The sequence below is a fragment of the Pongo abelii genome, chromosome 6 (assembly GCF_028885655.2).
Source record: "Pongo abelii isolate AG06213 chromosome 6, NHGRI_mPonAbe1-v2.0_pri, whole genome shotgun sequence".
Taxonomy (NCBI): domain Eukaryota; kingdom Metazoa; phylum Chordata; class Mammalia; order Primates; family Hominidae; genus Pongo; species Pongo abelii.
The window spans coordinates 4,958,685-5,027,577 of record NC_071991.2 but is presented as its reverse complement, the minus strand read 5'-3'; the positions used below and the strand labels follow the sequence as shown (position 1 = coordinate 5,027,577).

At 50.6% G+C, this 68,893-nt stretch overlaps 1 protein-coding gene across 1 annotated transcript; it reads left to right on the top strand.

Moving 5' to 3' along the window:
- The first annotated feature begins 13,278 nt into the window (after positions 1–13,278).
- On the top strand, positions 13,279–66,093 carry MMD2 (monocyte to macrophage differentiation associated 2). Its single transcript, XM_002817660.4, has 7 exons — positions 13,279–13,534; positions 45,143–45,224; positions 50,274–50,434; positions 54,691–54,765; positions 59,226–59,327; positions 60,524–60,593; positions 63,218–66,093. The coding sequence occupies exons 1-7, from the start codon at positions 13,488–13,490 to the stop codon at positions 63,419–63,421; spliced, it is 741 nt and encodes a 246-aa protein (XP_002817706.2). The 5' UTR covers positions 13,279–13,487; the 3' UTR covers positions 63,422–66,093.
- Positions 66,094–68,893: the final 2,800 nt, after the last annotated feature.

Sequence of the window (68,893 nt, the reverse complement as noted above, 5' to 3'; positions counted from 1 at the left end):
ATTACAGGCATGTGCCACCACACCCAGCTAATTTTGTATTTTTAGTAGAGACAGGGTTTCTCCATGTTGGTCAGGCTGGTCTCGAACTCCTGACCTTGTGATCCGTCCACCTCGGCCTCCCGAAGTGCTGGGATTACAGGCGTGAGCCACCGCGCCCGGCCTGTTTTCTTTGTCTTAATGTTAACCAGCACCAAGAATCAGAAAGGGCAAGACAGTTACCTGCAGACTAAACTATTGTCGACAAGTAATGTTTTGCTGTTTTCCTGGGAAGAAGCATGGAAGTTCTGTCTATGAAAATCCATATCATCTGTGCTGGCTGTAATTCCATGTAGTTACGGCCAAAGGCGTGCAACATGCACTCACCCCGTGAGCCTGCCAGAGAGCTGAGGCTGTAACCCCCCGCCCCGTGAGTCATCACGGCACGGCTTCATTGCATTTTCTGGTTACAGTTAGTTTAATGTGCATCTGACCTGTGAAATCATTGACAGTAGTGGGGGACCGCCATTATTCACAATTTGCCCATCATCATTTTGTTCCCAAGAAGTGTCATCAGCCGTATCTACATGAAGGTGTGCTGGTGTTGTCATAGAGGACATTATTCCAGAACTCAGTCTGCTTTCAGAAGCAGTAATTCCCTGCCATTTTGGCCCATTATTTGCAAGAAAAAAAAAAAATCACTGTTATTGAGGTGTACTTTATACATGGTACAAGGCACCCCATTTAAGTGTACCTTTCTATCAGTTTTGACAAATGTATACACCCTTGTAACCCCCCACAATCAAGATAGAGATCATTTCCATCACTCCAAACTATTCCCTCCTGTTCCTTCCAGTCCATCCATAACCGTTATCCCTGGCGCTAGGCAACCACCTGCTTTTGGGCACCTGCTTTTTGTCACTTTATATTATTTATTTCTTTTGAGATGGGAGTCTTGCTCTGTCACCCAGGCTGGAGTGCAGTGGTGCGATCTTGGCTCACTGCAACCTCCACCTCCCGGGTTCAAGCGATTCTTCTGCCTCAGCCTCCTGAGTAGCTGGGATTACAGGCACCCCCCACCACACCTAGCTAATTTTTAGTATTTTTATTTTATTTTATTTTTGTTATGGAGTCTCACTCTGTCACCCAGGCTGGAGTGCAGTGGCGTGATTTTGGCTCACTGTAACCTCCACCTCCCAGGTTCAAGCAATTCTCTTGCCTCATCCTCGAGTAGCTGGGATTACAGACATCCACCACCATGTCCAGCTAATTTTTGTATTTTTAGTGGAGATGAAGTTTTGCCATCTCTACTAAAAAGATGGCCAACTTAGTTGGCCAGGCTGGTCTCGAACTCCTGACCTCAGGTGATCCGCCTGCCTTGGCCTCCCAAAGTGCTGGGATTACAGGCGTGAGCCACCCACCGCGCCCGGCCCTTTTTCTCATTTTAGACTAGAATTTCTCTTTCTGTAGTTTCACATACATGGGATCATATGACATGCACTCTTGTGTCTGGTTTCTTTTGCTCAGCATGCTTTTTGTTTTTTGAGACAGGGTCTCACTCTGTTGCCCAGGCTGGAGTGCAGTGGTATGATCTTAGCTCACTGCAGCCTTGATCTCCCAGACTCAAGCCATCTTCCTGCCTCAGCCTCCTGAGGAGCTGGGACTACAGACATGCATCACCATGCCTGGCTAATTTTTTTTATTTTTAATAGGGACGAGAACTTACTATGTAGCCCAGTCTGATCTCGAACTCCTGAGCTCAAGTGATCCTCCCACTTCAGCCTCCCAAAGTGCTGGGATTACAGGTGTGAGCCCCCGTGCCTGGCCTCCACATGTTTCTGAGATTCTTCTATGTTACATGTATCAGTAGTTCATTCCTTTTTACTGCTGAGTAGTATTCGACCGCAAGGATATGACACAATTCGTTCATCCGTTCACCGGCCGATGCACACTGAGTTTCTTTTATTTTGGGGCAGTTATGAATAAAACTGCTATCTATGCACATTCATGTAAAAATTGTTGGGTGAATACATGTTCATTCTCTAAGTGTGGAATTGCTAAATCATAGAGTAAGAACCAAACTGTTTCCCAAACTGGTACATCATTTTACTTTCCCACTGGCCCTGAAGGAGAGGTCCAGTTGCCATTCTTGGTATCGCTAGTCTTTAATTTCAGCTGTTGTAATGGGTATGTAATGGTATATCATTGTGGTTTTGATTTGCATTTCCCTGGTGGCTAATATGTTGAGCATCTTTTCTTGTGCTAATTGGCCTTTTGAATATCTTCCTTTTTTTTTTTTTTTTTTTTAGACACAGCATTGTCTAAGCTGGACTGCAGTGGCATGATCATAGCTCACTGCAGCCTTGAATTCGTGGGCTCAAGCGATCCTCCCACCTCAGCCTCCTTAGTAGCTGGGACTACAGGCACATGCCACCACTCCTGGCTGATTTATGTGATTTTTTTTTTTTTTTTTAGAGATGGGGTCTCGCTATGTTGCCCAGGCTGGTCTTGAACTTCTGGCCTCAAGTGATGCTCCTACCTTGACCTCCTAGAGCGCTGGGATTACAAGTGTGAGCTGCTGTGCCCAGCCTGGCCTTCTGTAGGTTTTCTTTCGTGAAATTTCTGTTCAAATTTTTTAAATCCCATTTTAAAAATGGGATTTGTTTTTGTCTTCTCATAGTTGACTTGTAAGCGTTCTTTTTATAGTTTGGATATAAGGTTTTAGTATTGCATACATTTCCTCTGGCTTACTTTTCATTTCCTTCTTTAATTTTGTTTTTCATTTTTTATTTTCCAAGGCTGTCCCTTCCCTTCCCCTCCCCTCCCCTCCTCTGCCTTTCCCTCCCTTCCCCTCCTTTCCCCTCCCTTCTCCTCCCCTCCCTTCCCCTTTCAGACATGGTCTCATTCTGTTGTCCAGGCTGGAGTGCAGTGGTGCAATCTCGGCTCACCACAGCCTCAACCTCCCAGGCTCAAGTAATCCTTCCACCTAGGCCTCTCAAGTAGCTGGGACCACAGGCATGCATCACCACACCTAGTTAATTTTTGTACTTTTAGTAGAGATGGAGTCTCTTGATCTTGATGACAGCAACATAGTGAGTACTGGGATTACAGGCGTGAGTCACCGCATCTGGCCGAATTGTACATTTAAAAATAACTAAAAGAGCCCAGCCACGGTGGTTCATGCCTGTAATCCCAGCACTTCGGGAAGCCGAGGCAGGCGGATCACAAGGCCAGGAATTCGAGACCAGCCCGGCCAACATGGTGAAACCTTGTCTCTACTAAAGATACAAAAAATTAGCAAGGCGTGGTGGTGGGTGGAGGACGCCTGTAATCTGACCTACTCGGGAGGCTGGGGCAGGAGAATCGCTTGAACCTGGGAGGTGGAGGTTGCAGTGAGCCAAGATTGCACCACTGCACTCCAGGCTGGCGACAGAGCGAGGCTCTGTCTAAAAATAAATAAATAAATAAAATGTCTTGCGAGAACAGGGAAAGGAGACTGGCTCAGGGTTTGTATGGTGGTTGGTGGTTGGTGGGTGTGGCTGGGTGAGGGTTTGTGCACTCAGGGGCTTGTGTGGTTTAAACCTCCCATTGGCGGCAAAGGAGGGAGCACTGAGGCTTCTTATCAACTTCCCCATATGTCACTCACAGGGGAAGAGGGAAAATGATACTTAAAAGCCTTCAGCACTATATAAGATTTGGCTGGGTGTGGTGGCTCATGCCTGGAATTGCAGCACTTTGGGAGGCCAAGGTGGGTGGATCACTTGAGGTCAGGAGTTCAAGACCAGTCTGGTCAACATGGTGAAACCCTGTCTCTACTAAAAATACAAAAATTAGCTGGGCGTGGTGGAGCACGCCTGTGGTCCCAGCTACTCGGGAGGCTGAGGCAGGAGAATCTCTTGAACCCTGGAGGCGGAAGTTGCAGTGAGCCGAGATCGCGCCATTGCACTCCAGCCTGGCGACAGAGTGAGACTCTGTTAAAAAAAAAAAAAAAAAAAGATTTAAAAATAGAACAAGGCCAGGCACGGTGGCCTACACCTATGATCCCAGTGCTTTGAGAGGCTGAGATGGGAGGATTGCTTGAGACTAGGAATTTGAGACCAGCCTAGACAACATAGCAAGACCCTGTCTCTACAAAAAAATTAAAAATTAAAAATTAAAAATTAAAATAGGGCCGGGCACGGTGGCTCACGCCTGTAATCCCAGCACTTTGGGAGGCTGAGGCGGGCGGATCACGAGGTCAGGAGATCGAGACCAGGATGGCTAACATGGTGAAACCCCGTCTCTACTAAAAATACAAAAAATTAGCCAGGTGTGGTGGCAGGCACCTGTAGTCCCAGCTACTCGGGAGGCTGAGGCAGGAGAATGGCGTGAACCCAGGAGGCGGAGCTTGCAGTGAGCCAAGATAGTGCCACTGCACTCCAGCCTGGGTGACAGAGCGAGACTCCGTCTCAATAAATAAATAAATAAATAAATAAATAAAATAAAAATAGGCCGGGTACACTGATATGACTGTAATCCCAGTGGGAGGCTGAGGTGGGAGGACCGCTTGACACCAGGAGCTTGAGACCAGCCTGGGCAACAAAGTGAGACCTCGTTCTCTACAAAAAATACATACATACATATGTGTGTGTATATATATATATATATATTTTTTTTTTTTTTTTTTTTTTTGAGACAGAGTCTGTGTTGCCCATGCTGGAGTGCAGCACCATGATTTCGGCTCACTGCAATCTCTGCCACCCAGTCTCAAGTGATTCTTATGCCTCAGCCTCCCGAGTAGCTGGGATTACAGGCATGTGCCGCCACACCCAGCTAATTTTTGTATTTTTAGTAGAGATGGGGTTTTGCCACGTTGGCCAGGCTGGTCTTGAACTCCTGGCCTCAAGTGATCCACCTGCCTTAGCCTCCCAAAGTGCTGGGATTATGGGTGCAAGCCACCATGCCTGGCCAAAAAAAAATCTTTTATAATAAATAAATATAGGCAGTGTGTGGTAGCTCATGGCTGTAATCCCAGTACTTTGGGAGGCTGAGGCAAGAAGATCACTTGAGGCCAGGAGTTTGAGACCAGCCTGGGCAACACAGTGAGACCCTCATTCTCTACAAAAAAAAAAAAAAAGTAGCCAGGCATGATGGTGTGCACTTGTAGTCCCAGCTACTAGGGAGGCTGAGGTGGGAGGATGGTTTGCACCCAGTAGTTCAGGGCTACAGTGAGCGATGATCATACCAGGTGACAGAGCCAGACCCTGTCTCTGAAATAAAAATAAAATAAGACCAAAGTGTGTTTCCTACTCTCACACCACTCTATACTTAACACAAAGCACTTTTTTTGTTTGTTTGTTTTTTGTTTTTTTTTTTTTTGAGACGGAGTCTTGCTCTGTCACCCAGGCTGGAGTGCAGAGGTGTGATCTCGGTTCATTGCAACCAAGCTTCTCCTCCTGGGCTCAAGCGATTCTCCTGCCTCAGCCTCCCAAGTAGCTGGGATTACAGGCGCCCGCCACCATGCCCGGCTAATTTTTGTATTTTTAGTAGAGACAGGGTTTTGCTGTGTTGGCCAGGTTTGTCTTGAACTCCTGGCCTCAAGTGGTCCGCCCGCCTCAGCCTCCCAACATGCTGGGATTATAGGCGTGAGCCACCATGGCCGGCCTGTTTACCAGTTTACTATAAAGGGCATTACGAAAAATGCAGAGGAATGGCCAGATGCCGAGGCCAAAGGGGCAAGTTTTGTGGGAAGGGGTGGAACGCCGGGAAGGGGGGCATGCCACCCTCCCGGCACCTCCACATGTTCAGCATCGAAGCTCTCTGAGTGCCGTCCTTTTTTGTTTTGTTTTGTTTTGTTTTTTTGAGACAGATTCTTGTTCTGTTGCTCAGGCTGGAGTGCAGTGGCACGACCTCAGCTCACTGCACCTTCGCCTCCTGAGTTCAAGCAATTCTCCTACCTCAGCCTTTCAACTAACTGGGACCACAGGTACGCCCCATGAGGCCTGGCTAATTTTTTTTTATTTTTAGTAGAGTAGAGACGGGGTTTCACTATGTTGGCCAGGCTGGTCTCAAACTCCTGACCTCAGGTGATCTGCCCACCTCGGCCTCCCAAAGTGCTGGGATTACAGGCATGAGCCACCATACCTGGCCCTTTTTGGGTTTTTTGGAGGCTTCATTTCATAGGCATGATGTACTGAATCATTGGCCATTGGTGATGAACTCACCCGTCAGTCCCTCTCCCCTCTCCGGAAGTCAGGGGGAGGAGTAAACGTTCTAACCCTCTCATCATGTGGTTGGTTCGCCTGGCAACTAGCCCCCACATCCTGAGGCTACCCAGGAGTCCCCCAGGAGTCACCTCATTAGAACAAAAGATGCTCCTATCAGGACGTTACGAAGATCTTAGGAGCTCTGTGTCAGGAAACAGTCAAAGATCAAATATTACAACTAAAGATTCTCCTAGTGCCCCCGTCTACAAAGATTTTAGAAGCTCTGCCTCAGGAACCAAGGGCAGGAACCAAATAATATTTCTTATTATATCACAATGTCACAAGCAGTTAAACATCAAAAAGGGAGTCAAGGCCGGGCGGGGTGGCTCACGCCTGTAACCCCAGCACTTTGGGAGGCCGAGGTGGGAGGATCGCTTGAGCCCAGGAGTTTGGGACCAGCCTGGGCAACATAGTGAGACCTTGTCTCTACAAAAAATTAAAAGATTAGCAGTGTGTCATGGTGTGCATCTGTGATCCCAGCTACTTGGTAGGCTGAGGTAGGAGGATTGCTCGAGACCAGGAGTTCGAGGCTGCAGTAAGCCATGATTATGCCACTGCACTCTAGCCTGGACAACAGAGCGAGACCCTGTCTCAAAAAAACGGGTGGGGGGAGTTAGACTAATACATTTAGTATCAGTGTCAGTTCAGGTTCTGTATGCCATAACCTGACACAAATGTGGGTATTGTGTTTTCTTTCTTTCTTTCTTTCTTTTTTTTTGAGACAGTCTCTCTCTGTCACCCAGGCTGGAGTGCAGTGGCGTGATCTGCAACCTCTGCCTCCCAGGTTCAAGCATTCAAGCAATTCTCCTGCCTCAGCCTCCCAAGTAGCTGTGCGGACTACAGGCGCGTGCCACCGCACCCGGCTAATTTTTGTATTTTTAGTAGAGACAGGTTTTCTCTATGTTTGCCAGGCTGGTCTCAAACTCCTGGCCTCAAGTGATCCTCCTGCCTTGACCTCCCAAAGTGCTGGGATTACAGGCACCTGCCATCATGCCTGGCTAATTTTTGTTTTTTTAGTAGAGATGGGGTTTCACCATGTTCACCAAGCTGATCTTGAACTCCTGACCTCAAGTGATCCGCCTGCCTTGGCCTCCCAAATGCTGGGATTACAGGCGTGAGCCACCATGACTGCCCACCGGTGCTGTTGATGCTGTTCCCTTCGCTTGGAACTCACTTCCCCACCTGGGTGCCTTTTTCTCACCTGCTCCTTCTTGTCCTCCTACTCGTTTTCCAGCCGTCTTGCAAGACTCAGCTGAGAAGACTTCCCTGACTTCCTTCAGACCCTAATACCCCAAGCAACATTGTTTCCCCATCCTAGGGCCACCCCCAGACCCCCGGCAAAGACACTCTCCTTGGCCAAACTCCAGCCAGGCTCTTTTGAGCCCTTTCTCAGCTGGGCCCCAGCCTTGGCCCATAAAGATTTGAACAAACACTAACCTCGTTTCCAGCCGCTCAAGGTTGCATCCCTAGAATGGCCCCTGTCCCTCGAAAAGTGCCTGCCTGAGAAAGCTCAAGGCTGCCAGGAGTTACAGTTTGTTCCAGCAACACAGGAGGAGAGGGCCCCTGTGTCCCAGCCTCCGTGGGAGGGCAGGAACCTAACTTTGATAAGCACCGTTAGCAAACCCAGATGGTTTCACGTGGACCAATGCCCGCTTCATACTTTTTGTAATTTTTCACTCCCCGATCCTCCTGAGCCCCTATCCACCCTCTCCCTTTTCCATTATTCTCCTTTTTAAATTATTTATTTATTTATTTTTGCAACAGAGCCTTATTCTGTCACCCAGGCTGGAGTGGCGGTGGTGCAATCTCGGCTCACTGCAACCTCCGCCTCCCGGGTTCAAGCGATTCTCCTGCCTCAGCCTCCCAAGTAGCTGGGATTACAGATGCACACCATCACGCCTGGCTAATTTTTGTATTTTTAGTAGAGATGGGGTTTCACCATGTTGGCCAGACTGGTCTCAAACTCCTGACCTCAAGTGATCTGCCTGCCTCAGCCTCCCAAAGTTCTGGGATTACAGGTGTGAGCCACCGTGCCTGGCCTTTAAATTTATTTTTTTAGAGACAGGGTCTTGCTCTGCTGCCCAGGATGGAGTGCGGTGGCATGACTGTAGCTCACTGCAGCCTCAAACTCCTGGGCTCAAGTGATCCTACTTCAGCTTTCCAAGTAGCTGGGACTACAGGTGTGCACCACCACACCTAGATAATTTTTAATTTGTTGTAGAGATGGGGTCCCGCTTTGCTGCTGGTCTTGAACTCCTGGCCTCAAGTGATCCGCCCACCTTGGCCTCCCCACGTGCTAGGATTACTGGTGTGAGCCACCACACCTGGCAAACATGCAAAACTTTCAATTGCCATCAACCTGGCCCTGGTGGCTACCGGTGCTACCTTGAGACAGAGAGCAGGGATGGAGGGAGGGTTTTGGCCACGTGAGGCTGATGGACTGATCTACTCAGTGTGAGTTGTCCCTGAGGCAGGAGCCTCGGTTTTCACCTGGAGATGAGGGCACAGCCACCCACTCCCAGAGGTAGTGGAGAGAGAGGCTTAGGTGACCAGGCTGGGCCAAGCTGGAGCCCTCAGAGGTGGCAGGAGGTGAGTGTGGCTAAAGGGAGACAGGGTCATTAGGAACACAGTCAGGTGAGCGCAATCAGGCGAGCAGACAGGGAGACTTCTGTTTGGAGGGGTAGACCTACTGCCTGCCCCAGGCTTGTCCCCCAGCTGGTGCCTGCCCCAAGCCCCATCCCTGCCTTCTCCCTCATCATACTCCAACCCCGCCTCCTCCTGAGCAGGAGTCAGGCCCTCAGTTGCCATAACAACTGGATCCCGGCAGTAAAAATAGTAACTAATTTTTTATTCAACTTCTTTTGCTCTTGGAGAAACAGAAAATCCGTTTCTAGGCTTGAGTTTCACTTCGGGGGTCCCCTCTGTGGCCCTAAAGATTCCACTGCCAAGGTCAGCTTGAAGGTCAACAGCAGGCTGGGACCAGGAAGAGGGCGGCAGGCCATGGACCCTGGACAGGCCCAGCCCCAGCCTCCTGGGAGCTGTGGTTACCAGTGGCTGCCTGAGCCTGGCTGGGGCAGAGGTGTCGCTGGTACCTGGGGACAGGTGTGTCCCGGTGCAGTGGACAGTGAGGCCTGGACCTGTGGGGTCAGAGCAAGGGCTATAGAAGTCAAGGTCAGGGCAGACGCCATGGCAGGCAGGGCTTGGTTTTGCTTACTCCTTCTGTTTGACTTCCATCTTCTGGAGGTCCAAGAAATCACCAGAGCAGGAGTTCTGTGTCGGGAAATCAGCCCAGAGCCCAGCTGGGCTCCAGGGCAGTCCTGTCCCCATAGGCCCTGTGACCTTGGGAAGGTCCCCAGCCCATGAGTCTCAGTTTCCCTCACTGGCAGGAGGGGATAGGAGGCACACTCATCGCTCCTATCCAAGTTCTCACTTGTTTTGTGACTTGTGATGCACAGCATCCCAGCTGGGACACGCAAATGCAGATGCCAGACACACGGCAGAAACAAGGCTTCAAGAATGGGACTCCTCCTGACTATGCGCCAATGCATAAAAAGTCATTTCTTCTGTTTCATTTCCCTCCTCCTCCTCTTCTCTCCTCCTCCTCTTCTTCCTCTTCTTCTTCTTTCTTCTTTCTTCTTCTGTTTTTCTTTTTCAGACAGAGTCTTGCTCTGTCACCCAAGCTGGAGTACAGTAGCACAATCTCGGCTCACTGCAGCCTCCGCCTCCCGGGTTCAAGCGATTCTCATGCCTCAGCCTCCCGAGTAGCTGGGATTACAAGTGTGTACCACCACCCCCTGCTCATTTGTTTTATTTTTAATAGAGATGGGGTTTCACCGTGTTGGCCAGGCTGGTCTGGAACTCCTGACCTCAGGTGATCCACTTGCTGTGGCCTCCCAAAGTGCTGGGATTACAGGCATGAGCCACCGTGCCTGGCCCTTGTCTTTTTTTTTTTTTTTTTTAAGAGACAGGCTCTCACTCTGTCGCCTAGGCTGGAGTGCAGTGGTGCCATCATAGCTCATTGTAGCCTCCAACTCCTGGGCTCAAGCGATCTCCCTGCTTCAGCCTCCTGAGGAGCTGGGACTGCAGGCGCATGCCACCATGCCTGGCTAATTTTAAAATTTTTTGTATAGATGGGGTTTCACCATGTTGCCAAGGTTGGTCTTGAATTCTTGGCCTCAAGCAATCTTTCTGCTTTGGGCTCCCAAAATGCTGAGATCACAGGCATGAGCAGTGGCTCACCCCACCTGGCTTAAAAAATATAGATAGATAGATAGATAGATAGACAGACAGACAGATAGACAGATGAGGCTGGGATGGAGGCTGAGATCCTGGAGGCAGAGGTTGGAAAACCTGGAGTTCTCATGTCACAGGGCAGAAGAGTGTCTCAGCTCCAGGAGAGAGAGAGACCATCTGCCACATTTTTTCTTTTTTTCTTTCTTTTTTTTTTTTTTTTTTAGACGGAGTCTTGCTCTGTCACCCAGGCTGAGTGCAGTGGTGCGATCTTGGCTCACTGCAACCTCCACCTCCCAGGTTCAAGCGATTCACCTGCCTCAGCCTCCCGAGTAGCTGGGACTTGTAGTCCCAGGATGGTCTCAATCTCCTGATCTTGTGATCCGCCTGCCTCGGCCTCCCAAAGTGCTGGGATTACAGGCACGAACCACCGCGCCCAGCTGCACCTGCCACTTCTAATCCATCATCAGGGTGGTCTGGTGGGCTTTGCCTCCTAAGCATTCCTGATCCCTCTTCTGGTCCCCACCTCAGCCATCCCCCACCCCACCCCCCAGCCCTTAGCCCTGCCATGGCCTCTGAAGGCATCTACTTATAACCCTCTGGTCCTCCCCAATGGGAGTGCCGAAATAAACTAGATAGAGTCAGCAACACCTGTAATCTCCGCACTTTGGGAGGCTGAGGTGGGCAGATCACCTGAGGTCAAGGAGTTTGAGACCAGCCTGGCCAACATGGTGAAACCCCATCTCTACTAAAAATACAAAAATTAGCTGGGCATGGTGGTGCACGCCTGTAGTCCCAGCTACTTGGGAGGCTGAGGCACGAGAATCGTTTGAACCCAAGAGGCAGAGGTTGTAGTGAGCTGAGATGGCGCCACTGCACTCAAACCTGGGCGACAGAGTAAGACCCCGTCTCAAAAAAAAAGAAAAAAAGATGAAGTCCTTTGTCTTTTTCCCACTTCTGGTCCTAGCTCCCTGGGGGCAGAGGGAGTGGGTGGGGTTATCTTCTGAATGTTCAGCAGGATCTCAAATAAACCATTACTGTATTAATAAAAAGGAAGAGGGGCTGGGGCTTGGGAAGGAGGGTGAAGTGTGCGTGCAAAGGAAGGACCTTCTCTTCGATCCGGGGACCAATCCTTGGGTTCCCCAGGTGGCGCTGGCATGTCTTTCACATGGAAGCCTGTCTTCCCTCCATCAGCCCCCAGGGGTTCCAAGCCTCCCATAGGGTGATTGGTTTTCCAAAGCCCAGAACCTCGCCCAGGTCTCCTAAGGGAGAAAGCTGGATTTTGTACTCGGGAATCCAGCCACCAGATACAAATGACCCTGTCATGGGGGTCACGAGGGTCCTCAGAGTCATGAAGTCTTGGGGGAAGAGGGTTTTCCCGGAGGCCCTGACCCTTCCCGGGCAGGTCCCCTTAGGGGCCCTCGTGCCTCGCAGGGACGTGGCGGTAGGGAGCTGGGCAGTGGGGGGAGTAAGCAAGCCGCAGGTAGGCGGTAGGTGCTGGGCCCAGCTACACTGGGGATGACAGGCGCAGTGTCCCCTGTCCCTCCAGCCCAGTTGGGGCCAGCGGGGTCGGTGGCCCTGTCTAGCCCTGGAGGGCTTTTTTCTCCTCACTGGAAAAAGTACTGGTGGAAGACACCTGGGAAAAAGGGGCTGGATTGGGAAGTCCCCTATCCACTTCCCATTCCCTCCACCCCCCACCGACCCCACTTTCCAGTCCCCCTACCCTCAGGTCCCCCACTCCCCACCAACTCCTCCTCTTCCCACTCCCTCCACCCCCAGGTCCCCTGCTCCCTCCAACCCCCCCACTTCTCACTCCCCCAACCTCCAAGTCCCTCTCTTCCCACCAACCCCCTCACTCCCCCCAACACCCCTACTTCCCACTCCACCTCCAGGTCCCCTTCTTCCCACCAACCCCCCACTTCCCACTCCCTCCACCCGCAGGTCCCCTTCTTCCCACCAACCCCCCACTCCTTCCAACCCCAGGTCCCCCACTCCCCTCAACTCCCCCACTTTCGACTCCCTCCAACCCCCCCACTTACCACTCCCCCAACCTCCAAGTCCTTCTGTTCCCACCAACCCCCTCACTCCCCCCCAACACCCCCACTTCCCACTCCTTCCACCCCCAGGTCCCCCCTCCTGTCAACTCCCCCACTTTCCACTCCCTCCCCCCCAACACCCCCACTTCCCACTCCCTCCACCTCCAGGTCCCCTTCTTCCCACCAATCCCCCACTTCCCCCACCCCCAGGTCCCACACTCCCCCCAACCCCCCACTTCCCACTCCCTCCACCCCCAGGTTCCCCACTCCCCCCAACCCCCAACTTCCCACTCATCCCACGTCCATTCTCCCCTCCTTAACCCCCACTTCCCACTTCCCCCAACCCCTTCAGCACCCCCAGTTCCCACTCCCGTACCCTTCCCACTCCCCCATTCCCTCAGCCCCCCAACTTTGCATTCCACTCCCCCGGCGCCCCCCCTTCCCAATCCTTCCCACTCCCCCTACTACCACTTCCCGCTCCCCACCCCACCACCAACCCCCCACCTCCCGGCTTCCAGCGAGGGCACGAGGGAAAGGGGCCGGGGCCAGGGCCGCCCCAGGCCTGGGCGATGGGTGGCTCGCGCGCGCAGCCAGGACCCCCCCCCGTCCCGCCCCCACTCCTTACGCCCACTTCCTCACCCCCACCTCTCCCACCCCCATCTCCCCACGACCCTCCTCCACCCCAGCGGAGGCTGCGGGGTCGCGGGAGGGAGGGGGCCGGGCTTAGGCCATTGGCAGCGCGAGCCCCGGAGCCCCCCCGCGCCCCCGCCCGCCCCGCCCCCGCCACCATCTGCTCGGGATTTGGCGTCGGCGGCTCCGGGCGCCTCCAGCTCCGGCTCGGGCTCGGGCTCGGGCTCCGGCTCCGGCTCCGGGCGCCGACCAGGTCCCCTTGGCCCCCGCCGCGCGCCCTCCAACCTGCTGCTGCCGCTGCCGCGCCCCTCAGGCTCTGCCAGCTGCCCGCGCTCTGAGCCCGGGGCCGGATTCCCATGGAAGCGCCGCGATGTTCGCCCCCCGGCTGCTGGATTTCCAGAAGACGAAATACGCGAGGTGAGCGGCAGCCGCGGGGGTCCGCGGGGAGGGAGGGAGGGGCGCGCGGCGGCTGGGACCGCGGGGGCCACCTTGGTTCTCGGGTCCCGCCGCCCAGAGCGCTAGAGGGGATTGGCGGACCCCTGACCCCCGCCCGAGAAAACCAGGACCCAGGCAGCCTCGTCTTCTCGCTGGGATGGAGTAACCGGGGCGCCCGCGCCTCCTCGCTGGCTGCCATTGGGCAAGTCGCTTCACTTCTCTGAACCTCATTTCCACGTTTACAAAACGGGGGTTATGCGAGTCCCCGTGTCCTGGGTCGCCGTGAGGATTAAGCGAGCTGGTCCTTGCAAAGCACTTTGCACAGTGCCTGGAGCCCAGGGCAGTTACGCTCGGGCAGTTACGCTCGGTCTCTCTTAAGCTCGGTCTCTCTTGGGCACTCTTGTTCGTGGTAAAAGGCGTTGGTACCACCTCCGTCCACCCTTCCAGCAAGTCGGAGGAAAGAGTAAGTGCTCTTTTCAGATGGAGAAACTGAGGCTCGGGGTGGGCGGGGGGTGCACCTGTACATCCTGGTCTTTTCATAGTGTGAACTCCGTGGTCCCCTCAGAACCCCGGTCTCTTTTGTAAAATGGTGATTAACAGACACTGTGATATCTGAGTAGAAGTTAGGCTCCTGTTGCTTGGAATTCCAGTGAAGAAGGTGGGCGTGGGGAGGGGGTTTCTCCTTTTACATATCTTTAAGATTTTGTTGGGAGGTGTGCTTGCCTGGAAGCTGGCATGAAAAATCCCCTCCTAAAGTTGCTCCTCGGTCCCCAGTGGTCTTCAGGGAGCACAGACCCTTCTGGTGGGAGCAGTCCCCGGGGGCCTCTTTGGGGGGGGCACCAGGCCATCCTCCAGGTCACCTTTCCCCCTCTGCCACCTGGGGTCCCCTGCCTTCGTGAACAGAGGGGCCTGGTGTGTGCTGAGGCTCCAGTGGGTGGTGAGTGGGAGATGGCTTGGCAGTATTTTTCCTACTCACATCAGTGTGGCTTGTTACTTGCAACTGGTTGTTAAGAGTCCCCTGGTGCCCCTGAAGTCTCTGCAAGTTCTGGTCAGATTGAGCACAGCTTGACAACAGAAGCTCAGGGCTAGGATGGTGTCCAGGGTAGGGAAGGCTGGCAGACAGGACGGAGCCCTTCCTTCCCCCTCAGTCTCACCCTCTGTTTCCCCCGGGGGACGTGATGAGTCTATCTTTCCTAAACTTGGGGAATCCCACCCGGAGATGCGATGCACTTGGGGAGGACTTGAGGATGAGTTCCTGCGGATTTGCTTTTGGCTAGATTGTGGGACTGGACTGGACTTTTTTTTTTTTTGAGATGGAGTCTTGCGCTTGTTGCCAAGGCTGGAGTGCAATGGCGTGATCTTGGCCCACTGCAACCTCCGCCTCCTGGTTTCAAGCAATTCTCCTGCCTCAGCCTCCCGAGTAGCTAGGACTACAGGCACCTGCCACCATGCCCGGCTAATTTTTTGTATTTTTAGTAGAGATGGGGTTTCACCATGTTGGCCAGGATGGTCTCAATCTCCTGACCTCGTGATCTGCCCGCCTCGGCCTCCCAAAGTGCTGGGATTACAGGCGTGACCCACCGCCCCCGGCCTTTGTTTTTTCTCTTTGAGACAGGGTCTCGCTCTGTCACCCAGACTAAGGCTGGAGTGCAGTGGCACAATCATGGTTCACTACAGCCTCAAATTCCTGGGCTTGAGTGATCCCCCTGCCTCAGCCTCCAGAGTAGCTGGGATTCCAGGTGTGGACCACCACCATACCCAGATAATTTTTGTATATATATATATTTTTTGAGACGGAGTCTCACTCTGTTGCCCACTCTGGAGTGCAGTGGTGTGATCTCAGCTCACTGCAACCTCCGCCTCCCAGGTTCAAGTGATTCACCTGCCTCAGCCTTCCGAGTAACTGAGACTACAGGTGCCCGCCATCACGCCTGGCTAACTTTTGTATTTTTAGTAGAGGCGGGGTCTTGCCATGTTGCCCAAGCTGGTCTTGAACTCCTGGGCTCAAGTGATCCTCTCACCTCGGCCTCCCAAAGTGGGCACTTGGGCTTGTAAAGGCTGGCTCCAGGGGATTTTGTGAGACATAAGTTGGTGGACTGTTCACGGGAAAGGGAGAAACCCTGGGTTGAAGGCTGCCGACGTGGACACGAAGGGAAGGAGCTCTGAAGTCTCAGCAACCAGCCCGGGCCTGTCCCACACCTGCTGTGTGACCTTGGTAGATGTCTCAACCTCTCTTGACCCCAGTGGGTTGATTTGTAAAGTCAGGAGAGCTGGTCTAAATGGTCTCAAGATTTGGACACTTGCGCTGGCTGCTGTGGAATTGGAATAGGGATCTGGAACTGGAGTGCGGGCCAGTCTTTCATGCTTGGGCCAATGCAGCTTCTATGGGTGATGGGTCCAGGGAGGAAATGGATCGCATGGATTAGTTCTATTTCTGTTCCCTTCCTCATCGTGCAGTCTTTACAACTGTACAGTCCACAAATTAAGTCTGTAATAAAGGCTGCTTGATTAAGTGATTTTTTTTTTAAAGATAGGATCTACTCTATTGCCCAGGCTGGAATGCAGTGGTGTGATCATAGCTCACTGCAGGCTCAAACTCTTAGGCAAACATGATTCTCCTGTCTCAGCCTCCTGAGTAGCTGGGACTACAGGTGTGCACCACCATGGCTGGCTAATTTTAAAAAAAGTATTTGTAAAGATGGGGTCTCACTATGTTGCCCAGGCTGGTCTTGAACTCCTAGGTTCAAGTGATCCTCCTGCCTCAGCCTCCTGAAGTGTTGGGATTACAGGCATGAGCCACTGCACCCAGCTGATTGAATGAATTTAATGGTATAATCCAGGGCTGTCCGTGAGTAATATACAAGCCACAGATGTGGCTTTATTTTATTTAGTTTTGAGATGGAGTCTCACTCTGTCACCCAGGCTGGAGTGCGAAGGCACAATCTCTGCTCACTGCAACCTCCACCTCCCAGGTTTAAGCGATTCTCCTGCCTCAGCCTCCCAAGTAGCTGGAACTACAGATGCCCGCAACCACACCTGGCTAATTTTTGTATTTTTAGTAGAGGTAGGGTTTCACCATATTGGCCAGGCTGGTCTCGAACTCCTGACCTCAAATGATCCACCCACCTTGGCCTCCCAAAGTGCTGGGACTACAGGAGTCAGCCACCATGCCCGGTCAGCTTTAAATTTTCTAGTAGACACTCAGTTTAATGTGTGCCTAATATTCCATCTTGTTATAAGAAGGTAAAAATAAACAGGTGAAATTATTATAATTTTTAGAATATATTTTAGTTAACTCTTTATATCCAAAGCATTATTATATCAATATGCAATGAATATGAACAAATTATTCATGAGATATTTTACATTATTTTCCACCACAAGTCTTCATCTAATATGCATTTTATACTTACAGCCCGTCTGAATTTGGACTAGTCAATTCCAAGTACTCAATAACCACATGTAGATTGTGTCTACCAGATTGGTATCTTCTGTGGTGAGAGATGGGTATTCCAAATTAAATGCTGTGTGACATTGTAAAAAATGCTCTCCTTCTTGGAGTCTCTGTTTCTCAGTGGATGGTAGGGCCAGCTAACCCCTAGGTTCTAACCTAGAGTCTTTGATGTAAGTAACCACCTGGTCACCTGGAATGGTTTTTGTACATCAAGAAACATTCATATCATAAAGCTGTAAGAATTAAGACAGTATGGTGTTGGTGCATGGTTAGGCAGATTGACCAGTGGAGCAGAATAAAGAGGCTGAAATAGATTTATGCATGTAAAGGCGTTTTAAGCTGTGTGTGGTAGCACGTGCCTGTAATCCCAGCTACACCTGAGGCCAAGGCAGGAGGATCACTTGAGGCCAGGAGATTGAGAACACTCTGGGCAACATAGCAAGATCCCATATCAACTTTTTAAAAGGCATTTTATTTTTACCAAAGATGGTGTTGCTGATAAACCTAGGCAAGGATGGTCTATTGGATAAATGGTACTGAGACAATTAATTATTCAGATGACAACAGTGGAACAGGAACCCTACCTCACACCATGCAGAAAAGACACTTTTAGAGGGATGAAAGATGTAAACATGAAATAAATAAAAAAGTTGAAAACTTTGAGAATCTATAAAAGAATAACTTTTGAACTTTGGGGTAAGGTTTCTGAAGGCACATAAAGTACAAATCATAAAAAAAAGATTGATGAACTTGACTACATTAAAAATTAAGTTTCAGCCTGGGCAAGGTGGCTTATGCCTGTAATCCCAACATTTTGGGAGGCCGAGGTGGGAAGAGCACCTGAGTCCGGGAGTTCAAGACCAGCTTGGGCAACATGGTGAAACCCCATCTCTACAAAAAATACAAACAATTAGCTGGGCATGGTGAAGTGCGCCTGTAGTCCCAGTTACTCAGGAGGCCAAGGTGGGAGGCTTGCTTGAGCCTGGGGATCGAGGCTGCAAATGAGCTGAGACTGAGCTCCCGCACTCCAGCCTGGGTGACAGAGGGAGACCCCATCTCAAAAAAAGAAAAAATAATTAAGTTTCTGTTAATCAAAAATGCCACGAAGAAAGTAGAAGACAAGCCACAGTGCAAAGGACATATTTGCAACACCTTTAACCAACAAGTAGTTAATACCCAAAATATATAGAGAATAAGAAATAGAAAAAGACACATAACCCAATAGAAAGTGTAAAAGACATGGACAGGGATTTCTTGGAAGAGAACACAGTTGAGCGTGTGAAGAACTGCTCCCTCGCAGTGGTAACCAAGACAATGCAAAATGAGATACCACTTTAATATCCAGTGCATAAGAAGCCTAACTGTCTGGGTGCAGTGGCTCATGCCTGTAACCCCAGTGCTTTGGGAGGCTGAGATGGGAGGATCTCTGGAGGCCAGGAGTTTGAGACCAGCCTCAGCAACAAAGTGAGATCCCCGCCTCTCCAAAAAGAAAAAAGTTAGCTGGGCATGGTTGTGTGCCTGCGGTCCCAGCTACTCAGGAGGCTGAGGTAGGAGGATCCCTTGAGCCCAGGAATTCAAGGCTGCAGTGAGCTATGATCCCGCCACTGCACTCAAGCCTGGGTGATAGAACAACTCCATCTCTAAAAAATACAATAAAAGGCAAAATGTAAATTTAAGATGAACAACTATAAAAATTTAAAGTCCAAAGTAGTTCAATAAAACCGAAATATTTTATGAAAATGAGACTGAGGCCGGGTGCGGTGCCTCACGCCTGTAATTCCAGCACTTTGGGAAGCCAAGGCAGGTGGATCACCTGAGGTCAGGAGTTCGAGACCAGCCTGACCAACATGGCGAAACCCCGTCTCTACTAAAAATACAAAAATTAGCCAGGTGTGGTGGCACGCACCTGTAGTCCCAGCTACTCGGGAGGCTGAGGCAGGAGAATTGCTTGAACTTGGGAGGCAGAGGTTGCAGTGAGCCAAGATCTTGCCACTGCACTCCAACCTGGGCGACAGAGTGAGACTCCATCTTAAAAAAAAAGAAAAAAAGAAACTGAATCACACGAAAATGAAACCACTCAGGCTGAGGGTTCAATGTCCATCTAGTTGCCAGTGTAAAGAATTGGAATCGGGTTTTATACAAGTCATGTGTAGCCCAACACCTGCAGGAGTTCAGGAGTTTTAGGAATGTGTTGATATTGATGGTGTTTCCGGCTGCCATGTGCACCTGTTGGAAGTAGCCAGGCAGTGCTGACCAAGACAATTCCCTGCCCTCCTGGAGCTCACATTCTTCTGTGGGAAGCAGACAACAGATAATAACTATGTGATAACACTTCAGATAGGAATATGGCCAGGTGAGATGGGGAGCTGTAGGGATGGAAGAAACAGGGATTAAGATGCCTTCTTTGGCTGGGCATGGTGTCTCATGCCTGTAATCCCGGTGGATTACTTGAGGCCAGGAGTTTGAGACCACCCTGACCATTATATCGAGATCATGTCTCTAAAAAACCAACCAAACAAACAAAAAAAGGCCAGGTGTGGTGGCTCACGCCTGTAATCCCAACACTTTGGGAGGCTGAAGCGGGCAGATCACTTGAGGCCAGCCTGGCCAGCAAGGTGAACCCCTTTTCTACTAAAAATACAAAAATTAGCCAGGTGTGGTGGTGGGTGTCTGTAATCCCAACTACTCGGGAGGCTGAGGCAGGAGAATTGCTTGAACCCAGGAGGCGGAGGCTGCGGTGATCCAGGATTGTGCCTCTGCACTCCAGCCTGGGCGACAGAACAAGACTCTGTCTCAAAAAAAAAAAAAAAAAATCTCTTATGGAGCACGCAACCGAGATCCCCACATGTGCAGTTCACAATAGGGCTCATGCTCCTATGAGAATCTAAAAAACAAAAAAAAGGATGCCTTCTTGGTAGGACTGACTGTGAGGAAATGCATGCAGAGTGGTATACAGTAGGTGCCCAATAAACGATGGGCTGATACCATGCAGTGTTGGGCGGAGGTTGGGGCTGTGGCCGCCCTGCCTATGCCTGGGGGGAGCTGTTCTTTCAGCACCAGCAAGTCTCAGTGTGTTTCTTTCCTCCTTGACTGAAGAGCTGAGTTGACGAATATGCAGGGAGAAATAGGAAGTGAGATTTGCCTGGAAATCCCCACTTCATCAGCAGTGCAGAAATGCATCTTCAGATTCATCCAGGCACAGCCCACCCTTCCAGGCTTGTCCCAAGTCCCGGGCCTTTCAGGATCCTTCAGGAATGAGCAGGGGATGGCCCCACATGTCCTTCAGCTTTGCATACCTCTCCCCAGCCAGACTTCAAGCCGCTCAGAACAGGAGTGGGCTGGGGCTATTCAAACCCTCTTGTGTTCCCCAAGGGGCCAGCATGGTCTGGTGTGTGGTGGGCATCCCTGGCTTGTCCACATCGCACAGCTGGTTAGTTGGTTCATTGATGCATTTAAAAACCTTGTTGAGGCCGGGCATCATGGCTCAAGCCTGTAGTCCCAGCACTTTGGGAGGCTGAGCTGGAAGATCACTAGAGCCCAGGAGTTCAAGACCAACCTGGGTGACATGGTGAAACCCTGTCTCTCCAAAAAAAAGGCAAAAAATTAGCTGGGCATGGTAGCACGTACCTATAGTCCCAGCTACTTGGAAGGCTGTGGTGGGATGATTGCTTGAGCCCAGGAGTTTCAGACCAGTCTGGGCAACATAGCAAGACCCTGTCTGTACAAAAAATTTAAAAATTAGCCAGGTGTGGTGGCTCATGCCTGTAGTCCCAGCTACTTTGGAGGCTGAGATGGGAGGATCACCTGAGCCTAGGAGATTGAGGTTACAGTGAACCATGATGGTGCCACTGCATTCCAGCCTGGGTGACAGAGAGAGACCTTGTCTCAGGAGGTGGAGTGGGGAAGAATGAGTAGGGCTAGATGCTGGATGGGCAGAAACCACAGGTGTCCATGACAGGACAGGACAAGCCTCGGAGGTTGCAGCATGTAAGTGGGCTCTTCAGGATGAATAGGAGTTTTCCAGGGTGAGGGAAGGACATTGAAGAATGAGGGCATTGGGGGGTGAAGTGCAGGGACCCAGGGCAGGGTCTGGTGAGGTTGCAACACAGGCTGGGCGTGGAGAGGATACTGAGCCTGGTCCCAACAGGCCCTGAGCACACCCAACCACTGTTCCGTGGGCTCTATGGCACCATTAAGGGCTTTTAAACTGATGGCGGCATGATTTGGGCTCCAGAGGGAAGAAAATAAAGGGACAGAAGCTACTTTTGAGGCTGCCATCACAGTTATCAAGGGAGTAGGTCTCTTGGAATTCCAAGGATAGGGCTGCAGGCGGGCTGGAGCTATAGGTGCCTCATGGGGTCATAGCTGCCCTTCACCTCCTGGACTGTGGGAGCTGCCTGTGGACATCAGGCCTCTAGACCCATAAACCCTTCAGGGCACTCTCTTACGCAATGAGATCAAAATAAGGAAATTTAGGCCAGGCGCTGTGGCTCACGCCTGTAATCCCAGCACTTTGGGAGGCTGAGGCGGGTGGGTCATCTGAGGTCAAGAGTTCGAGACCAGCCTGGCCAAGATGGTGAAACCCTGTCTCTACTAAAAATGAAAAATTAACTGGACATGGTGGTGCATGCCTGTAATCCCAGCTACTTAAGAGGCTGAGGCGCGAGAATTGCTTGAATCTGGGAGGCGGAGGGTGCAGTGAGCTGAGATCACACCACTGCACTCTAGCCTGCTGGGCAACAGAGTGAGACTCTATCTCAAAAAAAAAAAAGAAATTTAGCTTTAAAAAGGAAGGAAATTCTGGCACACGCAGCAGCCTGGATGAACCACAAGGACATTCATTATGCTAAATGAAATCAGCCCCAAGGGGACAAATACTGTGTGATTCCACTTATCTGAGGTCCCTCGAGGAGTCACATCCATAGAGACAGGAAGTGGAGTGGTGGCTGCCAGAGGCAGGTGGGGGTGGGTAGGGAATGGGGAATTAGTGTTTAATAGGGACCGGGTTTCAGTTTTGCAAGATGAAAAGAGTTCTGGAGATGGATGGTGGTGATGGTGGTATAAGAAGGTGAATGTAGGGCCAGGCGCAGTGGCTCACACCTGTAATCCCAACGCTTTGGAAGGCCGAGGCAGGCGGATCACCTGAGGTAGGGAGCTCAAGACCAGCCTGACCAACATGGAGAAACTCTGTCTCTACTAAAAGTACAAAATTAGCCAGGCCTGGTGGTGTATGCCTGTAATCCCAGCTACTCAGGAGGCTGAGGCAGGAGAATCACTTGAACCCAGGAGGCGGAGGTTGTGGTGAGCCGAGATTGCGCCATTGCACTCCAGCCTAGGCAACAGAGTGAGACTCCATCTCTCACACACACACACAACACGGATACACACACACACACAAAAGAAGGTGAATGTACTTAATGACAGCAAATTGTATGCTTAAAAATGGTTAGGATAGTACATTTGATGTGTGTTTTACCACAGTGAAAAAAATTATTCTAAAAATACCTAGCCGGAAATGGTAACGTAGGCAGGTCATTTGTTAAATGTGAGAGAGGAGATGGGGGGGAAAGGAAATTTAACATTGATGCAAAATTATGATCAAATTGTCTTAGCCTGTTCACGCTGCTCTTATAAAATGCCATAGTACTGTTCAGCCATAAAAAGACTGATATTCTGGCCAGGCACAGTGGCTCATGCCTGTAATTCCAGCACTTTGGGAGGCTGAGGCGGGTGAATCGGGAGATCAGGAGTTCGAGACCATCCTGGCCAATATGGTGAAACCCCGTCTCTACTAAAAATACAAAAATTAGCTGGGTGTGGTGGCGGGTGCCTGTAGTCCCAGCTACTCAGGAGGCTAAGGCAGGAGAATTGCTTGAACCTGGGAAGTGGAGGTTGCAGTGAGCCGAGATTGCACCATTGCACTCCAGCCTGGCAAGAGAGTGAGACTCCATCTAAAAAAAAAAAAAAAAAAGACTGAGATTCTGTCATTTGCAACAACATGGATGGAAATGGAGATCATTCTATTAAGTGAAATAAGCCAGGCACAGAAAGACAAACATTGCATGTTCTCACTTGTTTGTGGGATCAAAAAATCAAAACAATTGAACTCTTGGACATAGAGAGTAGAAAGATGGTTACCAGAGGCTGGGAAGGGGAGTAGGCAGGTGGGGAGGAGGTTGGGATGGTTAATGGGTACCAAAAAATAGTTAGAATGAATAAGGCCTAATATTTGATAGCACAGCAGGGTGACAATAGTTAATAATTTAATAATAATAATTTTTTTGAGACAGAGTCTCACTCTGTTGCCCAGGCTAGAGTACAGCTGTGTGATCTCGGCTCACTGCAACCTTCGCCTCCCAGGCTCAAGTGATTCTCCTTCCTCAGCCTCCTGAGTAGCTGGGGTTATAGGTGTGCACCACCGTGCCCAGCTAATTTTTCCGTTTTTAGTAGAGACAGATTTTGCCAGGTTGGCTCAGCTCACTGCAACCATCTTTTGAACACAAGAATACAAAAATTAGTTGGGCGTGGTGGCAAAACCCTGTAGGCCCAGCTACTCTGGAGACCAAGGTGGGAGGATCACCTGAGCTTGGGAGATGGAGGCTGTGTGAGCCGTGACCGTGCCGCTGTACTTTAGCCTAGACTAGGTGGCTTATAAACCACAGAAATTTATAGAACCTAAAAAGAATTTTGGAAAGAAAAAAAAAAGCACAAAAATGTATTTCCTACAGTTCTGGAGGCTGGAAGTCAAGATCAAAGTGTTAGCACAGTCAAATTTGTTCCCAGGTGGTAGACGGCAGACTTCTTATAGACTCACATGGCAGAAGGAGCTCTCTGGTCTCTTCTTCTAGGGGCACTAATCCCATTTGTGAGGGCTCCACCCTCATGACCGTGTCATTTTCCAGAGGCCCCGCCTCCTAATGCTATCACATTGAGGAGTGAGGATTTCAACATGCAGATTTCTTTTTTTTTCGGTGAGACGGAGTCTTGCTCCTGTCACTCAGGCTGGAGTGCAGTGGCGTGATCTTGGCTCACTGCAACCTCCGCCTCCCAGGTTCAAGTGATTCTCCTGCCTCAGCCTCCCGAGTAGCTGGTACTACAGGCGTGTGCGCCACCACGTCCAGCTAATTTTTGTATTTTTAGTAGAGATGGGGATCCCCTCCCAGGCTGGTCTCGAACTCCTGGCCTCAGGTGATCTGCCTGCCTCAGTCTCCCAAAGTGCTGGGTTGACAGGTGTGAGCTACCACACCCGGCCTCAACATGTGGATTTTGAGATGATGCCAACATGCAATTGATAACATTTGTATAGAGTTTGATATGGTTTGGATCTGTGTCTCTGTTGTAATCCCCGATGTTGGAGGTGGGGCCTGGTGGGAGGTGATTGGATGATGGGGGCAGATCATGGGGGCGGTTTCTCATGAATGGGTTAGCAGCATCCGCCTTGGTTGAAATAGTGAATGAGTTCTTGTGAGATCTGGTCGTTAAAAAGTGTGTAGTGGCTGAGTGCCATGGCACACGCCTGTAATCCCAGCACTTTGGGAGGCCGAGGTGGGTGGATCACCAGGTCAGGAGATCGAGACCATCCTGGCTAACACAGTGAAACCCCGTCTCTACTAAAAATACAAAAAATTAGCCAGGTGTGGAAGCGCGCCCTGTAATCCCAGATACTCAGGAGGCTGAGGCAGGAAAATTGCTTGAACACGGGAGATGGAGTTTGCGGTGAGCTGAGATTGCACCACTGCAGTCCAGCCTAGGCGAGAGAGCAAAACTCTGTCTCAAAAAAAAAAAAAAAAAAAAAAAAAAAAACAGGCCGGGTGCAGTGGCTCATGCCTGTAATCCCAACACTTTGGGAGTCTGGGGCAGGCAGATCACCAGGTCAGGAGATCGAGACCATCTTGGCTAACATGGTGAAACTCCGTCTCTACTAAAAATACAAAAAATTAGCTGGGCCTGGAGGCACGCACCTGTAATCCCAGATACTCGGGAGGCAGGAGAATCGCTTGAACCCGGGAGGTGGAGGTTGCAGTGAGCTGAGATTGCACCACTGCACTCCAGCCTGTGCAACAGAGCGAGACCCTGTCTCAAAAAAAAAAGTGTGTAGCACCCGTCTCCCTTCTCTCCCTTCCTCCTGCTCCTCCCATGTAAGACACCTGCTCCCCTTTTGCCTTCCACCATGATTGGAAGCTTCCTGAGTCTTCCCCAGAAGCAGAAGCCACCATGCTTCCTGTACAGCCTGCAGAATCATAAGCCAACCAAACCGCTTTTCTTTTTTCTTTTTTTTTTTTTTTGAGATGGAGTCTTGCTCTGTCACCAGGCTGGAGTGCAGTGGCATGATCTCAGCTCACTGCAACCTCCTTCTCTCAGGTTCAAGCGGTTCTCCTGCCTCAGCCTCTGGAGTAGCTGAGATTACAAGCATGCACCACCACACCCAGCTAATTTTTGTATTTTTAGTAGAGACGGGGTTTCACCAAGTTGGCCAGGCTGGTCTTGAACTCCTGACCTCAGGTGATCGGCCCATCGTGGTCTCCCAAAGTGCTGGGATTACAGATATGAGCCACCACACCCAGCCTAAACTCCTTTTCTTTATGAATTACCCAGTCTCAAGTATTTCTTTCTAGTAGTGTGGCACGAGCCTGTAGTCCCAGCTATTGGGGAGGTGGGAGGATCCTTTGAGCCCAGGAGTTCGAGGCTGCAGTGAGCTATATTTGCACCACTGCACTCCAGCTTGGGCAACAGAACCAGACCCTGTCTCTAAAAATAAGAAGAAAGAAAGGCCAGGAGGATTATAGGCCATATGGTGTACTTCATCTTACTGGGAGATATCTGGTAGACCTGCCTCCCGTGGTGCTAGGTTGATCCACGAGGGCTCTAAGGTAACCCCTGGGATGAGAGATACTGAGGTCCTTTTCAGCATCCTGTTACTCAGCAGCCTCTCACCTGGTGGTCTTAGCATCCATTGGTTATTATTGTCTGAATCCTTTGTTTCACTCGCGGTTGCGATTTTATGCTTTTTCAAGATCCTCCCTTGGTGAAGATTCTGCACCCCCACCTCCCTTCAGCATCGCTGGACTCAGCTTTTTAAAGTACTTGGATTTTCATTATTATCTTAGATAAAGCCAAGGTTTCATTTCTTTCAGAGAAAGGCCGCAGAGGGAAACAAATTGATCAGTCCGTGTTTGGAGCGTGGCTATTCTTAGGATGTGTGGATGGTGTTTCGACTCTGTGAAGCTCCTGGGATTGTGTGCACAGGGTGGGGTGTGTGTGTGTGTGAGCGCGCGCACGGGGTGGGGTGTGTGTGTGTGTGAGCGCGCGCACGGGGTGGGGTGTGTGTGTGCGTGTGCGTGTGCATGGGGTGGTGTGTGTGCGTGTGTGCGTGTGTGTGCGCGCACATGTGTGTGCATGGGGTGGAGTGTGCGCGCGTGTGTGTGTGCGCGCGCATGCATGTGTGTGCGTGTGTGTGCGTGCGTGCGTGTGCGTATGTGTGTGTGTGTGTGCGCGTGTGTGTGCACGCGCATTTTGCCCCAGAGAGGTGTAGGTCTCCAGAGGAATCTTCTCTGAGCAGGCAGCTGGGTTACATAGGAATGAATGCTGAATTCTGGTCTTTGGGAAAGGAGTTGGGCTGGAGACTGGCTTGTACCTATTTCAGAGCTCTCTGCTTTGGAATTTTCACTCCTCTGTCCTGGAGGAAAGAAGGAAAGGGGCCGGGTGCGGTGGCTCACGCCTGTAATCCCAGCACTCTTTGAGGCCAAGGCGGGCGGATCACTTGAGCTCAGGAGCTTGAGACCAGCCTGGGCAACATGATGAATCCGCGTCTCCACTAAAAATACAAAAATTAGCCAGGTGTGTTGGTGCACACCTGTAATCCCAGCTACTTAGGAGGCTGAGGCAGGAGAATCGTTTGAACCCCGGAGGTGGAGGCTGTAGTGAGCCAAGATTGTGCCACTGCACTCCAGCCTGGGCGGCAAAGTGAGATCTCCAAAGGAAAGGAAGGGAGAAAGGGGAGGGAAGGGCCGGGTGAGGTGGCTCATGCCTGTAATCCCAGCACTTTGAGAGGCCGAGGCGGGTGGATCACGAGGTCAGGAGTTCAAGAACAGCCTGGCCAACATGGTGAAACCCCGTTGCTACTAAAATACACAAATTAGCTGGGCATGGTGGTGGGTGCCTGTAGTCCCAGCCACTCCAGAGGCTGAGGCAGGAGAATTGCTTGAACCCGGGAGGCAGAGGTTGCAGTGAGCCAAGATCACACCACTGCACTCCAGCCTGGGTGACAGAGCAAGACTGTCTCAAAAAAAAAAAAAAAGAAAGAAAGGGGAGAGAAAGAAAGAGAGGAAGAAGAAGAAAGAGGAAGAGGAAGAGGAGGAAGAAGGAAAAAAAAGAAGAGGGAAGGAAGAAGAAGAAGGAGAAGGAAAGAGAGAAAAAGAAAAAAAAAATTTGTTGGTGTCCAGAAGAAGGAGGAGGAGGAGGAAGAAGAAGAAGAAGAAGGAGAGGGAGAGGGAAGAAAAGAAGAAAAAGAAGAAAGAGCATCCTGGCTAACACGGTGAAACCCCGTCTCTACTAAAAATACAAAAAAAATTAGCCGGGTGTGGTGGCGGGCGCCTGTAGTCCCAGCTACTCGGGAGGCTGAGGCAGGAGAATGGCGTGAACCTGGGAGGCGGAGCTCGTAGTGAGCCGAGATCGCGCCACTTCACACCAGCCTGGGCGACAAAGCAAGACTCCGTTTCAAAAAAAAAAAAAAAAGAAGAAGAAGAAGAAGAAGAAAGAGAAAAAAGAAAAAAAAGGAATGTGTTGGTGTTTAGGACTGAAAAGACCAGAAGTAGCGGGGTTCAGCAGGACCCAGAGAGACTGTCTGTCTCCTATTCTGGGCTCTGTGATGACATACTGGACCCATGGCCACTGGCCGGGCTGGACTATTCTGGTGGAGAATGGCCATTCCAAGTGCTCCCCAATCTTCCACCAGTCCTTTCGCAGGAATAGTAGGAGTGCTGAGAGGGTTGAAAAACGGAGAGCATCGGCCACTCCGGAGCCTGCTCCACAGATCCAGCGTGGGGTGGGCTGGCCCAGGTCATGCCTCTTGGCTCCAGCAGGAGGGTGGGCTCACCCCTGGCTCCCCTCATGTCTGGAACTAGACCCACCTTTTCTCCCTCCAAGTGAGCCGGGGCTAACGTTTCCCTGGGGCCAGGGGAGGGAAGGGAAGGATTTGCTCATTTCCTTCGGAATGGATTCCAATTTTTTTTCTTGCATTGTTTCCCAGGCTGAAGTGCAGTGGCTCGATCATAGCTCACTGCAGCCTCGAACTCCTGGGCTCAAGCGATCCTCCCTCCTCAGCCTCCCCCGTAGCTGGGACTACAGGCATGTGCCACCATACCCAGCTAATTTTTACATTTTTTGTAGAGAGGGAGTCTTGGACGTGGTAGTGTGCACCTGTAGTCCTCAGCTACTTGGGAGGCTGAGGTGGAAAGGTTGCTTGAGCTAAAGAGTTCAAGACCAGCCTGAGCAACACAGTGAGATCTCATCTCTACAAAAAATAAAGAGAAAATTAGTTGGGGGTGGTGGCGTGCACCTGTAGTCCCAGCTACTCAGGAGGCTGAGGTGGGAGGATCACTTGAGCCCAGGAGTTTGAGGCTGCAGTGAGCTGTCATCGTGCCACTGCACTCTAGCCTGAGTGACAGAGCAAGATCCTGTCTCAAAAAATAAGTAAAATAAAATAATCAGTCAACAACAGTGATTTGTCTTCAAGCTGCCCTCCTCTTCGGCTCTCAAGGCAGTTTGTGAAGTGTCTAGGACAGGAATTTTCCAGAAGGGCTACAAGCTCAGGGAGGTTACGTACCATTTCCTGGGTTGCACAGCTAGGGCTGGACTGTAGGGCTAACATGCTGGCCACTGGACTCCAAATCTAGAGGCTTTCTGTGGCCACAATGTGAATGCTCAGCCTAAACTTTCCCCCTGCCCTTTGACACAAGCTAGGTAATGGGCACTGCTAGGGGGGCATCAGGGTAGAGCAGTTGGGTCTCAGTCTTCTCTTCTGTGAAATGGGTAGGGTGTGAGTTGAAAAGGGAAGGACCGACCGGGCATGGTGGCGCACGCCTGTAATCTCAGCACTTTGGGAGGCTGAGGCGGGTGGATCACGAGTTCGGGAGATCGAGATCATCCTGGTCAACATGGTGAAACCCCGTGTTTACTAAAAATACAGAAAAAAGGCCAGGCGCAGTGGCTCATGCCTGTAATCCCAGTACTTTGGGAGGCTGAGGCAGGCGGATCACAAGGTCAGGAGTTTGAGACCAGCCTGGCCAACATGGTGAAACTCCATCTCTACTAAAAATACAAAAAATTAGCCTGGCCATCTCAGCTCACTGTAACCTCCGCCTCCCAGGTTCAAGCGATTCTCCTGCCTCAGCCTCCTGAGTAGCTGGGATTACAGGCACCCGCCACCATGCCCGGCTCATTTTTGTATTTTTAGTAGAGACAGGGTTTCGCCATGTTGGCCAGGCTGGTCTTGAATTCCTGGCCCCAAGTGATGCGCCTGCCTCGGCCTCCCAAAGTGCTGGGATTACAGGCGCGAGCCACCGCGCCCAGCCAGAAGTGTCCTTTTTCTGCTATTGCCTGAAAATTTACCAACTCTCAAAGTAAGGCTGCCTCTGACCTGCCAACCTGGGACACTCTGATTGGCTGCTGGTGACGTCACAGGAATCTCTGGGAGATGATTGGTGGGTGAGAGCCCCTTGGTCAGGTGGAAGGAGGGCTTGATGGTTATGGCTGGTATCTGTGGCATGTTCACAGAGGCTGACCCAGGAGCTAGCTGAGGACGAACAGGTGGCAAAGGGGCCCCCATCTTTGTTGGGGCGACCCCTCCTCCTAAGCCCACTCAGAGCAGACAGCGATGACCATGGCCCCTTCTCACTTGATAGCATCTGGGAGCCTCCTGAGGCTGGGAGATGGTCCTGGCTTTGGAGATACGGACCCTTCTCATCCCATAGGGGAAGAGATTTCCCGGGGAGCCACACGGTGAGCGCCAAGTCTGGGAGCTGGTCTCAGATCTGTCGGGTCAGTACCCCCAGGCCCAGGGGGCCGTTCACATGGGATGCCACGCACAGTGCACCTGAGTGCTGTCTCCTGCAGATCATGCCAGAGTCCCCCGCCTCTGGCACGAGATGCAAGCCCGGGCCCCTTCCACCCCTTGCTCAGTTTCCCCTTCCTGTTCCCATCACTGTCTGCCCCAGGATTTTATTTCATGACCAGTCCCAGGTGGCACCGGCCCAAGGACTGTTTCCCAAAGACTGAGCCAAGATACCGCCGGCCTTTCAGGAGGAGCCTTGAATTCATGAATGGACACAAAGAAGCGGCCAGGGCCAAGCGGAGAGGGGGAGAGAGGCTTAGCACGGCCGGGGCCAGCTTGGCCCTGCGTGGTCCTTTGCCTCTGTGGGACAGATGGACAGAACCCCCTTTGTGTAGGAGCCCGGGCAAATCTCTCTAGTCCTCTGTCCAAGGGACTCAGGGTCGCCACTGACAGGCACCAGCCCAGCCTGGGAGGGGTGGCTGCAGCCGCGTTCCTGGGCCCGGGCTCATTCATGAAAGGGGTCAGGCTTCTCTCTGGGGGCCATAGACCCCAGCTGGGTCAGGCCAGAGAGAGAGGGAAGAATTGCAGAAGCTGAGCTCTGAGACTGGGCCTGGCTCCTGCCAGACTTCGGAGGAGAGAGCCGGGGGAGCTGGGGTGTGCCGGACCCTGCACCCAGGTCAGGATGCAGAACATGCCAGGCCCCGGGAACCCCTTCACACCCCATTAGTCAGTCCTCACTACCGTGAAGGGCAGCAACTCTCCTGGCTTCATCGGACCTTCATCAGACCTGCGCTGCCTGTTCTTGAGGTTTATAGAAATAGATTGGGCCAGGTGCGGTGGCTCATGCCTGTAATGCCAGCATTTTGGGAGGCCAAGGCGGATGGATTGCTTGAGGTCAGGAGTTCGAGACCAGCCTGGCCAACATGGCAAAACCCCGTCTCTAGTAAAAATACAAAAAAAATTAGCCAGTGTGTTTCTGTACACCTGTAGTCCCACCTACTCAGGAGGCTGAGGCAGGAGATTGCTTGAACCTGGAAGGCAGAGGTTGCAGTGAGCTGAGATTGTGCCACTGCACTCCAGCCTGGGCAACAGTGCAAGACTCCATCTCAAAAAAAAAAAGAAAGAAAGAAAGAAATAGATTGGAAGTGTGTGCACCGCCATTTGACATTTGTCTGCAGTCTGCAGAGTGTCCTTATTTCTTCTGAAAGCTGTAATTCGTTCATTCTCATTACTATCTAGTGTTCCATTGTGTGAATATTTCTATGCTAATTCTACCATGGGTAGGCATTTGGGTAGTTTCCAAGACTTTTTTTGTTTTCTGAGACAAGGTCTCTCTCTGTCACCCAGGCTGGAGTGCAGTGACATGATCATAGCTCACCGTAGTCTCAAATTCCTGGGTTCAAGCTATTCTCCCACCTTAGCCTCCTGGGCAGCTGAGACCACAGGTACACACCACCACACCTGGCTAATTTTTAAGTTTTTTTTGTAGAGAAAGGGTCTTACTATGTTGCCCAGGCTGGTCTTGAACTCCTGGCCTCAAGCAGTCCTCCTGCCTCCCTAGTGCTGGGATTACAGGCATGAGCCACCGGTCCCAGCCTCCAGGATTCCTTTTACCTAGCACCTCCCCTCCTCAACTTTGTTTTTTTTGTTTTTTTTTGAGACGGAGTCTCGCTCTGTCACCCAGGCTGGAGTGCAGTGGCGTGATCTCAGCTGACTGCAACCTCTGTGTCTCTAGTTCAAGCGATTCTCCTGCCTCAGTCTCCCGAGTAGCTGGGATTACAAGTGCCCACCACCATGCTCAGCTAATTTTTTTGTATTTTTAGTAGAGACGGGGTTTCCCCATGTTGGCCAGGCTGGTCTCCAACTTCTGACCTCAGGTGATCCACCCACCCCAACCTCCCAAAGTACTGGGATTACAGGCATGAGCCATCGAGCCCAGCCACCCCTCCCCAACTTTGATGCAGCTTATTTGATGTCATCTGGCCTTGAGTGTTGATTTCAAAACTTGACTTTATTTAAAATGTTTTTTATTTGATAGGATTTTAAAAAGATCACTGAGGTAGTACATGAACATTGTAGCTGGTCAAGTAACACACAAATATAAATAAAATAACATTTCTCATGCCTGTCTCCCCCAGTCTCTCCTCTGCTACAGCCAAAGGTTGGCTTTGCTTTCTTTCATACCTTCTGCCTTTCCAAGTCGACAACCTGGCCTTGCCCCTTGCTGTGTTTCCAATGTTTGTCTCTTCGAAAACTTATTCTGAAACTTAATCCCCATTGTAACAGTATTAAGAGGGTGGGAAATTTGACTGTAGTATTGGAGGGGTGGGACTTTTGGGAGGTGATTAGGATTAGCTGCGGTCTTGAGGGTGAGGCATTAGTGGCTTTAGAAGAAGAGAAAAAGAGACTTGAGTTAGCACTACAGGCCCCTCACCACGGGATGCCCCACACTGCCTTGGGATTCTACAGCATCTTCAGCAGCAAGAAGGCCCCCACCAGACACAGTCCCTAGACCCTGGACTTCCCAGCCTAAAGAGCTGTAAGAAATTAAATTGTTGGGCTGGGCATGGTGGCTCATGCCTGTAATCCCAGCACTCTGGGACGCTGAAGTGGGCGGATCACGAGGTCAGGAGTTTGAGACCAGCCTGACCAACATGGCAAAACCCCATCTCTACTAAAAATACAAAAATTAGCCTTGCATAGTGGTGGGCACCTGTAATCCCAGCTATGGGGGAGGCTGAGGCAGGAGAATCTCTTGAACCAGGAGGTGGAGGTTGCAGTGAGCTGAGATCGCACCATTGCACTCCAGCCTGGGCAACAAGAGCAAAACTCCATCTCAAAAAAAAAAAAAAAAAAAAAAAAAAAGAGAGAGAGAAAGAAAGAAAGAAAAAGAAATTAAATTGTTTTCTTAGGACCAGGTGATGTGGCTCATGCCTGTAATCTCAGTGCTTTGGGAGGCCAAAGGAGGAGGACTGCTTGAGGCCAGGAGTTTGAGACCAGCCTGGGCAACAATAGTGAGGCCCCCATCTCTACAAAAAAAAGTTTAAAAATTAGCTGGATGTAGTGATGCACACCTGTAGTCCTAGCTACTCGAGAGGCTGAGGCGGGGTGGGATCACTTGAGCCCAGGAGTTCGAGACCAGCCTGGGCAACATGGCGAGATTCTGTCTCTACAAAAAATTAAAAATTAGCGGGGCGTGGTGGTGTGTGCCTGTAGTCCCAGTTACTCGGGAGGCTGAGGCAGGAACATCACTTGAACCCAGGAGTTGAAGGCTGCAACAAGCTATGATTGTGCCAGTGCATTTCAGCGTGAATGACAGGGCGAGAACCTGTCATTATTTTCTCTAAAAAACAAAACAGCAAAAAATAATTTATAATTTATAATAATTTCCCTTCCTTCCTTCCTTCCTTTTTCTTTCTTTCTTTCTTGTTTCTTTCTTCCTTTCTCTCTTTTTTTTTTTCTTTTTGTGACAGAGTCTCTCTCTGTTGCCCAGGCTGGAGTGCAGTAGTGTGATCCTGGCTCATTGCAACCTCCACCTCCTGGATTCAAGTGATTCTCCTGCCTCAGCCTCTCAAGTAGCTGGGATTACAGGTGTGCACCACTGTGCCTGGCTAATTTTTGTATTTTTAGTAGAGACAGGGTTTCGCCATGTTGGCCAGGCTGGTCTTGAACCCCTGACCTCAGGTGATCCACCCGCCTCACCTCCCAAAGTGCTGGATTACAGGCATGAGCCACCATGCCCGGCCCATAATAATTTCTTTATAAATTACCCAGTCTCAGGCATTCCAGCAGAAGGTGGACTAAGACACCCTTTAAAGACTGTGTGGGCTGGGCATGGTGGCTCACGCCTGTAATTCCAACACTTTGGGAGGCCGAGGCGGGTGGATCACTTGAGGTCAGGGGTTTGAGACCATCCTGACCAACATGGTGAAATCCCATCTCTACTAAAAATACAAAAAATTAGCTGGGTGTGGTGGCAAGCACCTGTCATTCCAGCTACTTGGGAGGCTGAGGGAGGAGAATTGCTTGAACCCGGGAGGCGGAAGTTGCAGTGAGCTGAGATTGTGCCGTTGCACTCCAGCGTGGGTGACAGACTGAGACTTTGTCTCAAAAAAATAAAAATAAAAATAAAATAAAATATTCTGTGGCAAACATTTCCTGTATAATTTTAGCAATTTTTAGGCTGGGTGTGATGGCTCATGCCTGCAATCCCGGTTCTTTGGGAGGCTGAGGCAGGAGGATTGCTTTAGCCCATGAGTTCAAAACCAGCCTGGGCAACATAGTGAAACCCCATCTCTACAAAGTAAATTAATAATGAAATAAAAATGACACTTTTATTGTAGTTACATGAGTAAAATTTGAATACAATCTTTTAAAGATTCAAACAACACAAGTCAAATGAAAGACTCTTTATCTCCCACCCAATCCTAAAAATTAAAAAAATAAGGGAGAGGGGCAAAGTCTTCTGTGACCAGCACCCCCAAACTCACCAATCTCCCTGTTTTCTTTCAAGTCTATTTCTATGCATTTATGTTTCAAAATGTTGGGGTGTGTGTGTTTTACACTAATGAAATCATGTTGTGTATATAATTTTATTACTTGATTTTTTCATTTGATTTTGATGAATGTCTTTGCATTGTATGTGGTTACACTTTACATTTTTTTTTTCCTTTTTTTTTTTTTTTTTTTTGAGACGGAGTTTCATTCTTGTCACCCAGACTGGAATGCAGTGGCACGATCTCAGCTCACGGCAACCTCTGCCTCCCGGGTTCAAGTGATTTTCCTGCCTCAGCCTCCCGAGTAGCTGGGATTACAGGTGCCCACCAGCACGCCTGCCTAGTTTTTGTATTGTTAGTAGAGATGGGGTTTCTCAATGTTGACCAGATTGGTCTTGAACTCCTGACCTCAGATGATCTGCTTGCCTCAGCCTCCCAAAGTGCTGGGATTGCAGGTGTGAGCCATCGCGCCCAGGCAAAAATTTTTTATTTTGAAATAATTATAAATGCACAGGTAGTTGCAAAAATGGTAGAAAGATCCTGAGTATCCTTTCTCCAATTCCCCTAGTGGAACATCTTACATAACTCAAGTACAGGGTCTAAAGCAAGAAATTGGTATTGGAGCCATTCCACAATGCCAAGCATCATGGTATAGCACCATCAACATATACAATTTTTTTGAGTTTTTTGTTTTGTTTTGTTTTGTTTTGTTTTGTTTTGAGACAGGGTCTCGCTCTGTTATTCAGGCTGGAGTGCAATGGCTCAATCATGGCTCACTGCAGCCTCAACCTCCCTGGGCTCCAGTGATCCTCCCACCTCAGCCTCCTGAGTAGTTGGGACTATAGACGCATGCCACCATGTCTGGCTAATTTTTTTATTTTTTTGTGGAAATAAGGTCTCACTGTCTCTGCCCATTTTTTAAATGCTAAAAAAAACAAAAAGAAGAAGAAAAAGAAACTTCTAAACATGCCAATATCCAGGCTTTACCCCAGACTGAATAAACTGAAATCTCTGGGTGTGGAGCCCAGTTGTCAGTATTTTATTATTATTTTTTGAGACAGGGTCTCACTCTGTGGCCCAGGCTGGAGTGCAGCGGCACGATCATAGCTCACTGCAGCCTCGACCTCCTGGCTCACATGATCCTCCCGCCTCACCGTCTCAAGTAGCTGGGACTACAGTAGTGCACCACCATGTATAGCTAATTTTTTTTTTCTTTTTTTGAGACAGAGTCTCGCTCTGTCTCCCAGGCTGGAGTGTGGTGGTGCGATCTCGGCTCCATGCAACCTCTGCCTCCAGGGTTCAAGAGATTCTCCTGCCTCAGCCTTCTGAGGAGCTGGAATTACAGGTGTGCGCCACCACGCCAGGCTAATTTTTGTATTTTTAGTAGAGATGGGGTTTCACCATGTGGGCCAGGCTGGCTTTGAACTCCTGACCTCAGGTTATCCGCCCGCCTCAGCCTTTCAAAGTGCTGGGATCACAGGTGTGAGCCACTGCGCTCGGCCTTAAACCATATTCTTTATGACACCTGCAGGCTAGGTAACATTCCCGTTTTACATACCCGGAAGCTGCCGCCCAGAGACGTCAAGTAATTTTCCCTAGCTCACACAGCGGTTAACTGCCCATGCAGGCATTTTCTGCCCAACAGTGCCAAGCTCCAAAGCCTGTACCTCCTCAAGTTCAAGGTGAGAATTCAACATTCTCTTCTCGTCTCCTGCCAGCGTCTGGCTCTGGGTCCTGGCTCAGTTTGGGAGTCCTCCACCAAGCCATGGCCATGTGCTCATCTAAGCAGTAAGGGTTGGCTACAAAATGAGGATTCTGTTCTCCAGGGAGGAGGAAGAAAAGGCCACTTCCCTCCTTTAGTTTAACCAGCCACGGCCTGCTAGAAATGTCGGCTCTTTCAAGAGAAGTTTCCCACAGTCAAGGCTGCCTCTCTGACTGCCACCTCTGTTCTAACACAGTCTCAATTTTATCTATGCATTTCACTTGTTAAAAATGCATCCTGGCCAGGCCCAGTGGCTCACACCTGTAACCCGGCACTTTGGGAATCAGAGGCAGGAGGACTGCTTGAGGCCAGCAGTTTGAGACCAGCCTGGGCAACATGGCAAAACCCTGTCTCTGCTAAAAATCCAAAAAAATTAGTCGGGTGTGGTGGTGGAAAAAATAAAAGCACTGTGGGCTGGGCATAGTGGCTCACGCCTGTAATCCCAGCACTTTGGGAGGCCGAGGTGGGCAGATCACTTGAGGTCAGGAGTTTGAGACCAGACTGGCCAACATGGCAAAACCTCATCTGTAGTCAAAATTCAAAAATTAGCTGGGCATTGTGGCGGATGCCTGTAATCCCAGCTACTTGGGAGGCTGAGGCAGGAGAATTGCTTGAACCCAGGAGGCAGAGGTTGCAGTGAGCTGAGATTGCACCATTGCACTCCAGCCTAGGAGACTGTCTCAAAAAAAAAAAAAAAAAAAAAAATGCTTATGGCCGGGCACAGTGTCTCATGCCTGTAATCCCAATTCTTTGGGAGGCTGAGGCCAGAAGATCACTTGAGTCCAGGAGTTTGAGACCAGCCTGGGCAACATATCAAGAGCCTGTCTCTACAAAAAATTTAAAAATTAACCAGGCATGGTGGTGTGTACCTGTGGTCTCAGCTACTTGGGAGGCTGAGGCAGGAGGAATGATCGGGCCCCGGAGTGCAAGGCTGCAGTGAGCTTTGATGGCACCACTGCACTCCAGCCAGGGTGACAGACCCTATCTGAAAAAAAAATGCATTTGTTATCCCTCAACTGGAGAATGGATGAACAAACTCTGGTATGTCCATGCAAAGCAATGCTGCTCAGCAGTAAAAAGGAAGGGACGCGCAATACTAGGGAGGAGGAATCTCAGATGCTCCCTGCTGAACAACAAAGCCAGACTGCAAAGGGGATGCAGGAGCAAAGATAGGGATGGAAGAGTCGAGAATAATTACCAGGAAAGATAACATTACATTTAGGAGGGGCCATTTTCTTTTAGTATAAAACAAATTCACCTTCAATACATTTTGTTTTATTTTGAGACGATCATGCTCTGTCACCCAGGCTAGAGTGCAGTGGCACGATCTTGGCTCGTTCAAGCGATCCTCTTGCCTTGGCCTTCCAAGCAGCTGGGACGACAGGCACATGCCACCACACCCAGGTAATTTTTTAATATTTTGTAGAGACCGGGTCTTGCTACGTTGCCAAAGCTGGTCTCAAGCGATCCTCTGGCCTTAGCCTCCCAAAGCGCTGGGATTACAGGCGTGAGCCACCGCGCCTGACCACAATACATTTTAAGAGAAAATAAGTAAATCCCTCTTTGGCATTCAGAGTACAGTTTCTTTTCACCTAAGAATGCCCTTTCGACTTTATACAACAGATTCTCTTTAAACATTTTTTTAAAAAAAGGCTGTACAACTGCTGTGTGACTCCACATATGTGACATTCTGGAAAAGGCAAAGCACAGAGGCCAGGCCTGGTGGCTCACGCCTGTAATCCCAGTGCTTTGGGAGGCAAAGGTGGGGGGATCACCTGAGGTTGGGAGTTCAGGACCAGCCTGGCCAACATGGTGAGACCCCCCGTTTCTACTAAAAATACAAAAATTAGACAGGGGTGGTGGCACATGCCTGTAATCCCAAATACTCAGGAGGCTGAGGCAGGAGAATCACTTGAACCCGAGAGGTGGAGGCTGCAGTGAGCTGAGATCATGCCATTGCACTTCAGTCTGGGCGACAGAGCAAAACTCCATCTCAAAAAAAAAAAAAAGAAGCACCACAGAGGACGGGGGCAGGGTCTTGGCTGCCCAGCTGGCACTGGGCAGAGGTTTCTGCTGCAAAGACGGGGCAGGAGAGAATTCTGGGGGATGGTGGATCTGTCATTCATCTTGATGGTGGCGGTGGCAGTTATAGGACTCTCCGCATTTGTCAAAACTCACAAAACTATAGCAAAAAAAGAGGAAATTTTGCTTCACGTAAATTATAATGCAAATTAAAATATGAATTCACTTTTTCTTAAAATGCCTGACTAGAGGTTTATGGAGGAAAGAAATGAGGTCGCAAGGAGTTAAACGGAAAGTGCTTGCGTCTTCAGGGTGGTGGGAACGCTGTTTCTTGGTCGTTTGCCCACGGCCCTGTCTCCGGGCCTCCCTCTCCCCTCTCCGCCAGCATTCAATGGCCACAGTGACTGAGAGACAAGGAGAGTCTTGTGGAACTCAGAAATAAATAAATAACTGCCCGCCCCAGGTCACCACGGCAACCGTGACATCACTCTGGGACCCATGTGGCTGGCACCCTTGGTGGTTTCCTGGTGTTTGTTACAGGAGCAGGGGGAGCCAGGGCTTCAGGCCTGCACCTGGTGGCAGGTAGAGGGGGAGACCTCAGGGGGAGAATAGGTTTCCCACCTTGGAGACCGGTGAAAACCACACCCTCATAGTTGGTCTCCGGACTCCCTGCCCAGTTGGTAGGAAGCGTAAATTGGCCCAGCCTCCTGGAGGGCTTTTGGGCAGAGTCTCTCTAAATGAATACTGTGAGGCCGGGCACAGTGGCTCATTCCTATAATCCCAGCACTTTGGGAGGCCAAGGGAGGACGACTGTTTGAGGTCAGGAGTTTGAGACCAGCCTGGGCAACAGAGCAAGATCCAGTCTCTACAAAAAATTAAAAAATTAGCTGGGTGTGGTGGCATGCACCTGTAATCTCAGCTACTCAGGAGGCTGAGGCAGGAGGATTGCTTGAGCCCAGGAGTTTGAGACCAGCCTGAGCAACATAGTGAGACTCTATCTCTACAAAAATTAAAAAGTATTAGCTGGGCATGGTGGAGTGCACCTGAGGAGGGAGGATCCCTTGAGCGCAGGAGTTCAAGCTTGCAGTGAACTGTGATCACACCACTGCACTCCAGCCTGGGTGACAGAGTGAGACCCAGTTTCAAAAGAAAAGGGTAAAGAGGCCAGGAGCAGTGGCTCATGCCTGTAATCCCAACACTTTGGGAGGCTGAGATGGGAGGATTAACTGAGGTCAGGACTTTGAGACCAGCCTGAACAACATAGTGAGACCTCGCTTCTACAAAAAAAAAAAAAAAATTAGCCGGGTGTGGTGGTGTGCACCTGTAATCCCAGCTACTCGGGAGGCTGAGGTGGGAGGTTTGCTCGAGCCCAGGAGGTCGAGGCTGCAGTGAACTATGATAGTGGGGCCACAGAGCAAGACCCTTTCTCAAAAAACAAAAACAAAAACCAACAACAAAGGCCGGGCGCAGTGGCTCACGCCTGTAATCACAGCGCTTTAGGAGCCTGAGACAGGTGGATCACCTGACGTCGGGAGTCTGAGACCAGCCTGGCCAACATGGTGAAACCCTCTCTCTACTAAAAATACAAAAAATAGCCGGGCGTGGTGGCAGGCGCCTGTAATTCCAGCTACTCAGGAGTCTGAGGCAGGAGAATCGCTTGAACCCAGGAGGCGAAGGTTGCAGTCAGCCGAGATCGCGCCACTGCACTCCAGCCTGGGTGACAGAGCAAGACTCAGTCTCAAATTAAAAAGAAATAAAAATAAAGAAAAAAAACAAGCAGGACATGTACCTGTGTTTGTGTCTGAGGGCTGAAATCACAGGTGGCCACACACCAGCGGCTTACAACAGCAGATATTTCTTCACATTGCCACAATCTCTGCTTCCACCATCACATGACTGTCCCCCCCGTGTGTCTCTGTCTTCATTTGATGTTGTCCTCTCTGTGTCTCTTTCGTCTTTTTTTTTTTGGAGACGGAGTCTTGGTCTTGTCGCCCAGGCTGGAGTGCAGTGGCGTGATCTTGGCTCAGCACAACTTCTGCCTCCCAGGTTCAAGCGATTCTCCTGCCTCAGCCTCCCGAGTAGCTGGGATTACAGTCGCCCACCACAATGCCTGGCTAACTTTTGTATTTTTTTTTTTAGTAGAGATGGGGTATTGCCATGTTGGCCAGGCTGGTCTTGAACTCCTGACCTCAGATGATCCACCCACCTCTGCTTCCCAAAGTGCTGGGATTACAGGTGTGAGCCACCATGCCCGGCCTGTTTCATCTTTTTAGGGAACCCTACTCATATTGGATGGGGGCCCACCCTACTGCAGTCTGGCCTCTTTTTTTTTTTTTTTTTTTTTTTTGAGATGGAGTCTCATTCTGTCACCCAGGCTGGAGTGCAGTGGTGTGATCTTGGCTCACTGCAAGCTCCACCTCCTGCGTTCACGCCATTCTCCTGCCTCAGCCTCCAAGTAGCTGGGACTACAGGTGCCCACCACCACGCCCAGCTAATTTTTTGTATTTTTAGTAGAGATGGGGTTTCACTGTGTTAGCCAGGATGGTCTCGATCTCCTGACCTCGTGATATGCCCGCCTCAGCCTCCCAAAGTGCTGGGATTACAGGCGTGAGCCACCGCAGCCGGCCCTGGCCTCATCTTAACTAATGAAATCTGCTCCAATCCTGTTCCCAAATGAGGTCCCCTTCTGAATACCAGAAGTTAGGGCTTCGACGTGTGAATGCTGGGAGGACACAGTTCAACCCATATCACTATTTTCATTGTTATTACTTATTAGTTAATAAGCCAGTCTTGGGTGGGCGCGGTGGCTCACGCCTGTAATCCCAGCACTTTGGGAGGCTGAGGCAGGCAGATCATGAGGTCAGGAGATTGAGACCAACCTGGCCAACATAGTGAAACCCCGTCTCTACTAAAAATACAAAAATTAGCCGAGTGTGGTGGCACACGCCTGTAGTTCCAGCTGCTAGGGAGGCTGAGGCAGGAGAATCGCTTGAACCCAGGAGGCAGAGGTTGCAGTGAGCCAAGACAGCGCCATTGCACTCCAGCCTGGGCGACAGAGCGAGACTCCGTCTCAAAAAAAAAAGAGACTCCATCTCAAAAAACAAACAAACAAACAAACATAAGCCAGTCTTGGCAACAGGCAGCTTCCTGGCCCACCTTGAGGAAGGTGGGTGGATGGGCAGCGTGTTCTGGGCTCCTGGGGGGGCTTCAATGGGGTCCCCAGGGTGGGTCCTCCATGTTCTCTGTGACTATAATTCCAGTTTTCAGTCTGCCCCTGCAAGGGTGCTGCGGCCATGGGAGATGGGGTTGGTGTCTCTCTGGCTTGGTGCAGAAGCCTGGTCCCAGGGGTCTTAGTTTTCTCATCTGTCGAATGGGCTTGGCGTGACCCTGGTGTTGAAGTCACTTGACTGACTGTGGAATCACGCGACCATGGAGTCCCAGCTGGATGCAGGCAGAGAGCAGTCGCCCGAACCGTTGGACCCCTGGACTCACCCAGGCACCAAGGGTCCCAGGGCAAATCATAGTGTCAGTGCCTGGCAGACCCCCCTGCCCAGCTTTCACTCCTGCCCTGCCCATACCAGCATACGTGAAGCCAGCATACACAATATGCTCCATAAATGAGCCCTGAACTATGCTAGCATACAGCTAGCATGCAGAAGGTGCTCAATCAATGCCCCAGGTCTGTACTAGCATGGAGCCAGCACACAGAAGGTGCTTAATAAATGCTCCATGCGCTGCACTTAGCATGGAGCCCGCACACAAAAGGTACTTAACAATGCTTCATGAACTATACTTAGCGTGGAGTCAGCACACCAAAGGTGGTTAATAAATGCTTCATGAACTATACTTAGCATGGAGCCAGCACACAAGGTGCTTAATAAGTGCTCCATGAGCTGTACTTAGCATGAGGCCAGCATATGGAAGGTGCTTAATGAATGCTCCATAACTGTACTTAACCTGGATCCAGCATACAGGAGGTGCTTAACAAATGCTCCATGAGCTCTATTTAGTATGGAGCCAGCACACAAAAGATGCTTAATAAATGCTCCATGAACTATACTTAGCATGGAGCCAACACACAGAAGGTGCTCAATGAATGTTCCAGGGTCTTTACGAGCATGGAGCCAGCACACAGGAGGTGCTGAATAAATGTTCCATGAACTTCTGGTATGACACCAGCATACAGAAAGTGCCCAATAAATGCTTAGTGACCCATATATACTGCATGGAGTCATTTGTTCTGAACCATACACTCATTTGCTTGGGGGGCAGTCTACAAAGTAACAATCGGACCTAGGGGGAAAGTTTTTGGTGTGTTTAGTGGAGTTTAACCCCACTGGGTGGCTGCTGCTTGGCAACGTCCAGGTGAGCTGATTCCGAGCCTGTGTGGGCGGAAGACATGCCCGCTGCTGTGGTCCCGGCTGCTGGTCCGACAGCCAGGTGTGTGCAGACCTTACCCCCAGCTCTTGGATGCCTCTTCCCTGCCCAGCCAACCCTTGTCTGTCTTCCCAGCCTGACTAAGTCCTCCAGCACAGACTTGCATCAAGGCAGAACCAGACGTCGGAGTCAACCAGGGCTGGGTTGTGTCCCCTCCTACCCGGTGATCTCTTTCCCTCACCTCCATCCGTACAATGCCCCGTAGCTCCTCCGTCTGTAAAACGCCCCGTGGCTCCGTCCGTAAAACGCCCCGTGGCTCCTCCGTCCGTAAAACGCCCCGTGGCTCCTCCGTCCGTAAAACGCCCCGTGGCTCCTCCGTCTGTAAAATGCCCTGTGGCTTCTCCGTCTGTAAAATGGCCAATAGCTCCACATGGTGCTCCGGTGAGGATTAAACAGAAGTGAAAACGCTTTGAAGATTCTATAAAGACACCAAAACATCGGGAATTTTTGTTTGGTTTGTTTGTTTTGTTTTGTTTTTTGAGAATGAGTCTCTCTCTGTCGCCCAGGCTGGAGTGCAGTGGCACAATCTTGGCTCACTGCAACTTCTGCCTCCCGGGTTCAAGTGATTCTCCTGCCTCAGCCTCCCAAGTAGCTGGGATTACAGGCCTGTGGCACCACGCCTGGCTAACATTTTTTTTTTTTTTTGAAATGGAGTCTCACTCACTCTGTCGCCCAGGTTGGAGTGCAATGGTACGATCTCGGCTCACTGCAGCCTCCATCTCCTTCATGCGATTCTCCTGCCTCAGCCTCCCAAGTATCTGGGATTAGAGGCACATGCCACCACTCCCAGCTAATTTTTGTATTTTTAGTAGAGATGGGGTTTCACCATGTTGGCCAGGCTGGTCTCGAACTCCTGGCCTAAAGTGATCCGCCTGCCTCGGCTTCCTAAAGTGCTGGGATTACGGGCGTGAACCACTGCCCCTGGCCAGGAACATTTATTTTTAAGATAAAGTCATGTAGCAATCTCACCTGAGCCCAGCAGAAGTAAGTGCGTGTGTTTACCAAAAAATGTGCACAAAAATGTTCAAGGGCCGAGTTCTCCATAATATCCCCAAACAGCACTGTCCCCCTGCAGTGGGTTGGAGAAGTCACTTGTGGTCTGTTCACCCAGTGGAATATGATACAGCCATGAAAACTACCGGTTGCTTGGCCGGGTGCAGTGGCTCACACCTGTAATCCCAGCGCTTTGGGAGGCCGAGGCGGGTGAATCATGAGGTCAGGAGTTCGAGACCATCCTGGCTAAAACAGTGAAACCCTGTCTCTACTAAAAATATAAAAAATCAGCTGGGCATGGTGGCGGGAGCCTGTAGTCCCAGCTACTCAGGAGGCTGAGGCAGGAGAATGGCGTGAACCCGGGAGGCAGAGCTTGCAGTGAGCCAAGACTGTGCCACTGCACTCCAGCCTGGGCGACAGAGTGAGACCCCGTCTCAAAAAAAAAAAAAGAAAAGAAAACTACCAATTGCTGTACCCCAAAATGTGGATGAATCTTGCAAAAATCATGTTAAGCAAAAGAAGCCAGACACAAAACAGCATGTTCTGCGGGAGTTCATTGAGCAAGCTCAAGAACAGGGGAAACAAATCCAAGATGACAACGGCAGAGGGTGGTTTCCCGGGGGGAAGAGGTACCCACGGGAGGGGGCACTGGGCACTTTCTTGGGGGTGAGAAGTGAGCCGTAGCTCTTCCTGGATGGTGGTTGTATGGGTCTATGCATCTGTAAAAATCCTTCGAGCTGCCCCCTTACAGAGCTATATTGTTTGTAAGTTGTACTTAGAGAAAATAAAAAACAGGAAATGAGGCCGGAAGTGGTGGCTCCCACTTGTAATCCCAGCACTTTGGGAGGCTGAGGTGGGTGGATCACCTGAGGTCAGGAGTTTGAGACCAGCCTGGCCAACATGGTGAAACCCCATTTCTACTAAAAATACAAGAATTAGCCTGGCGTGGTGGCACACGCCCAGCTACTCAGGAAGCTGAGGCAAGAGAATTGCTTGAACTTGGGGGGCAGAGGTTGCAGTGAGCTGAGATCACGCCACTACACTCCAGTTTGTCGACAGAGCGAGACTCCGTCTCAAAAAAAAAAAAGGTAAATGAAGAGAATGCCATATCTAGCATTTAGTAAAATTTTGTAACAAACACCACATTGGGGATTAGGCACAAAATATTGGATAATCCAAAACGATTTAATGATCGGAAAGAGGGATAGGAGGGAAGAAGAGAGAGAGGGGGAGATGGAAAAGGGAGAAGAGGAGTGCTCTTCTTTTCCTACCAGTAGGAAGTGAGGTCTTCAGGCTTCCTGGGAATTCGGATGGCACCTCTTCCCCGGCAGAGCTTCCTGGAATTCTCCCTCTGGAATTCTCTCTCTCCTTCCAGGTTCATGAACCACCGAGTCCCTGCCCACAAGAGGTACCAGCCCACAGAGTATGAACATGCGGCCAACTGTGCCACCCATGCTGTGAGTTGGCTTTTGAGGGGCTCAGGGATGGGGACACTTCCGGGGAAGGGGGGTGGGGGAAGGCACCTCCTTCACGTATGTCCTAAGTGGCCTGTTCCTCGGGTCTTCTGTGGCCCTCAGAAGAGCGAGTGCATCTCGAGGCAAGGCCACTGGGGTAAATTGGACTGCAGTGCTGGCCATGTCTCTCTCTTGCTCTAAGAACCTTTGATGGGGCCGGGCATGGTGGCTCATGCCTATAATCCCAGCACTTTGGAAGGCTGAGGCGGGCAGATCACCTGAGGTCAGGAGTTTGAGACCAGCCTGGTCAACATGGTGAAACCCCGTCTCTACTAAAAATACAAAAATTAGCCGGGCATGTTGGCGGGCACCTGTAACCCCAGCTACTCTGGAGGCTGAGACGGAGGAATCGCTTGAACCCAGAAGCTGGAGGTTGCAGTGAGTCGAGATCATGCCATTGCACTCCAGCCTGGGTGACAGAGCAAGACCCTGTCTCAAAAACAAACAAACAAAAAAGAACCTTCGATGGCTCCCTAGTACCTAGTACGGTATCCTGTCACTCTAGCAAACTCCTAACCCGTCTGTCCACGTACCTCCCACCACCATGCTCTTGCTCTCAGCCTCAAGCACTTGAATCCCTCGCTGTTTCCTAAATAGAAGGCATGACTCCATGCCTTTGCACGCGCTGTTCCCACTGCCTGGAATACTTCTCATCTCCACTCCAGCCCTGCCTATGAAACCCTTTCCATCATTCACAAGCCTTGCTGAAATGTTCCCCAACAAAGTCTTCCCCTCTGCCCAGATGCTGGGAAGCTCTGAGCCAGTGCCTGCCTCCCCAGCCATTGTAGCCTTCACGGCCCAGCACCATGCTAGCTGTCCATCGCACATTCATTCAGCAAACAGTTCCTGGGTACCCTCAAGGCACCAGGCAGTGCTTCAGGCCCTGGCAATGCAGACATGAGTTCAAACAGAATCCCTGCTGGATTCTTTGATATCTCAGCACACCTGGCACAGGGAGGTGCCCCGATAGCGTGTGTGGAGGTGAATGAATTCTCAAACCCCCCACCCTGACCTGTTAGACCCCGGGGGCTATTGTGTGTTTGGCCTGAGCCCAGGCCTTTAACAATGGGCCACTGGTGTAATAGAAAGCAGTGGCTGGTGCTGATTTGAACTTAGTGTGTGCCTGGACCATAGTTGGTTTTTTTTGTTTGTTTTTTTTTTTTTTTTTTTTTTTTTTTTTTTGAGACGGAGTCTCATCTGTTCCCCAGGCTGGAGTGCAGTGGCGCGATCTCGGCTCACTGCAACCTCCACCTCCTGGGTTCACGCCATTCTCCTGCCTCAGCCTCCCGAGTAGCTGGGACTACAGGCACCCGCCACCAAGCCTGGCTAATTTTTTGTATTTTTAGTAGAGACGGGGTTTCACCGTGTTAGCCAGAATGGTCTTGATCTCATGACCTCGTGATCCACCCGCCTTGGCCTCCCATAGAGCTGGGATTACAGGTGTGAGCCGCCGTATCCGGCCCACACTGGGTTCTAAGTTCTCATTTTCTCAGTCAGTCCCTTTTGAGCAGGTGCTCTGCTGAGCAGAGACTGGTTCTCACTGGCTCAACTCTGAAGCCCCATGCTGTGTGCATAGTAGGGGCTCGGAAAGTATTTCAGAATGAACACATGACTCCCTCTTTTGTAAGGGAGGAAACTGAGGCTTGGGTGGGAGAATCTGCCCAAAACTGCAAGCTAACTCATCGACACAAGTCTACACTGCACCCCAAATGTAAAGCTCTAGGAAGAGAAGACCTGCCTTTGAATCCCAGCTCCATCATTTAGTAGCCCTAAGCCTCAGTTTCCTTATCTGTAGAATGGGCGTCGTAAGAGCCACTCCCAACGGTGGCCATGAGTGTTGCTCAAGGCACCATGTTGGCACAACGTGGGCACATTGACAAATGTGTTTCTTTTCCAGCATACTCTTGAGGAAAGAGGTGCTGAATTGGCCGGGCACAGTGGCTCATGCCTGTAATCCCAGCCCTTTGGGAGGCTGAGGTGGGCAGATCACTTGAGGTTGGGAGTTCGAGACCAGCCTGGCCAACAGGTGAAACTCCGTCTCTACTAAAGATACAAAAATTAGCCTGGTGTGGTAGTGTGCGCCTGTAATCCCAGCTACTGAGGCGGCTGAGGCAGGAGAATCGCTTGAACCCAGGAGGCAGAGGCTGCAGTGAGCCAAGATTGTGCCACTTTACTCCAGTTGAGTGCAGAACAAAATGAGTGAGACTCATTTTCAAAAAAAAAAAAAAAAAAAGAAGTGCTGAATTGATCCTGCCATCATACCTGGGAGAAGCTGTGAGGCTGGGGACAAAAACCTATTTATGATCTCTTCTGGCCACTCATGCTATAAACACAAGGCATATTCATGGTCCAGCAGGCTCCAGGAAGTGGGTGACTGAGTCACAGCTACCAGGCCCCTGCTATTAACTCATTCATGTATTGGATGCACCCTCAGTTAGCACCTATGAGCATAGGGTGAGGGCAAGGTGATGGGCATGTATCATTTCATTCCTGAGGACATGTCCTGTGCTCACAGGTCTGTGGAATGAATGAATGAGTGAGTGAGCAACTGAATGAATACTAGGCATGGTAGGTGATCGCAAAATAGCACAAAATAGGAGCCAGGCGCAGTGGCATGTGTCTGTAGTCCCAGCTACTCAGAAGGCCAAGGCAAGAGGATCATGGGAGCCCAGGAGGTCGAGGCTGCAGTTAGCTATGATTGTACCACTGCACTCCAGCCTGGGCAACAGAGAGAGATTCCATCTCTAAATAATAAAATAAAATATTTTAAAATAGCACAAAACATAATCGGAGTCTACAACCTAATGAGAAGGATGTCCCCAAATTATGAAGTAGCATGAGATAGTTGCTGTTTATTATTTTTGAGATGTAGTCTTGCTGGGACTACAGGCGTGCGCCACCTCGCCTGGCTAATTTTTGTATTTTTAGTAGAGATGGGGTTTCGCCCTGTTGGCCAGACTGGTCTCAAACTCCTGGCCTCAAGTGATCCACCCACTTCGGCCTCCCAAAGTGCTGGGATTACAGGCATGAGCCACTGCACCTGGCCAGTTGCTGTTTATTTTTTAAAGATGATGTAATAAGATTAACGAAAGTGATTTTTTTTTTTCTGAGATGGAATCTCGCTCTGTCACCCAGGTTGGAGTATGGTGGCGTGATCTTGGCTGTCTACAACCTCCGCCTCCTGGGTTGAAGCGATTCTCCTGCCTCGGCCTCCCAAGTAGCTGGAATTACAGGCGCATGCCATCACATCTACTAAAATTTATGTATTTTTAGTAGAGAGGGGGTTTTGCCATGTTGGCCAGGCTGGTCTTGAACTCCTGACCTCAGGTGATCCTCCTGGCCTCGGCCTCCCAAAGCGCTGGGGTTACAGGTGTGAGCCACCGCACCCGGCCAGAAATGATTTTTTAAAGTTATAATTTCATCCCCTACAGCAACGCTTCTATCTTCCCTGTTGATGTTCAGTCTGCCGTGCGCAGATGGACATGTGGGCGGCTGATGGCCTCTTATTAAGGAGCCGTCCCATTCTGGTGCATTGCTGTTGACCTGTCCCCATCCAGCGCCCAGCCTGGGTGTCAGGGAGGCTAGCAGACATCTCCTTCCTTTGGGACTCACCTGGGCTGATCTTGCAGGCAGATTGTTTTCAGTGAGTCCTGGAGGATGCACATAGTTGGGGCTGAATTCCCACCTGCCTACTTTTTTTTTTTTGAGATGGAGTCTCACTCTGCCGCCCAGGCTGGAGTGCAATGGCGTGATCTCAGCTCACTGTAAGCTCCGCCTCCTGGGTTCACCCATTCTCCTGCCTCAGCCTCCCGAGTAGCTGGGACTACAGGCGCCTGCCACCACGCCCGGCTAATTTTTTGTATTTTTTTAGTAGAGACAGGGTTTCACCGTGTTAGCCAGGATGGTCTCGATCTCCTGACCTCGTGATCTGCCCACCTCAGCCTCCCAAAGCACTCATCCACTATTTAAACCCGTTTACAAGCTGAGTGGTACCTGGGCACCTGTGCTGCTCAGGGCTGGGCTCTTCCTTCAGGGCAGTCCAAGCAGATAAGGTCAGGACATCAGTGGTGATGATGTGTGCCATGTGGCACATCATACTGCTCTGTGTGGTGGCCCAGAGAGGGGCTGGGGTGTGGTGGGGACGGCCACTCCCTGGGACGTGGTCTTTGACCATTTCGTACATGGACCCCTTTGAGAATTGAATCAAAGATCTAGATCTGCACTGTCCAGGTTGGCAGCCACTGGCCCCACGTGGCTGTTGAAATTGACAGCTGAGGCTGGGCGTGGTGGCTGACGCCTATAATCCCAGTCCTTTGGAGGCCAAGGTGGGAGGATCGCCTGAGGTCAGGAGTTCAAGACCAGCCTGGGCCTTATAGCCAGATCCCATCTCTATAAAAAATGTAAAAATTGGCCAGTCGTGGTGGTGTGTGCCTATAGTCCCAGCTACTTGGGAGGCTAAGGTGGGAGGATCACTTGAGCCCAGGAAGTCGAGGCTGTAGTGAACTGTGATTGCACCACTGCACTCCAGCCTGGGGGACAAGACAAAGAAGGAAGGAAGGGAGGAAGGGAGGAAGGGAGGAAGGGAGGGGGGAGGGAGGGAGGGAGGGAGAGAGGAGAGGGAGGAGGGAAGGGGAAAAAAGAAAGAGGAAAGGAAAAGAGAAAAGCAAAAGAGGAAAGGAAAAGAGAAAAGCAAAAAAGGAAAGGAGAGGGGAAAGGGGAAAAGGAAAGGAAAGGAAGGAAAGAAGGGAGGAAGGAAGGAAGGATGGAAGGAAAGAAGGAAAGGGAAAGGAGGGAGGGAAGGAAGGAAGGAAGGAAGAAAGGAAATTTACACTTGAATCCCTTAAAGTAAAATGATTCCGTTCTTCAGTGGCACTGACCACATTTCAAGAGCCGAGTGCTGCCAAGTTGCGCAGCTCAGCCGGGGAAGGGGCAGGAGGTGTGCTCTGAGCCACCCAGCTGCTGCACCTGTCCCTGCCATCCCTGCCCCTCCAGTTCTGGATCATCCCCAGCATCCTGGGCAGCTCCAACCTCTACTTCCTGTCGGATGACGACTGGGAGACCATCTCCGCCTGGATCTACGGCCTCGGCCTCTGCGGCCTCTTCGTGGTATCCACCGTGTTTCACACCATCTCCTGGAAGAAGAGCCACCTCAGGTGCCTCCCACCCAGAGGGGACCCATGCCGGGTAGGGGGTCGGGCAGGGGGACCAATGGCGGCCCGGGGGGTGAACCAGGACATCCGGTCTGCCTGGTGACATTCTCCACTGAGCTGGGAGGGGCTGGGCTGGGCGACCCACCGGCTGGCTTTGCAGGAGGCACAAGCCCTGCCTTACACAGGCTGTGGTTGAGTCTCTTCGGGGCAGACCACCTTGCCCACGGGAGCCCGGTTTGCTCACTTGTTTTTGTTGTTTTTTGTTTTTTTTGAGATGGAATCTCACTCTGTAGCCCAGGCAGGAGTGCAGTGGTGCTATCTCAGCTCATTGCAACCTCCGCCTCCTGGGTTCAAGCAATTCTCTTGCCTCAGCCTCCCGAGTAGCTGGGACTACAGGTGTGCACCACTATGCCCAGCTAATTTTTTTTTTTCTTTTTTTCTTTTTTTTGGTAGAGATGGGGTTTCGTCATGTTGGCCAGGCTGGTTTCGAACTCCTGACCTCAGATGGTCCACCACCCACCTCAGCTTCCCAAAGTGTTGGGATTACAGGCGTGAGCCACTGTGCCTGGCCAACTTGTGTTTTTTGTTTTGTTTTTGAGAAAGAGTCTTAATCTGTTGCCCAGGCTGGAGTGCAGTGGTACAGTCTCGGCTCACTGTAGCCTCCACCTCCAGGGCTCAAGCAATCCTCCTGCCTCAGCCTCCTGAGGAACTGAGACCACAGGTATGTGCCATCATGCCTGACTAATTTTTGTATCTTTTTGTAGAGATGGAGTTTCACCATGTTGCCCAGGCTGGTCTCCAACTCATGGGCTCTAATGATCCACCTGCCTCAGCCTTGCAAAGTGCTGGGGTTTCAGGGATGAGCCTTCATGCCTGGCTTGCTTTGCTCACTTCTGAGAGCACCAAGAGAAAAGCCCTTGCTGGCTGCAGGGTGGTCATGACGGGCCAGGTCCCCTCTGGGTGTCGTTCCAGGCATGCTACAGGCGCCATTCCCTAATCTTTCCAATAATTCTGCAATGTAGGCACTAGAATCCCCGAGTTTTACAGTTTTTATTTATTTATTTTTTTTGAGATAGGATCTCACTGTGTCACCCAGGCTGGAGTGTGGTAATGTCATCTCGGTTCACTGCAGCCTCCACCTCCAGGGCTCAAGCGATCCTCCTATCTCAGCCTCCCGAGTAGCTGGGACTACAGGCATGCACCACCACATCTAGCTAATTTTATATATTTCTTGTAGAGATGGGATTTCATCATGTTGCCCAGACTAGTCTTGAATTCCTGGGCTCAGGCGATCTGCCCTCCTTGGCCTCCCAACGGGCTGGGATTACAAGTGTGAGCCACTGTGCCTGGCTAGTTTTGATTAAAAAAAAAAATTACAGGCCGGGCAAGGTGGCTCATGCCTGTAATCCCAGCATTTTGGGTGGCCGAGGTGGGAGGATCACTTGAGGTCAAGAGTTTGAAACCAGCCTGGCCAACATGGTGAAACCCTGTCTCTACTAAAAATACAAAAATTAGCCAGGCACAGGGGCTGGCACACACCTGTAATCCTAGCTACTCAGGGAGCTGAGGCACAAGAATCGCTCGAACCTGGTAGGCGGAGGTTGCAGTGAGCCAAGATAGTGCCACTGCACTCCAGCTTGGGCAATGGAGTGAGAATCTGTCTCAAAAAAAAAAAAGAAAAAGAAAAGAAAAGAAACCTTATTTGCTCAAGGTTGCATAGCAGCCGCATTCAACCCAAGCTGATTCTGGGAATCCAGGCCCCCCATAAAGCTGTATGCCACTCCCTTTAATTTCTAGGAAGACATGCAGTTGAGCCGTGCATACAATCATTAGTCAAATTTGTTCAGGGCTGCATTTTGCTAGACAGAACTGCAGTTTGTACTGGTCAGTGATTGCTTTGTAACAAAGTATCCCAGAGCACTATGGCTTAAAATAACAAGAAACACTTATTCTCTCTCAAAGCCTCAAGGGGTTAGGAATCTGAGAGCTTTAGCTGTGTGGCTCCAGTCTGTGGTGTTTCCTGTTGTCAGAGGCTGGCTGGGGCTGCTGTCATCTGATGGCTTGACTGGGGCTGGAGGGCCTAAGCTCCCTCACTTGGCTGGTGAGCTAGTGCTGGGTTGTAGTGTGGCTGTCTTCACAGCCACATGGGAGCTTGTTTTCCCCAAACTTAGCAACTTAATAGAACAAGGTAGAAGCCGTAATGTCTTTTATGATCTGGCCTCAGGAACCACACACCATCATTTCTGCAATGTCCTATTGGTTCCCTGAGTTTACCTTATTCGTTTTGGGAGGGGAGGGTCCCAGTGTGTGAATACTAGGGGCTTGGCTCATTGGGCACCATTGTGGAGGCTGGCCCCATGCCATTCCCATGTATTGAGGGTTATCGCTCACTACACAAAGTGAGGTCATCATAAAAATGGTTGGTGTATATTTATTTATTTATTTTTATTATTTATTTATTTATTTGTTTTTTTGAGACAGAGTTTCACTCTTGTTGCCCAAGCTGGAGTGCAATGGCACGATCTCAGCTCACTGCAACCTCCACCTCCCAGGCTCAAGCAATTCTCCTGCCTCAGCCTCCCTAGTAGCTGGGATTACAGGCACTCGCCACCACACCCAGCTAATATATACATATATATATTTTTTGAGACAGAGTCTTGCTCTGTCGCCCAGGCTGGAGTGCAGTGGCATGATCTCGGCTCACTGCAAGCTCCGCCTCCCGGGTTCACGCCATTCTCCTGCTTCAGCCTCCCAAGTAGCTGGGACTACAGGTGCCCACCACCACACCTGGCTAGTTTTTTGTATTTTTAGTAGAGACGGGTAATATTTTGTATTTTTTGTAGAAACGGGGTTTCACCATGTTAGCCAGGCTGGTCTCAAACTCCTGACCTCAGGTGATCCGCCCACCTTGGCCTCCCAAAGTGCTGGGATTACAGGCATGAGCCACCATGCCTGGCCAAAACAGCCGGTATTTATTGAGCACTTACTATGTACTGTGCTGAGGATTAGCTAATGTAATCCTCCCCACAGCCCCGTGTCAGGTTGCTGGCATCCTCCATATTTTACAGAGAAGGAAGCTGAGACCTAGAGCGAATAGGTAACTTGCTCAAGGTTATGTACTCCTGAAGCGTAGAGCTGGAATTCGAACCCAGGCCTTCTGGCTCCAGAGCTTGGATCCGAACCACTAAGTTCTTCTAGCATTAGAATGTCAGCTGTCAGACAGTCTTGAGGGTCACGAAATTTAGTAGTTTTTGCACTTTTTTTTTTTTGAGACAGGATCTAGCTCTGTTGCCCAGACTGGAGTGCAGTGGCACAAACATGGCTCACTGCAGTCTCAACCTCCCAGGATCAAGAGATCCTCCTGCCTCAGCCTCTGGAGTAGCTAGGCCTACAGGCACGCACAGTTATGCCTGGCTGATCTTTCTAATTTTTAGTAGAGATGAGGTCTCACTGTGTTGCCCAGGCTGGTTTCCAACTCCTGAGCTCAAGCCATTCTCTCGCCTCAGCCTCCCAAAGCTCTGGAATTACAGGTGTGAGCCACTCCATCTGGCCATTTTTGTACTTTCTCCACAGAATTCTTTCCCCATTATAAATCTTTGGAAAAACCCAGTATATAAAGCAGAAATGCACAGTGGCTGTGATTAAAGTAGGGGAGGATGGCCAGGCGCGGTGGCTCACGCTTGTAATCCCAGCACTTTAGGAGACCGAGGCGGGTGGATCACTGGAGTTCAGGAGTTCGAGACCAGTCTGGCCAACATGGCAAAACCCTGTCTCTACTAAAAATACAAAAACTAGCCGGGCATGGTGGCGGGTACCTGTAATCCCAGCTACTTGGAAGGCTGAGGCAAGAAAATGGCTTGAATCCGGGAAGCGGAGGTTGCAGTGAGCTGAGATCATGCCACTGCACTCTAGCCTGGGAGACAGAGCAAGACCTTGTCTAAAAAAAAAAAAAAAAAAAAAAAAAAATGTGGGAAGGAGGATGTCCAATCCTTACCTGTAGGGGTGCAAGGCCCTCAGTGGGACCCCCGAGGCAAGGTGTCTCCATGCAGCCCCTAGGGTGATAAGGAGCCTGGTTTAAAGATGACTGCACTGATCACTTACAGATGGGGATTCTGAGGCCCAAGGGGTCCTGGCTGGATAGAGGAGCCCAGCCCTGCTAACCTGTAGGCAGGCACGATCAGCCCAGGGCACGGCTCTAGGGGCACTGGCCCTTCCCTGCTGTGCAGGGGCTGTGACTCTCGGCTTCTCTGCCACCCTAGGATGGTGGAACACTGTCTACACATGTTCGACCGGATGGTTATCTATTTCTTCATAGCGGCTTCCTACGCACCCTGGTGAGTACCGTCCCGCTGCCCAGCAAACGCTTGGCAGCCTTTCTTTTCATTGTTTGAATTTATTTTTCTATTTGGCTGGGTAATATGTTCACTTGGCACAGAGGAGTTAGGTGAAAAACTTCCCACCACCCTTTTCTCCTTCCTGGAAGCAGCTACTTATACCCACTTTCTTGTGTGTCCTTCTTGAGTTATTTTATGCAGAAAAAGCAAATATATACATCTTTTTTTTCTGAGAATTCTGAGACAGAATCTCACTGTCACCCAGGCTAGAGTGCAGTAGTGAGGTCTTGGCTCACTGCAACCTCTGCCTCCCCGGTTCAAGCGATTCTCCTGCCTCAGCCTCCCGAGTAGCTGGGATTACAGGTGTGCGCCACTATGCCCAGCTAATTTTTGTATTTTTAGTAGAGATGGGGTTTCACCATGTTGGCCAGGCTGGTCTCGAACTCCTAACCTCCAGTGATCTGCCCGCCTCGGCCTCCCAAAGTGTTTGGATTACAGGCATGAGCCACCGTGCCCATCCAGAAAAGCAAATATTAATATGTACATATGTATGCACACGTGTCTATATATATATATATATATACACATATATAAATATGTGTAATAGACATAGACATATGCATACACATCCATATACATACATATATACTTATATTTATATTTACTTAATATTTAATTTATTTAATATAGCTTTTAAAATTTTTATTTTTTTTTAAGAGACAAGGTCTTGATCTGTTGCCTGTGCTGGAGTGCAGTGTTGTGATCATAGCTCACTGCAGCCTCCAACTCATGGGCTCAAGTGGTCCTCCTGCCTCAGCCTCCCAAGTAGCTGGGACTGCAGGTGCAAGCCACCATGCTTGGCTAATATTTTTATTTTTGTAGAGATGGGTCTCAGTATGTAGCCCAGGCTGGTCTTGAACTCCTGACATCAAGCCATCCTCCCGCCTCAGCCTCCCAAAGTGTTGGGAGTACAGGCGTGAGCCATTGCAATGGCCACATTTTATAAGTATATATTTATTTTGTTTTTATTTTTTGTTTTGTTTTGTTTATGTTTTTGAGGTGTAGTCTTGTTCTATTGCCCAGGCTGGAGTGCAGTGGCGTGATCTTGACTCACTGCAACCTCCACCTCCTGGGTTCGAATGATTCTCCTGCCTCAGCCCCCTGAGTAGCTGGGACTACAGGCATGTGCCACCACACCCTGCTAATTTTTGTGTTTTTAGTAGAGATGGGGTTTCACCATGTTGGCCAGGGTGGTCTGAAACTCCTGACCTCAGGTGATCCGCCTGCCTCGGCCTCCCACAGTGCTGAGATTACAGGTGTGAGCCGCCGCGCCCGGCCTGAGTTTCTCTTCTTTACCTTTACACGTGGTTGTGATTGACTGGGCACTGCCCTGTGCCAGGCCCTGTGCTGGTATCTGAGGGTATTGTCACAAACAAATCCCCAGCTCCCTCTCTTTGTGGGGGAAACAAACAAACAAACCGAAAACCAAATAAATACTGAAGGTTTTACATAACCAGGGAGAATACATTTTCAAAAAGTCTAAATTAGAGCAATCAGAGAGAAGCTGATGGACATGAAAGAAAGAGACAAATTCCGCAGGCATTGAGACTGAAAAAATAAATTATTTGCAATGTGAAAAAAGCAAGCTGGCTTCTGAAGGTGGCCACAGCACCACTTAATGCTGACACACAGTGGAGACACTTGTAATAATTTCCCAGAGATAGACTTCAGAATAAACTATCAAATGGGGTTGTCATGCAGACATAAAAACAATAGGCACCATTGTCACACATGAAAGAAGTCCAAGAATACCATATCCATGAGGAGTTTTTGAAAGAAACTAGTTTGTGATGGCATGTGCCTGTGCTCCCAGCTACTCAGGAGGCTGAGACAGGAGGATCGCTTGAGCCCAGGAAGTCGAGGCTGCAGTGAGCTATGATTGTGCCACTGCACTCCAGCCTAGGAGAGGGAGACCCTGTCTCTACAAAAACAAACAAGAAACTGAAACATGTAACTTAAAAAATCCACCGGCCAGGCGCAGTGGCTCATGCCTATAATCCCAGCACTTTGGGAGGCCGAGGCGGGCGGATCATGAGGTCAGGAGATTGAGACCATCCTGGCTAACACAGTGAAACCCCGTCTCTACTTAAAATACAGAAAATTAGCGAGGCGTGGTGGCGGGCGCCTGTGGTCCCAGCCACTCGGGAGGCTGAGGCAGGGGAATGGCTTGAAAAAAAAAATCCACTTTTTTTTTTTTGCCGAGATGAAGTTTCGCTCTTGTCGCCCAGGCTGGAACGCAATGGCGTGATCTTGGCTCAGTGCAAACTCTGCCTCCCGGGTTCAAGCAATTCTCCTGCCTGAGCCTCCCAAGTAGCTGGAATTATAGGCTTCTGCCACCACACCCAACTAATTTTTGTATTTTTAGTGGAGATGGGGTTTCACCATTTTGGCCAGGCTGGTCTTGAACTCCTGACCACAGGTGGATCCACCTGCCTCGGCCTCCCAAAGTGCTGGGATTACAGGCGCGAGACAGTGCGCCCGGCAGAAAATCCAGTTTTCTTGTGCTTTACAAAACTTAACTTCAGAGTCCAAGTGAATTTTATGGTGAAGAAACATTTGTTTGAAGGTCAGCAAAATTTTTAAGTGTCCATTTTCTTCTTTTAAAGTCAAGTTCAAATTAAATGTAATACTTTTAATTTAAAAAGATGTGTATAACTTAATTCTCACCCTTTCTCCTTTCCGTTCATCCCGTCCTATCCTTCTACCCAGTGGTCTATTTTTAGGTCTACTTGGAAGGATGTCTAGAATGATGTTCACTGATGGTTATTTTGGGTAATGAAATGGGTTATTATTTTTTACTCTTAAACTTTTCAGTGTTACTTAACTTCTTTATAATGACAGACTCCAAGCAGGTCACTTTTTTTGGCAAAAGTTTTACATAACACGTTCTCATTTCAGAAATTCATTCCAGGCCAGGCGCGGTGGCTCACGCCTGTAATCCCAGCACTTTGGCAGGCTGAGGCGGGCAGATCACCTGAGGTCGGGAGTTTGAGACCAGCCTGGCCAACAAGGTGAAACCCCATCTCTACTACAAATACAAAAATTAGCCAGGCATGGTGGTACGCCTGTAATCCCAGCTACTTGGGAGGCTGAGGTAGGAGAATCACTTGAACCCGGGAGGCGGAGGGTGCAGTGAGCCGAGATTGCATCACTGCACTCTAGCCTGGGTGACAGAGCGAGAATCCATCTCAAAAAACAAACGGAAAAAGAAATTCATTCCAGAAGTAGATGGGACTACAGGCGCCCGCCACCACGCCTGGCTAATTTTGCTTTTGTATTTTTAGTAGAGACAGGGTTTCACCGTGTTAGCCAGGATGGTCTCAATCTCCTGACCTCGTGATCCGCCCGCCTCAGCCCCGCAAAGTGCTGGGATTACAGGCGTGAGCCACCGCGCCCGGCTGACAGTTATCTCCTTATACATACACACAATATTGTCATCTTATTCTTCTTGGTTCATAACCTCCACCCCCCTGAACACCTCACAATATAGCTTAGAGATCTATCTATGTTGGTAAAAACAGATCTTCTTCATATTTTTCATTTTTAAATTATTATTATTTTTAATTTTTTTTGAGACAGGGTCTCACTCTGTTGCCCAGGCTGGAGTGCAGTGGTGTGATCGTGGCTCACTGCAGCTTCAACCTCCCAGACTTAAGTGATCCTCCCACCTCAGCTTCTCAAGTAGCAAGACCCTGTCTCTTAAAATAATTATTAAAGGATTGGAGGCCGGGCGCAGTGGCTCAGGCCTGTAATCCCAGCACTTTGGGAGGCCAAGGTGGGTGGATCAGCTGAGGTCAGGAGTTTGCGACCAAACTTGGCCAACATGGAGAAACCCCATCTTTACTAAAAATACAAAATTAGCCGGGCATGGTGGCGCATGCCTGTAATCCCAGCTACTCAGGAGGCTGAGGCAGGAGAATCGCTTGAACCCGGGTGGCGGAGGTTGCCGTGAGCCGAGATTATGCCACTACACTTCAGCCTGGGGCACAGAGAGAGACTGCATCTCAAAAAAATAAAAATAATAAAATAAAATAAAATAAAATAAAACAAAACAAAACAGCATTGCTTTGGTTAGCTGCCGGAACTGCGGTGATGGAGAATGCACAATCGCCCCCAAACAGGCTTTACTTGTTCATAATCCCACCAGTTTGAGGTGCTACTTACCTTTTCTTCTAGATATTATCAATATTGCTAATTTTCCGCTAATTGCTTGCTGTTTCAAGTTATCTAGCACCCTTTCTGCCTGTTCACCCATCTTCCTGTGAGTGCCATGTCCCAGCCGTGGAGCCACAGGTGACAGGACTTCCCTGCGGTCCGTTTCCTGTGACAGGCCGGTCCTCGAGGGCTGGGGTCCTGGTGGGCCCCCCTCAGGGCCATGGCCTTGGCTCTTTCTCTCCCAGGCTGAACCTTCGGGAGCTGGGCCCCTGGGCCTCCCACATGCGCTGGCTGGTCTGGATTATGGCTTCCGTGGGCACCATCTATGTCTTCTTCTTCCACGAGCGGTAAGCCAGGCCTGGGTGCTTCAGGGAGGCGGGATTCCCTTAGATGCTCCGGCCTCCCCAGCACTCCTGGGCTGCCAAGAGCCCAGGATGATGCGATAATCATGAGAGCACAGCTCTGGCTGTCATGGCATTCAGGCTCATGGGTGGCCACCAGGTCTTGTAGACCCTAGGGTCAACTTGAAGTTGTCAAAAAAGACATCATAGGTGGCCAGGCGTGGTGGCTCACGTCTGTAATCCCAGCACTTTGGGAAGCCGAGTGATCCGCGAGGAAGGCGGATCACTTGAGTCAGGAGTTCGAAACCATCCTGGCCAACATGATGAAACCCTGTCTCTATTAAAAATACAAAAATTAGCTGGGCGTCGTGATGGGCGCCTGTAATCCCAACTACTTGGGAGGCTGAGGCAGGAGAATGGTTTATACCCGGGAGGTGGAGGTTGCAGTGAGCTGAGACTGCACCACTGCAGTCCAGCCTGGGCAACAGAGCGAGACTCTGTCTCAAAAACAAACAAACAACAACAAAAAAACATAGGTTCCTAGCCCCATTGAACTGGGGGCGGGGGGTGGGGGCGGGGGTGGTCACATGCCACCTGCCCTCCCTAAATTATTAGCAGATGAAGGGAGAGGTCCTGAAACAGCCACACTCTCTGTGTCCCCATTCTGTCAAGTGATGAGCATGGAAATAATTCAGTGGGGAAAGAAACAGGACGATAGAAGCAAAAGAGAATGAGACTTCCTGCAGTCTCAGAGCCCAGGAACCTCTGGAAGTCATTTAGTCCAGGGACAGTAAAGAGGCTTCAGCTGCTGCAGCAACCCAACTCAATTGGAAGTGGCTGCTTGGGCCCTGCTGGAAGAGATGCTGGGATTGAATAGTGATGTCTGCCATGGGCTGAGCATCGGAAGTGCCCATGTGTGTGCTATGCCCAATGTTTGTAATCCCTGCTCTGGCACCAGCATGCATTTTACACATGTGGAAACAGAGTTTCAAGGAGGGAAAGTGCCCAAGGTCACATAACTGCCAGCACCTGTTGGATGTAGCTGGGCGAAATCTGAGCCAAGGCGTGCTGGACAGAGAAAGCGTCCTTTCTTCTCACTGTTCTGGCCAGAGTGTTCCCTCTTCCCCAAGAACAGGGAGCTGTGTGCTGTTTCCTTGTGGGGAGGCATGTCCTAAGGCCCGCATGGCTTGTCTTCCTGCCAGGTACAAGCTTGTGGAGCTTCTCTGCTACGTCGTAATGGGCTTCTTCCCCGCCCTGGTCATCCTCTCCATGGTAAGTGCTGCCAGCCCTGCATAGATGGGTCCCTGCAAGAGACCAAGAGTGTCCGAGCTGGGCCTGGCTGTTGAGATTGTCACAAACCCTCTCCTTTGGCAGGTGGGGAAACTGAGGCTTGGCATGACTTGTCTAAAGAGGCAGTAGGCCAGGCACAGTGGCTCATGCCTATAATCCAGTCCGTTGGGAGGCTGAGGCGGGAGGATAGTTTGAGTCCAGGGGTTTGAGACCAGCTGGGCAACATAGCAAGACCCATCTCTAAAAAAAAAAAAAAAAAAAAAAAAAAAAAATTAGCCAGATGTGGTGCACACCTATAGTCTCAGCTACTCTGGAGGCTGAGGCAGGAGAATCTCTTGAACCCAGGATGTGGAGGTTGCAGTGAGCCAAGATTGCACCACTGCACTCCAGCCTGGGCTACAAGAGTGAAACTCTGTTTCAAAAAAACAATTTTTTTTTTTTTTTTTTTTGTAGAGGCAGGGTCTCCCTGTGTTGCCTAGGATGGTCTTGAATTCCTGGTCTGGTGAGGTCTTGGCAGGTTCTTCTTGCTTAATTCCCTCCTATTCTATGAGTGTTTCTTTTTTTTAGAGATGGGGTCTCACTATGTTGCCCAGGCTGGTCTCGATCTCCTGGGCTTAAGCCCACCTTGGCCTTCCAAAGTGCTGGGATTACAGGCGTGAGCTACCATGCCCTGCGGAGAGTTTCTTTTACTAAGAACAACTCATGTTAATAGTACTCACATCTGGGGGCCAGGACTACCACTTTTTTCTTACCATGTTTTTTTCTCTAAATATTTTTTGCCATGAAGCAAAAAAAAATTATTTCTCTACTTTTGTTTTTCTTTTTTTGCCATGCCATTACTTTAAAAAACTGTTGTAAAAGATTCAGTTCAGTGGCAGTAAGCGCACTCACATTGTCATGCGACCATCCCCATCATCCATCTCCAGAACTTTTTGCATCTCTGCAAACTATAACTCTGTCCTGTCCTCATTTTTTTTTTTTTTTTGAGACAGAGTCTCACTCAGTTGCCCAGTGTGGAATGCAATGGCATGATCTCAGCTCACTGCAACCTCCAACTCCCAGGTTCAAGTGATTCTCGTGCCTCAGCCTCCCGAGTAGCTGGGATTACAGGCGCGTGCCACCACTCTCGGCTAATTGTTGTATTTTTAGTAGAGACAGGGTTTCACCATGTTGGCCAGGCTGGTCTCGAACTCCTGACCTCGTGATCCGCCCTCCTTAGCCTCCAAAGTGCTGGGATTATAGGCGTGAGCCACTGTACCCAGCCTCGAGCTCATTTTGTCTATCCATTCATTCCTTGGTGGACCCCTGGGTTGCTTGCACCTTTTGCTGTTGTGATTATGCTGCTATGAACATGGGTGTGCAAATATCTGTCAAGACCCTGCTTTCAATTCTTTGGGTATATACCCAGATGTATTACATTTTTACAAAAGATAAGCTATAGGCCAGGCGCAGTGGCTCACGCCTATAATCCCAGCACTTTGGGAGGCCAAAGCGGGCAGATCACCTCAGGTCAGGCGTTTGAGACCAGCCTGGCCAACATGGTAAAACTCCGTGTCTACTAAAAATACAAAAATTAGCTGGGCATGGTGGTGCATGCCTGTAGTCCCAGCTACTCGGGAGGCTGAGGCAGGAGAATTGGTTGAATCCGGGAGGTGGAGGTCACGGTGAGCTGAGATCTCGCTACTGCACTCTAGCCTGGGCAAAAGAGCAACTGTGTCTCAAAAACAAACAAACAAACAAACAAAAAACAGATAAGTTATAAAAATATTATTTGAGGCCGAGTGTGGTGGCTCACACCTGTAATGCCAGCACTTTGGGAGGCCCAGGTGGGCAGATCACCTCAGGTCAGGCGTTTGAGACCAGCCTGGCCAACATGGTAAAACCCCGTGTCTACTAAAATACAAAAATTAGCTGGGCATGGTGGTGCACGCCTGTAGTCCCAGCTACTTGGGAGGCTGAGGCAGGAGAATTGGTTGAATCTGGGAGGTGGAGGCCGCAGTGAACCGAGATCTTGCTACTGCACTCTAGCCTGGGCAAAAGAGCAACTGTGTCTCAAAAAAAAAAAAAAAAAGATAAGTTATAAAAATATTATTTGAGGCCAAGTGTGGTGGCTCGCACCTGTAATGCCAGCACTTTGGGAAGCCGAGATAGGAGAATCACTGGAGACCAGGAGTTTGAGACCAACCTGGGCAATATAGTGAGACGCCCCCACCTCCAAAACTAAAATAAAATTAGCCAGGCATGGTTGCGCCATGGGATATCTATAGTCCCAGCTACTGGGGAGGCTGAGGCAGGAGGATCATCTCAGGAGTTGGAGGCTGCAATGAGCTACGCTTGTGCCACTGCACTCCAGCTGGGGCAACAGACCGAGACTCTGTCAAAATAAAAAAAGTTAGTGAGATTTTAATAGAAATGAGAATGTCTATCATCTGAGAACTAGTCTGGGGAGAATTGCTGGTATATCAGTGTTGAGGCTTCCCACCTGGGAGTCTGGGCTGGTTTGCCATCTGCGTGTCTTTTGGTTTTGGGTGGTGGGGACTGGCTGGTGCTTCCAGCCACACTGGCTGCCCCTCTGACCTGTGCCCCAACCTTGTCCTTGCCGACAGCCCAACACCGAGGGCATCTGGGAGCTGGTGACCGGAGGGGTCTTCTACTGCCTGGGCATGGTCTTCTTCAAGAGTGACGGGAGGATCCCCTTTGCCCACGCCATCTGGCATCTCTTTGTAGCATTTGGTGCTGGTACCCACTACTATGCCATCTGGAGGTACCTCTATCTGCCTAGCACCCTGCAGACCAAGGTGTCCAAATGAGGTGACCAGACTCCAGAGGTTGTTTGGGCTTTAGGAGTGGAGCACGTTTCTGTGAACGTTAACCCAGAGCACAGCGCCAAGGCCTGTCTTCCCTTCATTGGGTAGAGTTCTTGATGGCTCCGAGGTGACTTCTAGTGACAGCCAGATCGTCCCTCGAGTACCCAGCGAGAAAGAAAGCATTTAGCCATTCTTACAGAGGAGAAATTAACCCTGTAATGTGTTTCTATTTTAGATGAGTGTTTCCTAATACAAGCAACATTAACATCTTCAGAAAAGGAAGCAGGCGTGGTCCTGGAAAATTGGGGAATGACGGGCCAATCTGTGTTTCTTAAGGTCCTGAGGAATCTGGCAAGGAGTCCTGTGGGTTGTTTATACCTGGGTGGCCAGGGCCTCCCTCTCTGCTACCAAAGTCCAGGGTGGCGAATTGTCTCCGGTTCAGGGAAAGGGGACAGCCCAGCTTGAAGATGAGGGATGGTGAATGGCTGTGACCATGGCAGACATCACCAATCAAGTGCAGCACATGGGTGATGTCAGAATTGCTCCCAGCACAGTGTTCTGGGCAGCCAGTACCAATCAATTTGGCACTCATGATGGGACCTCTTCGCCCTTCCTGTCTGGTGTGCTCTGAAATGGGATAATGGCCAGAGTAGCTGAAAATCTCCAAATGGGCATTCACATGCCTATCTCCTCATCTCCCCCTCCCTTTTTGGAAGCTCCTGGAGTAGGCAGTTTGGGGGCAGTAGAGGGAAACTGAGGCACACACCCACACAGCCCCTGATGTTCTGTTCCACCGTAGTTGGTGCTCAGTACAGTTGGGGATGAGGATGCTGTTACATGGCCATTTCTTCCCATCCCCAAAAATCCAGAGACATTACGAGAGCCATTCATTCATAAGATGGGGCAAACAGCCCCCAGGCACTTGCTCCCTGTTCCATACTTAAGGTTTGTGATGCCAACATTTGGATTCTCTCTTGGTGCCAATCAGTGGCTGTTAGAGGCTACTCAGGTGTACCCCAAAGGGAAGGCACACAGATCTGGGGAGACTGTTCCAGGTCCCCCTAACCTCTGAAGTGCCCAGTAGCCCAACAACAAGGCTTCTGGGGGCCTGTTCTTCAGCCTCCGTCAGGGCGGGGACAGCCTCTTTGTCCACTGCTGCCTGGACATTTACTGGGGAGGTGAGTAGCTGGCCCAGCTCCAGGATCTGAATTGGAATCTCAGATTCTCTGGATAAAGAATCTGTCTCAAGTCAGGAGGTCCTCATTCTGCGACTCCCAACCAGGGTGGAGTGGGCACAGACAGGATGCCTTATGCTTATCTCTAGCACATTCCAGGGGGTTCCAGGGCTCCTGCAGCTGGAATCCAGTGTGTGCAAGCCAGTATTAATTTATCTCAACACATTCCACAGATCAGACTGCCTCCGTGCTGGGAGATGCTGTGTGGATAGCTTTTGTCCTCCTGCCCATGTGTGTGTGCGTGTATATGTGCATGTGTGTGCAAACGTGTGTCTACACAGGCACTCCTAATGCCTGGAAGCTGTCTTCGGTAAGCCTTCCCTGTGGAGCTCACCAAATATTTCCCACCAGCTGGGGTCAGGGCTGGAGGTCAGTGGGGAAACTTTTGCAGGGGAGGGCTGGTTGGAGAGAGACTCGCTCTCAAATGGGGACAGAGACACTGAAAACTTGACCTCTGCCTGGGCCTGGGGCTGGGAGATGGGGTTCTGGGGGTTCTGGGGTATTGTTTAGGAGACCTCCCAAGGCATGGCACCATGCCAGGCCAAGATAAAATCCTGTGATCAAGACGCTGATGGACACCAAAGCACCTTCCTGGGACCAGTGACTTGGAACTACTCCTTCTTCCTTGCTTCCTTCTTTCCTCCTCCTCTTCCTCCTTCCCTCCCTCCTTTCCTCCCCTTCCTCCCATTCCTCTCCTTCTTCCCTTTCTTCCCCTTCCTCCCCTCTTCCTCCTCCACTTCCTCCTCCTTTTCCCCTTCTTCCTCTTCCCCTTCCTCCTCTTCCCCTTCATCTTCCTCCTTCTCCTCCTCCTCTTCTTCTCATTGCTGCCCCTTCTTCTTCTTCTCCTTCTTCTTCTTCTTCTCCTTCTTCTCCTTCTTCTCCTTCTTCTCCTTCTTCTCCTTCTTCTCCTTCTTCTCCTTCTTCTTCTTCTTCTTCTTCTTCTTCCTCCTCCTCCTCCTCCTCCTCCTCCTCTCTTCCTCCTCCTCCTCCTCTTCTCCTCCTTCTCCTCCTCCTTCTTCTTCTTCTTCTTTTCTTCTAAGATACTTTGACCTCTTTTCCTATTTGGATGGCTTGGGACTTCTTTAGTGGCCCCATAGCAGCTGCTGACTCCTCAGTCTGACACCTGCACCTCCTGTGCCCCCTCCTCCTGGGCATCTGGGCTTGCATTTCCCCAGGACAGCCTGCTCCTTCATGCCCCTGGATTTTTGGAGGTGCTGGTCCTGCTGGTGGGAACTGTTGATCCCCTTGTCCACGCAACTTACTCCTACTCATCCTTCAAAGTCCAGCTCAGGCATCAGCGTTGGGGAACTTCTGGCCTTCCTCTGACTTAGGGGCTTCCCCTCTGCTCCCTGTCATGCCCCCTGCTCTCCGGCATCACGGCTTGGAGCCCCATCCTTCCTCATGCAGCTACTTGCACCGGTCCCAGACCTGGGAGCTCCTGGAGGGAGGGACTGTGTCTTGCTGAACTTGGGATCAAATTCAGCATAACCCCGGCATTGTGGGAGCTTTGGTCAATTTCCTAACCTTTCTGAGCCTCAGTGTTCTCAGTTGCTAAATGGGGAAGGCAGCACTTTATGGGCTGCTTGAAGATGCAGCAGGATAACAAATGCACAACACCACCTGCTCTCCTCATTAGTTCTGTTGGCCTTCCAATGGAAAGCAACCCCTGATCCTGAAGATCACACGATTTCAGGGGTGTCAGCCAAAGGAATGAATCACTAATGGTGGAATTTCCAACTGTAGATAGTCTGGTGAGAACCTGGAGGGCATTCTGAAGGGCTTTGGCCACATTTCCTCCCCTCACTCCAATTCAGGACATGCTTCACATAAACCCTTTCTCTTCCCCAGCATCATTCTGGAAGTGATTTTCCCAGGATTCCATTTCACCCAAGCCCAGACCCTGGATGTCCTCCGAATGTATCCTAAGTAGTGCAGGAAAGGAAATGAATTTTCCTAGGCCATTCTCTCCGGTGGGCAAGGCCCTGTCCTGGGAGCATTCTAGGCTGCGCACTGGGTGTGTGGTGTGGAGAGGGGCGCCACGCGCAGTGGCTCACGCCTGTAATTCCAGCACTTTGGGAGGCCGAGGTGGGTGGATCACCTGAGGTCAGGAGTTCGAGACCAGCCTGGCCAACATGGTGAAACCCCGTCTCTACTAAAAATACAAAAAGTAGCCAGACATGGTGGCGCATGCTTGTAATCTCAGCTACTTGGGAGGCTGAGGCAGGAGAATTGCTTGAACCCGGGAGGCAGAGGTTGTAGTGAGCCAAGATTGCACCACTGCACTCCAGATTGGGCAACAAGAGCGAAACTCCGTCTCAAAAAAAAAAAGGGTGGGGAGGGCATGCACCGGAAATTCAGACAGCAACACTCTCTTCCTTTCCATCCCTGGGGCCGTGATGTTCCTGGTGACCTAGCAGAGCTGTCGTCATGCCTCAGGGAGTCAGGAGAGCAGTTGGCAGCAGGCTGGCCTGTGTGACATTCTGGACTCGCTGGCATCTGCACCTGCGCTCAGTAGGCACTGCCAGGGCAGGATGAGTGAAGGCAGGTGGGAGTGAGGCAGTGTCCTGCTCAGCAGACTCACATTTGGGAGGGCAGCTGAATCAGTGGCCCCAGCAACACACCTCCCACACCCCGGCTGCGTGCCCAGCTGGGAGGACTTCCCTGTAAGGCCCAGACAGAGCTTGGCTAAGGCTGTCCCCAGGGTCGACAGCCTCTCGGCCAGGGAAGGATTTGAGTCAGCGTCACAGAGCAGAGCTGCCTTTCCCACTGGATTGGAAGCTGAAGGTGTGGTGTGAGCGGTGTTGAGCCTTCTCCTTTCCATCAGCTTCAGGCTCCGCGAGGGAGAATCCTAGGATAGCGCTTGAGGGTGAGCAGGGGGGTGCAGATGGGCCCAGAACTGGAGATCTAACGCCACCTTGGTTGTGGGTGGGGGGCTTGCACAGGGGGATGACAGCACTGAAGGCTTACAGAACACTTTTACAGTCCCCAATTTTCAGCTTCCCAAACTCTCGTTTGTTTTTGGTTTTGTTTTGACATGGAATCTCGCTCTGTCGCCCAGGCTGGAGCTCAGTGGCGCAATGTCGACTCACTGCAACCTCAGCCTCCCGAGTTCAAGCGATTCTCCTGCCTCAGCCTCTCGAGTAGCTGGGACTACAGGTGCCTGTCACCACGCCCAGCTAATTTGTGTATTTTTAGTAGAGACGGGGTTTCACCATGTTGGCCAGGCTGGTCTCGAACTCCCGACCTCAAGTGATCTGCTCGCCTCGGCCACACAAAGTGCTGGGATTACAGGCGTGAGCCACCATATCCCAAACTCTCTTTTCCATATCAGTTTGCAAAAGCTACAGAGCATTTCTCTCCACCGATGCCTGAGCCCCTGTTACCGGGCTCAGGAAGTGGGAGGTGGGAGCAGCTTGGGGTACTAAGGGTGCCCATGCTGGCTTCATGCACCACGGGTGCTGAGAGGGGCAGGTAGAGGTCAAAGGGTTGCGAGATGGGCACCTGTCAAATCTGCCACCAGGTACAGTGTAACCAGATGCCGAAATGCAGGCTCTGGGGACAGCATCTGTGGGATTCAGAAAGAGCCAGTGACAGTTCCGGCACCCACTTCCAATGAGCATGCTGATGTCACAGGCGTGGGATTCGGCTGGTGTGATGAGAAAGAGCTGGAAGCTGGGGCAGGCAGAGTCTCACCTGTCTGGGTCTCCTCCGGGGTGCCAGTCTCCCTTGGTGGTTTTATAGATGCTCTCTTCACCGATTCACACAGACTCCCGCCGTGGGGTAAGGATAATTTGCTGATATTACAAAGCAGGAAGCCAAAGCCCAGACAGGTTTGGTGATTTTCCCGAGGGCACCCAGCTTCTAACCAGCAGAGCAAAGCGTTGAAGCCAGGACTATCTAACACCCAAGCCTCCTGCCCTTGGCCAGACCTGGCTGCTTGCAAGGAAACGCACTGCCTCCAAATCTTTTGCCCAGGGAGGAAAGCTGACCTTAAAAAAAATTAAAGAATTTTTTTTTTGGTGGGGTGCGGTGGCTCTCGCCTGTAATCCCAGCACTTTGGGAGGCCAAGGCGGGCGGATCACTTGAGGCCAGGAGTTCGAGACCAGACTGGCCAACATGGTGAAACCCCGTCTCTACCAAAAATATAAAAAATTAGCCCGGTGTGGTGGCACATGCCTGTAATCCCAGCTACTCGAGAGGCTGAGGCAGGAGAATGCTTGAACCTGGGAGGCAGAGGTTG

Bases quoted from the DNA above. Each gene is read 5' to 3' on its own strand.
- MMD2 (XM_002817660.4), top strand. From the start codon at position 13,488: ATGTTCGCCCCCCGGCTGCTGGATTTCCAGAAGACGAAATACGCGAG. The intron at 45,225-50,273 runs GTGAGTTGGCTT...CTGCCCCTCCAG, and splicing joins CCAACTGTGCCACCCATGCT to TTCTGGATCATCCCCAGCAT. The intron at 50,435-54,690 runs GTGCCTCCCACC...CTGCCACCCTAG, and splicing joins TGGAAGAAGAGCCACCTCAG to GATGGTGGAACACTGTCTAC.